General features: G+C 43.0%; 3 protein-coding genes and 1 long non-coding RNA gene across 5 annotated transcripts; all 4 read left to right on the forward strand.

The window, feature by feature from the left end:
* The first annotated feature begins 1,433 nt into the window (after positions 1 to 1,433).
* shisa7b (shisa family member 7) lies at positions 1,434 to 19,218 on the forward strand. 2 transcript variants are annotated; one of them, XM_031585736.2, is made up of 7 exons: positions 1,434 to 1,894; positions 2,459 to 2,577; positions 6,440 to 9,980; positions 10,399 to 10,547; positions 12,565 to 12,627; positions 13,794 to 13,979; positions 15,171 to 19,218. In XM_031585736.2, exons 3-7 carry the CDS (start codon positions 9,262 to 9,264, stop codon positions 15,965 to 15,967), a joined length of 1,914 nt encoding a protein of 637 aa, XP_031441596.1. In that variant the 5' UTR covers positions 1,434 to 1,894; positions 2,459 to 2,577; positions 6,440 to 9,261; the 3' UTR covers positions 15,968 to 19,218. The 2 variants fall into 2 exon arrangements, with proteins under 2 accessions (XP_031441596.1, XP_012684949.2); XM_012829495.3 differs by lacking the exon at positions 12,565 to 12,627.
* A 166-nt stretch (positions 19,219 to 19,384) lies between these two features.
* On the forward strand, positions 19,385 to 32,811 carry znf865 (zinc finger protein 865). Its single transcript, XM_012829530.3, has 2 exons — positions 19,385 to 21,223; positions 26,097 to 32,811. Exon 2 carries the CDS (start codon positions 26,905 to 26,907, stop codon positions 31,537 to 31,539), a length of 4,635 nt encoding a protein of 1,544 aa, XP_012684984.2. The 5' UTR covers positions 19,385 to 21,223; positions 26,097 to 26,904; the 3' UTR covers positions 31,540 to 32,811.
* Positions 32,812 to 34,776: 1,965 nt separating this feature from the next.
* Positions 34,777 to 45,614, forward strand: dbpa (D site albumin promoter binding protein a). The gene is made up of 5 exons (XM_012829535.3): positions 34,777 to 34,981; positions 36,268 to 36,499; positions 38,258 to 38,722; positions 41,718 to 41,965; positions 42,207 to 45,614. The coding sequence occupies exons 2-5, from the start codon at positions 36,313 to 36,315 to the stop codon at positions 42,420 to 42,422; spliced, it is 1,116 nt and encodes a 371-aa protein (XP_012684989.1). The 5' UTR covers positions 34,777 to 34,981; positions 36,268 to 36,312; the 3' UTR covers positions 42,423 to 45,614.
* A 6,870-nt stretch (positions 45,615 to 52,484) lies between these two features.
* Positions 52,485 to 55,342, forward strand: LOC116224996. Its single transcript, XR_004165854.2, has 2 exons — positions 52,485 to 54,189; positions 54,774 to 55,342. It is a non-coding gene; the product is annotated as an uncharacterized LOC116224996 (long non-coding RNA).
* Positions 55,343 to 71,560: the final 16,218 nt, after the last annotated feature.

A 71,560-nucleotide genomic window follows, 5' to 3' on the forward strand; every position in this document is an offset into this window, starting at 1 on the left:
CCCTCTCTCTCTTTGCCCTCTTACGTTTCAGCACAAAAAATTGAGCACCGACAAGTTATCGGAGGGTGGCGTCGTGCCTACTGCCTTAACGGCCTCTCCCTCCCCCCTCCCAACAAAAGCCATTTCCAGCCCCCATGCTTTTAAACAATAACGGAACTGGTGTCTGGAGTGCCATGTGAATGTTTCCTCTTTTCAGCGTGCGAGCGTAGACACTCGAGACTCATAAAGACCCAGGTGAAGATGCTAATGATTCTCTTTTTCCCCAATTTTTATCAATCAGAGGTGCGGCCTTCCATTGGCTGCCCTCAGGTGAAGTTTTAATGTCTTGTTGCAAAGGGGGTCTCTCCTGAAATCCTTTCTCCTGAAAGCGCATTGTACAGACTTCAGTTTCCCCAGATATTTTGTCTGTGATTGTCTGGCCATGTGATACAGAAGACAGTCACAGTGGGGAAAAAATACAAAACTGAAAGTAAATGTCACGAAATAAAGGATTGTAAGATATTATTAAAATAACTACTTTTCAGAAAGACGTGTGTGGCTCCTGTGATTTCTCAACACATACATTTGAGTGAGCATACTGAAAAAGCTGGATGTGTCACCTGTCGGTTGTAGATACTTTACAAAGGGAAGTGGATTGACGGGTGCGTTGCTAGGGTCGAGATTCTGTAATGCTCCAAGACATAACATACAGCTGTAGAGTGAATTTCTTCCGTAAATGTTCATATATGTGATTTAGAATGTAATTTAGAATGTTACTATGCAATTGTATTGGTGTTTTGCATTTCCATGTCAATCTAGAAGACTACTAATAGTCTACACCTCTGTCTCACCTGCTGTTTTTAAAGATAGTGTAGTCCCAGAGTGTGACAAGTTACCTGCCTATATTTTTGATCTTACAATATCAAGAAAACACTGCCTCTTGTATGAAACGGGTTTTCTTTGCCGCTCAAGAGTGCTTGATGTCATGCTGTCATCACTGCCAGATCTGATGACTAATATGATGTGAGTAGCACTGATGGCGTTGTGTGTGTTTGTGTGTGTGAGGTCGCTTTGAGTCATCGCAGATGTGTATGTGTGTGTGGTGCACGAGGACTTTATGGGTTCACCGCCGTGATGACTCGCACAACAACGCCAATGACACTCGACGTCTCTTGGCAGACGGCGAGATGATGGGAGAGCGGAATTCACTCGCGCTCCTTACCCCGTGTTCTAGGTAAAACGCACCATCATCAAGATGCAAGTCCTAAAAGGCAATAATAAACCTAAGCTATTCAATACCCAGACAAATCAATAATACATAACCATTCATCAATCCCTGTCGACAGTTTCCAAACTGGTTAAACGCGAATACACAATTAGGTGATGTAGGATGACACGGTAACCATGGAAACAAGTAGCACCATCTTCAACAGGGGCAAGTGTTGCTTTTCATGACAGAGAACAGATGTCTGGAAGTGAAAACTGACACCAGCGCCTCGTCGGTCCCGTGCAGCACCACTGCTTACCACCTAATGTCGCTTTCAAAAACATAATTCATTTTATAGCCTATCTGCACATTTGGGGAGGTGTGCGCGGACGCATGTGTGTTGAGCAGCTGGTCTCTGGTGTAAACCAATGACACCACAAGATGGAAATCTGCTCTTGGCAATAAAAAGCGTCGGCGATTGGTTGATAATTTCTTACATTTGGACTTAACAAATGGAAGCGTGCGCAAGCACCCACGGTGTTCAACCAATGAATGTAAACGAAGCGGACCTTTGCTAAAGTGATTCTCCATGCATCTCCGCGCGGTTGTGTCTCTATTAGCTCGGTGGGAGCGCGCGGAACGGTGTTGGCATCGATAAGGAAAATATCTCTGTGCAGCCGTTTGAATTTTGAGGAATCGTTCTTGTCTGTGAGTGAATTGTCGTCTTTCATTTATTGTATGGCACATTTTGATTTTTGTATCACTGTGTTGACTAATGGAAAGAATACTTTCAAATTAAGAAGAGGGAATTGAATGAAAGGTATCTGCGCTATTTTTCAATGGACCATTACTCAGTCAAATGATATAGAGACAAGACAATTCAGCTTATATGTAAAGCAGCCTTTGTCTTCGCAATAACGCGTAATTTCAAAACCCAGCTCTGGTTTTATCTCAGTGGGCAGAGGCAGATTTTTTCATAGGGTCGGGAGGAAACCATAATTGACCAAGATGTTTCAGTTTATTCACAGTGACTGTAAATTAGTTGTTTTGGATATTTGGATGACCAAGCCAATTATCGTCTCATATTCTTTGATATCAGAGAGTGTGCTTTTCTAGTGATGAGGGTGATGCTTTGTTTGGGTGTATTAAAAGCCAACGCATGCCATCTTGTGAGCCACGACAGTTGCAGCTTTTCCTTCTGCTGTTTACATTCACAGTTTTCATCGATATTAACAAACACTTTTTTTTCTCCCATTTGTGACTTGACACCAGCCTCCATCGAGGCTGCTGCTACAGGCTTGTTGACGGCGCAACATCAGGCAACATGGTGACTGCCGTTTCCAAAGGCTCTTCATCAAACTGCCCGTCTGAGTACAACCAGCGCCACGCAGGTAAGACGCGCCTTCATGTTTGCAGTAGGCTACAGCTGCAACACAAAGACGGAGAGAGAGCGACGTGCCCGCACACAGGTTCCATACTCCCTTGGCACTCTCTGTGCCCCTGAATTGTCGTCTCCCATTTTGTTGGTTCTTCCCATTTCACTTCCCCACCCCCTTCAGTCTGTACCGATCCGCGGTGCACGGCAGACGGTTTCCAAACGCATGCTGCTGCTGCTGTTGCGCAAAGACCAGAGCCGTGCTGCACTTGTTAGCACAGTGCGTTAGAGCGGCGCAGGGTGAATGCTAATATGAGCATCCTCCCGCGGTCCCTTGTGAGGTGTGAGATCTGATGGGACCGTATTTTAGGATGGCGTAGGGGTCATTCAGGATGCGCCAGAATACACTGGGGCTTTTTGTAACCGAGATCTCGCTTCTGATGAAAAGGAACACTGTCATGGAAGTTCTTTGCTATGCAAGGCACAACTGGCAACTGCTATAGGAACTTAAAACACACATTTTGCCGTGCTATTTGAGTCAGATTTTGGAGCCCCCCCTATATTTGATTTACAATTCACGATTGTACCCATGATGAACATGTTGCATAAAGTTTCTAATTTGAGTCTTTGTCACATTCACTGAATGGATAAGTCAGGGCCACATCCTTAACTCCCGGATGGAGGGCAGGGGGCTGGGTAGTGAGCTAAATGATTGCTTTGATTGTCAAAACGGACCATAGAAGAGCGAAGATGCCAAATGGTTAGACAGATGTGATAAAGAGAAGCTATACTCTCGCTCTCTTACTCTCACTCCCTCTCTCTTTCAATGCAGCAGTGCTATTCTGAGACTGCCACTCTGCCCACGCACAGATAGAGAGAGGGAGGGAGAGTGTATGTGTATGAGAGAGAGACAGGGAGATTTCACCGAGGGGCCTCTGTGGCTCCAAGGCCCTTGTGTGTTTGTGTGTGACTTATTTGTGGACGTGTATGTGTGTGTGTGTGTGTGTGTGTGTGTGTGTGTGTGTGTGTGTGTGTGTGTGTGTGTGTGTGTGTGTGTGTGTGTGTGTGTGTGTGTGTGTGTGTGTGTGTGTGTGTGTGTGTGTGTGTGTGTCTGTCATAGTGTTTACATGTGTGCACCCATGAGTGTGTGTCTGTCTCAGTGTTTACTGTTGTATGTGTTTATGTGTGCACCCGTGTGTGTGTGTGTGCTCATGTGAGCAACTGTGTGTGTGTGTGTGTTTGTGCGCCTGTGTGTGTGTGTGTGTGTGTGTGTGTGTTTGTGAGCCTGTGTGCGCAACTGTGAGTGTGTGTGTGTGTGTGTGTGTGTGTGTGTGTGAGTGTGTGTACGGCCATGTGTGCAACCGTGTGTGCTCCTGCCCGCTCAGGGAGCAGGGGCATCTGCAGCTGCTCAGTACACTCAGCCTCACACGAGTCCAGATGATGATGAGGATGATTAGGCTGATTAGAATGCTGCTGCTGATGAGGCCGAGGAAGGTGAGGGAGCACGCCATTTCACACCCTTCTGTCTGCTGATCTGATATGAGCTCCGGGCATTGGTGGGAGTTGGTTGGCTCACCGCTCCACAAGCAATGAGCTTCTGGCACATGGGTCTTCACTGATGATCAGTTCTGAGAGATAAAAATAATGACTTCATAACTACCTCTGGTTGGCATTACACAAAAGCCAGAGTGTAAACAGTTCAGTGAAAAAAATGGAAGATGAAATACAAATGGGTCTTTATGGTGACAGAGTTGCCAAGATACAGAGAAGCTGTGAGATATGGCTTTAGGACCATTGGTTTCATTTCAGATTTGGTGAAAGAACTTATATTCCTTTTCTCTTTTTCACTAATGAAACAGCACGAGTCTTACAGCAGCAGTGAGGAGTTATGTCTAAAACGTGAGCTTACAGGCTAAAAGCCAACTTTCTGTATCCTGTAAACATCACCAACAGCACAGTCAGCACTGATAAAGGCCAACTAACTTGCTAACTGATGTCATTTAGTCCTTATGTTATTTTTTGCTGGGTTTCAGCCCCAGATCACAAAACTACACAGTGATTAGCCTGGACAGCTAGTGAGAACGACAGGTGTTTCTATGGGTCCTTTTCATGACCATATGTCATCAAAATCTTAGAAAAAAGATTTAGCTCTTCCAGAGATTCAAATGATTATCACATTGCACTCAGCATGGATATTTACTCTTAAAAGTCTTTAGCGGATATTGCTACCTTGTACCATACCACGTAGCTTCTAATGCAAAGGCAGAACTAGCTAATTTTGTGCCAAGACAAGTTCGTAGCTTAACGCAAATGTTCTTGAATATGTCAAATTAAATATTGTAAATGTTTGGAATATGGACTACTTATTGATGTCAAAACTATTTATACTTTAAAAGTGTTTTGAATTTTGCACATAAATGAGTACCTGCAGAAAAGTGGGGAGAAATCAGTGAGGTTAAGGGCAGCCAGCGACCGTCATGCCTAAACTGAAACAAAAAATCACCAGAAAGTGGGAATTGACCCACTTCAAATATGTCTGGAAACACAACCAGGACTGTTCTCAGAGTGCAGTACAGTGCAGTGAAACCCCCTTTCCAGGTCTATCCCTCAATTTGAAGGCTTCCGTACACTCCACAATTGTTAAAACTATATTATCACAGAACTGTTCATTTGAATTGCTTCCAAAATTACAATGAGTCGTCACGTACCCTGATGGGCCTCACGATCGTAGAATTTCATTCAGGTTGGGAAAACCTGCCTTGAACAACTGGAGCAGATGTAAACCGGGGCAGGGTGTGCCAGGGATCAGCCCTCAGTCTGTGTCCGTAGTCTAGGGTTAGCCCTAGTCTGTCTCTCAGCTGTTCCGTGATGGTCCGAGTCTGTTTCCCCTTTTGGAATTTGCCTCAATCTGTTTTGGTTGGAACAGCTCAGTTAGCTTTCGTCTGTTTATCCTCAGAGTTAACGCTGGGGGCCTAGCCATGATGTGCTGCTTAATGTCCCCCCTGCACACACACACACACACACACACGCACGTGCACACACACACACACACGCACGTACACACACACACACACACACACACACACACACACACACACACACACACACACACACACACACACACACACACACACACACACACACACACTCACATACATACACACACTCACTCTCCAGGAGACTTGGCGGTATGGCAACCCCCCATCCTCTCACATCTGTGACTTCCTCTCTGCCTTCCTCTGATCAGCAGGCCTGGAGTGTATCTCTCTCTCTCTCTCTCTCTCTCTCTCTCTCTCTCTCTCTCTTTCTCTCTCTCACTCACTCTCTGTTTCATCTCAGAGTATGACACTTCTGTAATGCATTCAGACATGTTAATGTGATGTGATCAGTTCCTTCATTTATGAGGAGCTCAAGCTCCTTTGCTGACAAAATGCGTCTCACTGGTCCGGAGAGTGGAAGAGTCTGCATAGAGGGAAACTTGATTTAAATTTTAATTAAAATGTTAATTAACTTATAAAAGATTGATTTAAATGCTTTTAACATTACATTACATTTCCATTGAAGTCATCTAGCAGAACCTTTACAGCAAAGGTGAACATTATTACAATCAACACTTGTCCCCATTTAATTCTATTCATTTCCCTCTATTATTGAAATATTATCAGAAGGCTACTACCCTACAATGCACCCATTAACCCATTAAACCTGTGTGTGTATATAAGAGAGAGAGAGACCTTATATGAGATGTGTCTCACAAAGGTATGTGCAGGACACATGTGACAGATTGTGGAAAAGGTCATCCGCAGATAAATTCACTCTTCCCTTTCACCCCCCCCCCCCTCTTTTCTCTCTCTCTCTCTCTTTCTCTTCCCCCGCAGTGAGAATCGGAGGCTGGTGAAGCTGGAGGCTTGGCTCTGAGCTCTGGTGGTGGTGGTGGAGAGAGAAAGAGGGAGAAGGGGAGAGAGATCACCAGTGGAGGAAGGGCGGCGGGGGGATGGGAACAACCTGGCCCCCAGAGAAGAGGCTTCGTTGAGGGACATGAGGAAAAGCTCAGTCCTGCGAGACCCTCTCTGAATTGGAGGAGCGGACCTCTGTTTGACTGGACTGACTTGAGTTGAGTCCGCCACTCGGCTCTTTGCTTGCTGTTTTTTTTTTTACTTCCTGACCAAGTGTGAAATTTGTGCCAAACAGGAGGGAAAAAAAACAGACAAAGAAAAAAAGAGAAGGAGAGAATATCAGACTGACCCAGAAAGTCATTTTTAGTACAATTTAACCTATATGGGAGGAATTAAAAAAGAAAGAGTGTTGATACAGATTTCTACTCGAAATATTAACTTCACGACAAAAGACTCTTTTATTTCAACTTTCTTTCAAAGTTATTAAGCTTTCCTAGTCCATTTTGCTTAAGTCACACTTTTGATGTGCCATTTTCAAGACAAGTCATAAAGTTTACAATTTTGTAAGGCTTGTACTGATTGCTGCTCTTAGAAGAGCGTTGTTGTGAAAGATCAGTGCATTCGAGGTTAAAGTGCTTTACGTCAGGAGCCCTGCATGGCTGTGTGGATGGATTAGCAGTGTACTGGCACAAATGAGGTAACTGGGAAGGTAAAACAAGCCTCAACATTGATGACCAAGAGTGACCTGCTGCTAATGGCTGTTTAAGTATTGTGTGTCTTGGGTCTGTCTGTCCTCTGGTCAACGTGCTTCCCCCCTCCCTGAGAACGTCCTGTCCTCATTTAGGTACCATTAGCTTGGGAGCGAGAGCCTTCCAGAAGCATCCGAACCCCATTTTTTGTCTGTGTGCAATTGGACAGATGAAAGCCATAATATATGAACTTTTCTAAGGCTTAGATAGATTGCTTTTTTATCCCGCGAAAACGCATCAAATATCATTGCCAGGTGCATTTATGTGTTCAGGGATCCCTGTAAAAATGCTGATTTGAGATGCACATGTTTTCCATCTTAATATTGCGACATCTGTCACCACAATATTTTTAAAAAGTAGAGGGTAGATATTGTTTAGGAAAACTGAGGACTGTGAAAAGTTGTTCCTCTATCTCAGTGGTCCATACACAGGTCCAGTTTAGTACTTTGGAGCCCAAGGTTGAAGTTTGTACTGAAAGTGAAAAAAAAACCTTGTGTGCTTTGTGTTGCTTGAGATATATATCCCAGAGTGACGGATGAATCCCAACCCGTTCATGGGTTTTTTGTGGACAGAACCGTGCTGTCCTGCCAGAGACGGGCCCAAGCCCACTTTCGTCTTGTTCTGCTGGGCCGAGTTGAGTCCAGAACAGAGACACTCGTGTAAGGGGGTCACTCACACATAGAACCCTAAATTTCGACGCCCACCTTCCCCCATGCCTCCAGACACACTCTAAAGTCTGCAGCCCTTTCTTACACTGCTTGTTTTATTCGTCAAAAAGCACCTCCTCGTTTAGGTTGCTCTAAGCCTTCGTGACAAGTCTTGTGCTGCCCCTTTGAACTGTTTTGAATTGAACTCACAGCTTTTTGCTTGATTGCCGACCAAGGCATAAATATTGCTCGTGTCACCTTATTATTTGTTTTATGAAGAAAACTTTCCTACCACAACTTATATCCTTTAACCTTATGATAGTTGGAAGTTATTTACTTATTTGGCGATTGTGACTCCTTGCATGCTGTTTGATTTATCGATACTAGTCACACTCCTGCAGAGATTTGTTTGTTGATGTTGATAATCAACACTGCCAAATATTAGTCGAAACATAAACCCTCTCAATATTTGTTTACAAGATGACAGCAGCCCTCACAGCTGTCAGCAAAATAGTTTACAACTCAGAGAAGAGCAGAGAAGTCATTTGATTTCTATTTTGACACTTGACAGAAATGCTTGTAGGTCAGGTGGCTGTGTTGAGAAACTGAAGTGCCAGTTGGTGTGATTTGACCTGCAACATGGTTATGTAGAGGCTACTTGCAGACAATGTTTTAGAAAGTTTACAACTCTGAGAAAAATGTTTGCAGCCAACATTTTTCCTACAAAGAGAATCATTTTTTGGGCCATGAGTAGTTGCAAACCTGAGTTCAGGTTCTGAACAGAAACACCTTTAATTGTGTTGCCTATTTCTCTCGTCTTCAGTAGTGATCCTTTTTTTAAAGTTTACAGTGGTTGCATATTTGTTCTGTTTACAGGACAGCGCTGTCCACCTCAAAGACGTCAGAGTTGAATACATGCAGAGAGTACCTGTTTACGCTGTATATTTCTCTGACCACCTCTACCATCAGATCCTTTATTTGAATTTGGATTTCTACTTCTAGTATCAACGAAATAAGTGTTCGCTAGTGCACATTTTATGTAAGAGACAAAATATCCTCTGTGTTTACATTGCTAACTGCTAACTATCAGAGATTTTCATTAAGGATGGGAGAAACATGTTTACACTAAGATGTGACTATATGATATGCCATAATACATGCTTTTTGCTTGAATATAAAACAGCTTAGAACTCGCATACTAAAGAGTTTGCATACTTATGTATGCATAATTAACTTTGAGGAGAGATAAAGGCTTTAGATTGTCATACTGACATCCCGTTTTTGTTTTAAGAAGATAAACTGCCTCAAAGACGTTCCTCCTTGCATTTCTTTACAATTCAGCTGCTGTGTTTGTAAAACTAAAGGTTTAAAGGCCTCTGCATTTCAAAAGTTGTTTCCCCCGTGGACAATGAGGCCAGCCCTTTCTTCAGCCATGCCAGCAGCTCTCGCTCTGTTGTGTGCCCTGATGCTCGGCGTTGCCACGGCAACCGTGACTCTGACCTCAGAGCGTCGCCTGACAGCTAACGGGAGCCCCATGCTGGTGCTGCTACAGGGCCTCGGCAGCAAGCCCCCTCCCCTCCCTCCATCCCCTGTCAATCCTGGCCGGGCCAAGGAGGCAGCCGCCATGGCGATGGAGCCTAAGAGTTTGGAGATCCTTCCCAAGCCCCTCCCGCAGATCATGCCCCGCAACCTGACGGATGCCATGAAGCCCCCCCTGGCGCCCGCTCAGGTGGCCCCCCCGGAGAAGCTGGTCAACATGGACATGTGCCGGGGCTACTATGACGTCATGGGCCAATTAGACGTTACCTTCAACTGCTCCAGGGGCACCTTCATCTACTGCTGCGGCACCTGCCACTACCGCTTTTGCTGCGAGCACTCGCGCAACCGGCTGGACCAGGACTCCTGTACCAATTACAACACACCCGACTGGGCCGACACGCACATCTCTACCACCCCGCCCTCCGGCTGGGGGGCCGGCCCGACCTTCGACCCCGTGCAACAGCAGAGCAACACGGCGTATGTGATCGGAGGCGTGCTCTCCTTCACGCTGGCTTTGGCCGTGGGCCTCAAGGTGGCCTTCCACAAGGTGTCCCGGCGGCCACATAACAGGGAGATTAACATGCCCAGGCGAGTCGCCCCAAATCACTCTGCAAATGTGTTGTGATGGATAACATTTAGAGAATAACAAGTCATTAAATTGGTTGCCTTTATTTCTACCATAGACAGATTATCATACATTACATTTGTTCAATATATTTTATTGTATTATATTGTATTGGTTGTATTATTTGAGAAATAGCTTGATTCTAATAGTTATCTCAATCTGATCTCTCTTGTGCATTCACTGAAAAACATTAGATAGCCAGTACACTCAACACTCAAATGGACATTTGTTGTCAATATTGCAACAAACCGAACCAAAAAAAAAAAAAATCCCTTACTGTCCTTTCTTGCTTCCGCATTTCTCCTTTTATTATTTATAGCATCTCTTCCTCCCACACGTCCCCTTGTCTGTCCTCATTTTCTTGACCGTTCTCCTCCTCAGGGCTCTGGTGGACATCCTGCGGCACCAGTCCAGTCCTGTCCAGCAGGGGGAGCGTAACAACAGCACCAGCCTCACCAGTGGCGAAGGCAAGCTTGGGCACCCACCCAAGAAGCTTTACACACCTGCGCTGCCGAGCAAGGACAACCGGCGTGAGTTCCCTCTCCAGGGGCGGGGGGAGAAGGGAGGGAGGGAGGGAAGGGGGTAAGAGAAGGAGAGGGTAGGGGAAGGAGGGAGGTATATGAATGTGTTCGGTTAGGGGTTGGGGATGTGAGTTAAAGTTTGCTGATACAAGCAGAGGAAGTACAGGATGAGCTAGTAGGCCCAGTAGCGGCTGATGCTGCAAGGAGGTCACTGGGGCACAGACTGCCTTGACGACACAAAAATAACAAAAATAAATAAATTAAAATAGAATCCTCAGCCATACGTATCACATTACTTGGCTGCAGCTCTTATCTTTCTCAGTGGCTCAGACGAAGCGCAAGCTAAGAAAACATGAATTATTTTGGATGGTTGCCCTTGTGCCTAGTTGACATACTGTAGGTCTGACACGTTTCTCACAACATGAGTAGACGGTATTGCTTTTCCCTTGACTGATCTGTCTGTGTTGACACATTCTGGTATATTCTCTTGACAGAAATACAGTATTTGAGATGTTATCAAGTGAGCCGCTTTGGGCATCATATAGCATGTTTGTTAATTAATCTTCACCGTTGGCAGAGATGAATGGTGGCTGATACTGATGTTAGCAAATATAGCTAGCTTATGTATGCTTATGAATTATTCCTATTTAGCAGTTCACATAACACTTCCACAGCTTAAACAGATTTATTTTCCCACACAATACAATAACTTTATATTGTAGCTTGGTTGTTTTTTTGTTTGTTTTTGCTGTAGATTTTTTGGTTTACAAATATTTTAGCTTGGTTGATGCCAGGAAGGCTTCATAGAGTTGAATTTTCATAACTTAGTGATAAACCTTCAGTAGAGGTTCAACTCAGACATTGTGTTTTTGTTGTGAATTTGTTAAACTCATGTGAGTCATTTAAAAGAGGATGTAATGATCTTTTATAATACAATGAATAAGGCCTTAAGTTATGAAGTAGTGTTTTATTGCATCAGGGTTCCAACCAAAATTTCCACTTGCTGCTATGTGAAGAAGTTACCTGGGTAGGATAAGAAGCAGTATTGCATTTTGGAACATAGGAACAGGTGGCTTGGGTGATGAAGTGGTTACATAAATAATGCAATAATGCATCAGCCTATTATCTATGTCGAATGATAGATCTGAAATACCTGCTAGTCAAGTTTGATTACAGCTTGTTAGTCAGAAGAGAAAAATGTGATTCTATATTTTAGCACTTTCAGTTGAGGAAATGCACTTCATGTTCTATATTTCTAGAATATACTTTTAGTTGGAGGAAAGCACTTTGTGTTGGATGAACCATGAAAATGTTCATAAAAAATACATGTTTAACTTTGCTGCACTACTTTGAAGTTCAGTAATTAAACTTTTAATTACATTAAAGTTGCATAATTTATGGCATTAAAATTTAAAACACTGAAATGCCAGCAATGTCAGCAGAACCACTCAACTACTGGTATTAGTATCAGCACATACAAATGTTTTTCCAAATAATCTGAAATTCATATTTTCTAGCGGTTTTACTAATGTGTATCACAACTAGGAATGCTCAGTGTATGGGGAGAGAGAATGTGCAGGTATAGCTGTTAAATGGCAGAGGCTATGAGATTGGATTAGTTATGTGGGGATAAAAAGGTAGGTGTAGTAGTGATACAGTTGAATAGGGCTAGTCTTGCTTGGTCAGTAGACCATTCAACTGCTTTCCACCAATATTAAGCCAAATTCCTATATCGTTATCTCCAGACATAGACTGTATACATCTGGCTTTGTGAGACTCCCCAGACTCATAGGTGACATATAGAGTGCACACATACATACAGAAATATCCCCACAGTAAGGGAGAGGTGGAGAGTAAGAGCAGGGATACTGAGGTAAAGGACGAGCTTGTTTAGGGATATCGAGAGGACAGGGTGCCATGTCGCATTGGCCAACAGTGATGACATGGTGATGTGAGAGGGCGGGCGAGCACGGGAAAAGGCACACAGCCACGATGCTCCCTCAGTGTTGCCTCTGCTCTCTTGCAGTTGGAAACGTCCAACACAATTTAGACGTATCTGGGTCCAGCCCCAAACATACGGCTACTATTGGTAAGCCAACCGGTACAGGTAGTGAGCGTGCCTTTTTCTGTGTGTATGTGTGTGTATGTTTGTGTGTCTGTGTCGGCAGCCATCTCTGGTGTATGCAAGTCTGCTCCCACAAGTGTTAGATTATATGCCTGTCCCTTTGCACTCTTTTTCAAAGCTGCCTTGCCAGACTCTTTCTGTCTCCTCCTCCTACTCCTTTCTCTTTCTCTTTCTTTTCTGTCTCTTTCTCTCTCTCTCTGTCCTTCTGTTCCTCTTCTCTCTCTCTATCTCTCTCTCTACCTTTCTGTCCCCTTCTCTCCCTCCCTCTCCCTCTCTGTCCTTCCCTGTCTTTCTCACTCTGTCTGTTTTATTTTTGCCTGTGTGCTCTGTAACTGGGTCTGTGTAAGTCCACCTGGAGTTGGGCTCTGCTTTCAATGTGCTCAAATATCGGTCTGTGGAATGCCTCTATCACTGGGGTCTGTGTGTGTGCGTGTGTGTGTGTCTGTGTGTGTGTGTGTGTGTGTCTGTGTGTGTGTGTGTGTGTGTGCACGTGAACACTCCTGCTTAAGTCTAGGCCCTTCCTGAAAACAGGTCACCCATGTATGCCGTGGGTCAGCAGCAGCACCCATATGGAGGCTCCCTCTCCTAGTGCACATTTCATTGGGAACAAGCGGGGGGTACCTGTAGCATAGCATGGATCATCGTTCTTCACTGTGCAGTCCTGCATGATTATCAATTGATGGTGATTGGTACAAGTCTGACGCTCTGTTAAATCACTGACAGGTGATTGGGTTGTTTTTATTCTTCCTTTTTGATGACAAAAAGAGAATGGCCATGTGACTTTCTGACCAATCACTGTGTCCCCAGTTGTACTCAGGAGATTGCTCATGGGACTTCAATGATAGCCTACAAACTGACAGGGTAATGTTCACTGCTCCAGCACAGTCTGACTGTGTCTAGGGGGATGTTCATTACACCAACCCAACATGGCCTTGTGCAAAATGGTGTCCAGCTGTTGTCTTTCATGCATGCGATGATGGCACAGCTTTTGTGAACCCAAACAAGCTGTTTTTCCCCCCACTCTGTGTCAATGTATTTTACACTATCGGCACCTGTTGTATTTGGACGAATGAGACTTTTTTTTATCACAGTAAGATTTGCTTACTCTTCTTCTTCTCCTGCTTCGTCAGAGCGTGCGCCTCGCATGAACAAAGTCCAGCTGGCCCCCACGGGCACGCTGCTGTCCAGCAAGCACATCGGGGGCAGGCCGCCCTCTTCCCTCTCGCACTCCTACCACAACCTGGCTCAGCTGCCCCCATCCTACGACGTGGCCATGAGGCCCGAGCTAAGCCGTTACAGCTCCCTCAAGAGGCTTGGTGAGAGAGTGAGGGAACAGTGGTGTGAATGTGATGGATGAGAGAGAGAGAGAGAGAGAGAGAGAGAGAGAGAGAGAAAGAAAGAAAGAAATGTGCCTATGAATGTGTATGTGTGTGTGTGTGTGTGTGTGTGTGTGTGTGTGTGTGTGTGTGTGTGTGTGTGTGTGTGTGTGTGTGTGTGTGTGTGTAAAGGAATCTTTATGGTGCTGTGAATGTGTATTTGTGTTTAATATTCAGTTTAAAGTTGGTGTCCAGACAAAGATTTGGGTTTTCTAGTGTTTCGCATGTCTACAGTGGTTAAGGTTAATTCTTAGAAATATGGGTTTTGAAGGTTGTGCTTGATGCATCATGACAAAAAATGAAATTTTTAAGCCAGCATGGGCCCATAATGACCATGCAAAGTTGAGTGTGGTGAGTGTGAGGTAGTTCTGTGATCAGGGTGAGAATCAATCATTGTTGGGACACAGGATTAACCAGTGATGTTAGGACCTAGCTAATCAGTGTTAGGACTGTTGGTGCTTCTCCACTGATGAGTGTGGGGTTAACCTATGTGAGGGTCTGTTTTTTAATACAGTTATGGCAGCTCTCTTCCGCTGATATTTCAATTGATCCTAATTCCTCTTCCGCATTAACATAGTTCTATTAACACCCTTGTAATATCTGGGCAAGACTTTTACTGGAGTTAATATCTAATAATATTTGTACTGCAAGCTTGAGTTTGTCTCTTTGTTTCTGGTCACAACACAAAAAAATCTGAAGCATTTACCACTGTTATATTCGGCTCCATGTTTGTGAGCATGTAATTGAGTTTTGTGAGGATTGATAAGAAAGCACATTAAAGAACTTCTCTGTTCACCCTCCTTTCTACAATAGATGATTACAAGAATAAAGCATCTTTGGGTGAAGGTTTATTCTCTACGATATTTGGTCAAGATGTAGTATGAGTGTAGTTATAACATTTAGTGCCTCTCTAGAGCAACGACTTTAAAAACTTTAAGAAAAAGTCTAATCATTAAAATCGCCTTAGATCCATGTGAGCTTTTTCAAGATTAGTTATCATTCATTCTTAAAAAATTATCTGATTTGATTTTAACGCCAGGGCTTGTTTTCCTTTCTACCAGATAATATTATACATGTTTTCACTGATAATAATCTCTTTTATTTTATTTGCTTTTACCTCTCCCCCTTCAGAGAAAGATCTGGAAGACTACCCGGGCTACTATACCTCTAAAAGACGGCCTAACAACGCACCCCCATCCTTTCACTCCTCTCAGCACCATCTGCACTGGGGAGGCGACAACACCCTAGGAGCCCGAGGCACGCTGCCCCTCCACACCTCCCGCTCCCACATCCACCTACCGGCCACACCCAACCCATACCCCCTGCCCCCCTCCCAATCGGCCTACCATCCCGGTATGGAGCCGCTGTCCCATCCCCCACGCCGAGTCATGTCCCAAGATCAGCTGCTGGCGCTGGGGGAGGGCAACACCCTATCCCGTCTGTCCAAGAACCAGCAGCACCAGTACTACAAAGCCATGACCACCAGCAAGAGCTCCACCGCCACCACTCTGCGCAGGTCCCACGAGCGCCTCCTGGTGTCACCCGACCGGCTAGAGGAGCGGGCCAGGGCAGATTTCGGCATGCCCCCGACCATGCCGTGCCTCACCAGCCACCATAAGGCCCAGTCACAGCAGAACGTGTGCGCCACACCCTCCTTGGACCGCCACCACATGATCAAGATGAACTCCCACCCTTCCTCCGGTCGCGATATGGAGCGAAGCCACCCTGGAGGGACCATGGGCTGGGCCGATAGTGGGCATAGCTCTGGGGGAGGGGGGGGCACTCTGGGTCACAATGCCAGGCGGATGGCCTTCGCCACCAAGCGGCAGAACACCATCGAACAGCTCCACTATATCCCTGTGGTGGGTGGCGGGGGAAGTGCCGGGCAGTCACTCAGAACAGGGAGTAAAAATGAAGTAACCGTGTGAGAGAGAAAGAGAAAGGCACACAGAGAATGAGGATTGATTTCAGAATGTTAACTTTTTTCAAAACAAAAGAGGATGGGCTGTGAATATGCTTGACTCAAGTGAGGAAAGGGTGACAGGGAGAGGTGAAGGCTGAATCGAATAGATGAGAAAGGAAAGAGTGCAGCTCTAACTTGTTTGAAGGATGAGAGTGATAGAGACAGTCGGAGGGTCAGAGGGCCTCTCTTTGAAAAAAAGATCAGTGAGGACGAAAGAGATTCCTTGTCCCACCTTTTCCTCACTACCCACGTTCGGGACCCACCCAAATAGGAGAAGTTTATGAATTTCACTGAGATAACTAACCCTAGGCCATAGATTTTCTCCTTGTAGCCTATGTATAATAAGCATATGAAACTACTATGAAACCTACGAGTTATGAAGAGGGATGCAATGAAGCTCCCAGATTTGACAAAATGATGGTTATGTAAAAGGAAGTGGAATAAATCATCCATTTGGTGATATCCATTGTGTTATTTGTGGAACCCAGTGGTTTTTTGAGTAAATAATCATGACACTGTTGTCTGGCATAGCAAAAACATGCAGTTTAATCTGAAGTTTTGCTTTGTTCCAGAGGATCCTCTGAATATTAACAACAGCGTGATTCATAGCCTTTATGGAATTGTCTGCCAGCTGAAAAGATGCATAATTGGCTTGCAATGAGATGATGTAAACACTCACCAAGACCCAACAACTTGTAATCAATAGCAAAAGCCCTATGATACAGGTGCTTTCTTTGAATAGATGAAGAAGAGACCGCAAAGTTGAATTGTTAGTCAGTCCATTCCTGGCATGTAACTGAATAATGGCATAAATGTACCCACGGCATTTTTCATCACAGCTCTAACCAAGTTTGTTTAATACAAATCACTTGGTAAAAGAAGAAGTCAATTTTTTATAGGACTTGAGCTGCCCTTTTCCTGACAATGTCTAGCACAGTTTTTGCCAGTGCTTTGGTGTTCAATTTGTGATTCCATATAGCCCTGCTTTATTATAATGGTAGCATGGAAATACCAGCTCTCATTGGATTATTCAGAAGTAAGCTCCCCGGGTGGAAATATTTAGAGTGCCCTTGTCTGGACATACATTAAGGAATACAGGACCAGAGACAAACACATAGCATTCGAGGGGGTGTGCTTTCTGTAGTGTAGTGACTTGTTCAGGGCTTAGCTTGGTGTGTGTTTTCATTGGATGTGCAGTGGGGAGGAGATGCAGTGGGCTTTTCAGATGCACTGCTGAGCTGGAGTGGCCCTGCGGAGGCTGTGGCTGGTCATGTCTGATATGCCTGATCTGGTCAGGTGCTGGGGCATAAAAGCAGATATGTCAAAGTCACCATGTCCTCAACAACATGAGAACTCTGTGCAGGGGAGGGGCTACGTGTGTATCTGTGCGTGAGTGTGTTTGTCTGTCTGATGGACTCTTTTACTCCAAGGGCTACTCTAAAGTCTCTGTATATGTGTATGTCCGTATACTTCATGTTATGCCCTCTATTTGTTTGCAATGTCACAATTTATGATGTGTCATGGTAAAAGGTTATGTATTCACCTTTCCATGAGCCTATAAAAGAGGGTGATAAACCAAACAAATTCTGCAAAGCTTCTTTATTGTGGTCCTGTGATTTTGAACTTCAATTATAGAGATACCCTTTCTATGTTGTGTACATGCCTGGGAGAGAAACGAGTGTGGTCTCACATTTTTCTGTATATCTGACTCTACAAATGTTTTTCATTCATTTATCATTTATATTTTGTCATCAGATGGCAGGAACTTCCCAGTTAACCTGGAACTGTTTTTAACAATGTTATCTGAAGAGTAAAGCCAATACTGACTGTTTCCTGGCTTTCCACACAAGAAATATCTTAGGTTAAGTGTTGGAGTTTAGTGTTTATTACTGTATTAGACCAAGTTCTGAAACACATGGATTATAAATGCTGATGATTTATGTTGATAGCCTATACAGTCATGGTTATGCTTCCTATGGATTCTAGTTCATTATTATTAATACCATAATTCTTGATTATCCTGTTTTTTTTTTGTTTTTTTTGTCTGTAGTTTCATTGGTGTTCCCTACATTCTGAATATTCAGTTTAAGTGGATTTTAACATTTGTATGTTGACTTAAAAAATGCAGATGCAGTCTTGAAAAGACAAAACAGCATGTGAAGATGTCAAAGACAGTGTTGACATAGTGCTGACTTAAGATGTCATGGTGTGTATGTGTCCTGTGCGTGCATCTGTGTTTGTGTGCCTGTGTGTATTCCTGTGTCTGTTTCAAGAGAGCTGAATCTCATCTGATCTGACAGCTTTGTTGCGGCTTCAGATAAATTTGCTTTTTAGGAAAAGTATGTTAAAAATAATTGATTTCTCTGTTAGGTAGCTTCTTGATTTCAGGACTCCCAACTTTATTGAGAAGAAATGTATTGACAAGTTTTCACAGGATAAACCACCCTGTAGTTGTGAGTCAACTGAAACTCGATGTTTAAACAGTTTTAATATGTTTCAGTAGAGGCAAATGATAATGATATGACGACCACATTTTGAGGGATAAAAATCGTATTTATTGTGATATTTACACTTTTTGTGCTATCCTGCATTGGAAAAGGTGTACTAGAAATCCAATCTCATTTTACAATGAGAAGCTATTTTGAAATCTTTTTTAAAACAAACATTTTGGGCAGAAAAGCTGAAAGCAGACAATGTTTCAGAGTATGAAGGTCCAGTCATTTTTAAAGATATAATAATCTCTTGGGTTTGAAGAGAGATAGCCTATTGTTATTGTGTAGCTATATTAAGTTGCTTATACTGAACCCTGGCTTTGTGTGCCTGTTAATGTCAGGGAAGTCTATAATTGTGTGTATGTGTGACTGAGTGACTGCATACTCTAATGAGTGCCAAAGTTACATATTTTGTGAGTGGCTTAGGCTGCCCTCAAAAAGGCCTACCTTGTTTTTTCCCATGATGAGTTTGCAGCATGGCATTTTGATAAAGACTGAACTACAAATCTTTGAAATTAAGGGCTTAACTGGCCCTGGGAGAGTGAGACGTATGTATTAATCTGCATACCTCTGAAATTTGTGTATTTGTTACAGAATAAGATAATCCCAATTTCTTTGTTTCGACAAATTGAAATAATTCCAGTTATCAGTGGTATCCTACATTTGTAGAATAATGTTATTAATGATAACAACAACAACAATAATAATAAAAAAAATACAACGAGTGAACTGTTTTATTTGTGTATGTGATGACCACGGTTATGGCGGTTAACCACATTTTTACAAGGTGCCATTTACAGTAGCAGTAAACTATTGGTCTATGGGCCTATATTGTCTGTCACACATAGCTGCTATTTTGTAGATAGATAGATAGGATCCTTTACATTTTTGACTAGGCTAAACTTTTCAATTAACCTCTTTTTAAATGAGTCGTTCTATTTTTTTCTTTAGCTGAATCGTGTATTTTGTATCCTTGTATATGCCTATTTGCTTTGAAGCCACAAGTTCAAAGCCTATCTTCACCTAGGCTGTCCAGACATGCGCCTCTCCTACCTCCAGCAAGTGAGGCGTTCCCGACGTTCGCCATTTTGAGGGGCCGGGTCGCGGGGATTTCGTGCAGGCAGAAGGCAGCATGGTAAAATGGCTTCGAAATGTTAGAAACCCCGGGTGCACTCCTGGACTCCGCGATTTCGACCATGCTTTTAAACCGTGATACGCTAGGGGTTGTTCCACTTGCCTTATGTTCTGAATTAATTATATTTAATGACCTTGTATCGCATATGTGATGAACATCTGGCTTCGTTCTGTTCTAGGAAGTATATTTGTGTCATAACCACCACGCATGTGCCTCTCGCATTATATTAACGTTACTTCGTTTGACATATTACCATTGATATATAAATATTACAACTGATAATAATTGACGTAATCAAGGAAAATAAAGTCGCCCAGTCCTTTAAATCCGGTTACTTGCACTAACGTTAGGTTAACATGCCTTCTCGAGATGTGAGCAGCCAAGGGGTTTCTATTGTGCTGGACACATTTTATTGTTCTTTGCTGTCAGGTCTCGAATCTGACCATAGCATGAGGACATACTTTTGCAAACGTTAGCTTGCTGTATAACTTTCTCTAGAGAAATCTACACACGGGGATAACCATACGAATGTTAACGAATACATTTAGTAATGCAGATGTGTGTCATGTATTACGTTCCACCATCAAAATATAGTGTCATTTGAATTTCCCTAAATTCTATAAACAAAGAAATATCTGGCAGCAGCACGGGCAGTTAAACGTGTAACACTACCCGGAACCAAATGTCATACCGGAAACGACCACTTTGAAGTGAAGCGAACATAAGTATTCATAGGAAGACGGGGACACCAAAAATTGACACGGGGCGGAAAATATTCCGCTGAAAAAAAATACTTAAATATGAATGGTTATGAATAATGAGGACATTTTGACTTAAGATCGCGGGTAAACAAGCAATACACCGGCGAGTGCGCATGCAAAGGACAAAATACTCGGCATTTGAAAGATAGCAAACCCAGCGGAAATTGGGTTTGGTTAACGGGTCGAAAACAGAGCTGTCGTCGGGCCGATGGGGAGGCCTTCGAGGTGTTTTTCGGTTGGAGGAAGAAAATGACCTGCTAACCTGAAATCGGATGCCGCCTTTGTGTGTGCTTGCCGTTTTTGGAATCTTTTATGCAAGACTTAACCATATAAAGTCTATTTTTTCTCAAGCGAACTGTTAAGGATACCTTGTTTTTTGCCAGCCATCAGCGCCAGCTATCAAACTAGCCAGATAGCTTAATTAGCTAAGTTAGCAAGTGAGATGAAAACGAAACCCTGTATTCACTTGGATGGGTAGCTCCGTTGGTGGCCAAGTGGAATAACATTCTTCAGGGGTACTGTGTACTCAAGAAGTATACATTTTATATTTTTTATCCTTCGACGCTTGCTTTTGAAAATCAGAGAAGTAACTAACGCAAAGGCCCAAGTGTTAGCCGAGAAGCTATTACCGAATGTCACATTATTGTTGTTTTTTTTATGTTGCATGTAAGGATTTTTTGCTTTTAATATCGCCGGTGTGGTACCAAGAAATGTGATTAAAGAAGAAATTCGGCTGCCCCCCCTTCCCTACACCCCCCTTTTTTAATTCTGCGTTCAACCTCCTGCTGTGGAGCATCAGGTTCGGATCTCTTGACGACCCGCCAAACCTTCAGGTAAGTTATTGGCTTGCCATCTAAACCAGGAAGCTGTATTAGTACTTAGTTATTGTTTATGTTGATACAGAATGTGAAATTTTGCCAGTATATTGCCTACAATTTCACTCGAGAGCGAGTGAATGGTCCTGCAGCACAGACAAAATAACCACCCCGCAGAGCACGAAAGACAGTGTTTTTTTTCCTTTGATAAGGAAGTTTTCATTTGCATTTGGGCTTTCAAAACAATTTTAAAACGCCTTAGATTGTTTTAATGATCGTGTTAACGATATACCTTAAACGTTAGGCCATTTGCACAATATGTGTAAAGGACTGAGTGTAGGCTATTTTCAGTAGCGTCGTATTTTGGACTTGAATGATTAATTTCTAAAAATGTCTGTGAATTAACAGAGAATGTTGCTGGGCCAAAGGGCAAATCAGGTAATCCGCTCTATTCCATACCTGAGTTTAGAGGCCTGTCAGTGTCGACCATGTCGCCATAGCTTGACTGCCCTGTTTGGTAATCTGCTGTTTCCCCAAAATTCTCCAAAGAGGGAGAAAATCCGCATCTGTTGCCAGCACCGACATCACATGTGCATTAACTGCTAGTCCTGTCTTTTGTACGTCAACACTCAGAAAAGATAGGCCCACCTGATGTGATGGCTTAGTTCACACTACCTGACAGTTCATGCCAAGCCTAAGTAATTAAAAAGGGAACCCAGATTAGATCATGACCTACTATGTTTTTGTTCTTGTTGTTGTGTAAGGTGGTGTTGTCTACGTTTAGAAATTTGTTGTAGACTTGTGTTTTCATGAGTGCTACATGGGGGATACATGATAAGGGGTTTGGTACGGTGTGTCCTTGTGTACATTTGGTATAGAATACAAGCATTAGAGTTCTGTAACTGAGTAGTATATGATTGAACTCTAAGGTTAAAAAATGACTATCAAGACTCATTATGGGATCTCTGTTAAAAAACTGTTGTATAGGTAGATTCTACTTGGATGCACGGATACTGTTTTTTTTTAAGTAGTCACTTGGATATTGAATTTTGCTATTAATATTTGCTGTCAGCAAGACTAGTAAATTGACTGTTTCAGTTGGTTTCTTGCAATCCTGAGTGTATAGGAAAGTCCATGTGACTGGAAGCAGAATGATAACCATAGAAACGGCAGAATGTTTACTAACTTAGAGGCTTGCAAAGCAATTTGCATGTACATAGTCCACTGGAAATGACAGTCATGAAGGTAATTGTCTGCTTCAACCGGTTTACTAATTTTTTTTTTGCATACATGAACTGATTTGCTGTACCAACAGAATAAGAGTGCTTTGGTGTCGACACCACTCCGATTGTCTGCTATTCTGTACAGATTGGAGCCTTATGTAGCTGCCACTCAAGTTATGGTATTCTTCCATGCCTGGGTCTGGGGGAGGGCTTGTAGCTAATGGTGCGTTTAGGTTTGGTTTCAGGTCTCAGTGAGTCCCATTAATTTAACAAAAATGGTCAGCATGCACTACACATTTTGATTTGTACTGGAAGCCTGTTTTTGCCCATATTAGGCCTATCTGAACAATAATAGGAAAAGGTACTAAAGGAGGCCTAAATCGTGCATTGATGTCAGGTCAAGAATTGTCCCCCCCTACCCCCACCCCCAAATGTTCCATGCCGGTACACTGACATCATAGCCTATTACACACTGGCACAACACATTTGTTACATTGTATTTGTTCATACATTACATTTATGCAGTTTGTTTCAAGTGTCAAAGGGTGCTTCACTGGGCCCTTATTTCTGGCTTATAATAGTTTTGGTCAAGAGATGTTTGACATTTTACTTGCAGTCTAAGCAGCCATTGCCCTTCCCCCAATCCCCCCCCCCATTCATTGTAATAGAGATTGTGGACGAATGGTTCTCTTACTGATGGAGTTTTGATTACTTGGTAATAATTTGTCTTTTCCTCGCCTAAGGCCGAAGCTATTATGTGGTGGAGGTGGAACCATTTACATTTGTGGGCAGATTGCTGAAACATGATGCTTTCTTCATTTAACATTGCTACTAAATGTTAGAATGTTATAATCAAGGAAACATGGGCATACACAGACCAGCAAATTATGAATTGCACTTTTAATGTTGTTTAAGGATTATTACTGAAGTCAAGGATTTGTTAATTTAAACTAGCCTAATGTTTGTTAAGGTTTGTTAACCTTAATGTACAGCATTCCTTTTTATATATTTATTAAGAGAATGCCATGAATGTTTATTATATCCTTGACATTTAAATTACATTTTTGACATCATGGGCTAGAAATAAAAACAAGAGCAATCATACCAATTAGGCATCTAGTAGAAGTCTACATCAGAGTAAACCAGAGCCATGTATATTATCAAGCAAAGTCTTTGTGTCTTTTGTAAGAGATTACCTTATTTATCAGTTAGTCTTTTGTATGGTGATAGTGTGGCATTTGAAGATTAGACTATCAGTTATATTATTCAGTATATAGCCAAGTATATTTAGCCATATTGGATTGCTAAAGAATGTATTTTGCAGTTTAAGTGGATTACCATCTATTTCTTTGGAATTGCAAGTTCACAAGAAACAGTTTGTTGAATAAATATTAAATGCGAAACGTAAGAACATTTTTTTATGTCACCAAAATACATAGCAAGCTAATTAGCTTTTTTCGTTTGCAGTGGTGCTGTTTGTGTTTGCAAGGCAAGTGGGATGGCTGTTAGCTAGTTAGTTCGCTAGTTTTCGATGAAAATTTCATAATGAGCATTTTCTACTACTGTGCATCTTTTGACTTTTCCTGAAAACATTTTAGCAAGGAAAGGAGCATCTTGTATAAGGCTTTGTCAGTTAAGGTCATGTAACTTTTCCCTCCTTTTAAAAATGTTGTCAACAAGACAAAAACGAATTCATGTCTCCTATACAGATGAAATCATGCAAACATTGACTTATTGATTTTCAATATTAATAGCTTCCCTATTAATCACAATATTGCCTTGGTCAACATTGACTTTTTCACCTGCTCTTCCCTTACACGAGTGGCTGTGGTTTATTAATTGTGCAACAAGCAATCTTGGTATGGTATTGATTCAATGGCTTGCTACAAACAAGGACACTGGTGAAACAATTTTACATCCAGGGTGGGACGATGTCTACTGAATTGCCATATAAAAATGTTTTCAGTGAAACATTGCGATAGTTGATGATATTGGGTGGGCGGGGTCGTCTTGTGGGTTACTCCTATAAAGGTACTATATTTTGCGCTCTGGTTAACATATCTATGTTTAGCTATACATATAAATCAGTTCTACGACTCCAATTGATCCCGGGGAAATCCCCACAAATGAGGCGTGATGGTCAAACAATGGAAAGTTGTTTTATCGGATATCCTAAATCTACCGTTAATTACCTTTAAAATAAGGGGTCATTCGTTAAATTTGGTGCAGCGAAATCTTTAAGGTATCATCATCTCGACAGAAATAGAAAAGTCAAAGACTGGGTTTATCTGTTGTACTCCTACGTAACCTATTCAGGGACTGAAATTCATTGAAGTTGTACTTCATATACGTATATTGAATGTCTATTCATGAAGTTATTCGCTACCCCATCCAAAGAATCAATTGTGAAAGATATAGCTGCCTTGTTTAAATCACTTTAAGTCCAAAGAGCTTCATGCTCCGTGCAATTTCAGTAGCTTCTTCATGAGGAGGATTCTTCTCTATGCGCAATGGATATACTACCAGAATAAACGATAGCTAACAACAAACTCTTCGGACAATCAAAGAGCTCCATTTTTACCATCTTGTAAAAATCATCCAATCCCCGGTAAGAATTTACCAGTCAGCTCTTCCCTGACGACAACTTTTATTTACTATTTGTAAGCCTCTAAAAAACATCCCCATTGGCAGCTTACATTGTGCATTTTTACATTTTAACCCACCTCATGGACACACATCTGCTGTATTATTTAAATAAATTAAGAAACCACCAACACTGGACTATTTACAGCCTACCTTCCAGCTCATGTTTTGCTTGTGAAATGTTAAATTCAAAGTGACAAAGGAATTCTAACAAACCACTCGTCAACTAGCTAGCATAGCTCTGTGGCAGCCAACAGCTAACGTTAGCTAACTTAGCTGATAACAAATTGTGATGGGGCTCTGACGTTAGTCCACATCTGCTCATACATTGCCTTTTATACACTACAGCACAGGTCAGTTATGAATTTAAACATGTCTGTCAGTATCGCTTTGATCTTCCATCGAAGATGTTCCGAAGATTTTTTGTTTTCTCTTGTCCCAAACAATTAAACACGTCTTAATGTAGAATCTGTCTCTTGTCATTATTTTGAGATGCTAACTCATTATTTAGAAAAAGTTTGTCATTATACTTACAGGGTCTTTTTTTTTCTTCATCACGTTGCCAGAAATGGGCTTCCATAGCATAATGACGAAAGTGGAACGTTTCTTAATTACCGGTATGCCAATAAGGCTTTGGAAAAGGGGAAACTTTGTTATTTAAAAACAAGCTACTGCCAAAACTGCATGTGAGGTTATAGCATCTGGCACTATTGGATCTGTTTTTGTAAATAGTAAATCTTTTGAGCTCAGTTTCTGTTAAATGAGTTTCCAGAAAGACATGACTCAGACCTTTAACGATGGGCTTTGACTCATTATCAATGCTCTTAACTCAAATAAATGCTTATGAAGAGATTCTGTACCACAGTAAACGCATTGAAAATTGTGGGATGGCGATGCAATGTTATAAAGATTTTTAAGGCATTTTTCAGTGTTGTTTTAACAAAAAATTGTGAGCAGATCTATGAATGTGTCTGTGTCAAACTGACCCAACATCACTTAAACCATCTGCTCTGTTTGTCCCTTAGTTTCTGCATAAACCCTGGGCCAGGTGGAGAAGGTGAGACACTCAAGAGGAGGTGGAAGTGGAGTCCCGCTGTGCCTGGCTCACCAAGGAAAAACTCTGGAGGATTGAGTGTTTTCAAGGACATCCTGGTGTCTGTGGAGTTTCTCAAGACGACTGGGGGAAATCCTAACTGGCAAGATTAAGTTGGAACAGTTGGTTGACCTGCATTCCATGAACTTTATCAAGTTTTAAAGATTTTGGCTGTAGACACTAACTGGACACTTTTGGGCACTCTGCTCGCGTAGAGCTTTGTTTTTTTTTAGCATATCTCACTTTCTATTATTTAATCACGAACTTGACATCTGTAATTCTGGAAAGAGTCTAGTAGGTACATTTTAATTTAAACTTCCACAATCAAGGGCAATTTTAAATTGGAAAGCACAGAAAGAACCCGGAGTTGTTTTATCAGGAAAGACAATAAGCCAGTACAACATCAGACTTTACTATTAACCCTTCCAGACGGTAGTATTCCTGTGTTATCTTTTAATTTATATAGCATTATTCATTAGTGGACCTATAGGGACAGTCACCACAAAATAACCCCCCACCCCTTTCACTGTGCTGTACACTCCGGTGTCTATTCTTTGGGAGCCTTTTGGATTTACTACACCCTTCCTTCAGGCAGACTGCATTCGGACAGTTTTTGCAAGAGCGGCATAAAGCCGAGAGGAACTGTTCCTGCTTGTCTAAGTGGAGGTGGGATTGTCCTCTAAAAGAGGCTGGGCCACGGGAAGCAGCCCCATCAGCAGCCCCTGAGCAGCTAGTGGGAAATGTTCCAGTTCGGCAAATACCCAATGGACATTTTAGAAATGCTGAGTGGACACCAGGCTCACCAGTTCAAAGGCCTGGGTTTGGAGAGGCAGTTGCAGCACCAGCAGCAGGTGCAGCTGCAGCAGCAGTTGCAGCAGCAGCAGCAGCAACAGAGTGAGGCCTCTGTTCTCTCTGGCCTGGGCCTTGGATCTTTGCAGAGTTCCAGGAGTAATGCATTTGCAGATTCTTCTTCCATATTTGCCAAAATGAGTGCACCCCCTCCCCCTTTACCCCAGCAGACTCAATCCTCATCACAGAGCTCAAGGAAGTCAAGCAAGATGAGCAGCAGCAGTGGCAGCGGGAGCTCTTCGTCTGGATACCCCCAGTTCTTGCGACCCTTCCACCCTGCCGAAGCCGCCTTGGCCCAGGAGCAACTCCACTCGGGGATGGGCCGCTTTGACTTCGGCGGTGGAGGCAGTGGAGGAAGTTCAGGCGTGATCGGAGGAGTTGTGACATCTGCGCCCCCACCACCACCTTTACACCCTGGCCTGTCTGTACCCCAATCCCCTGGACCTTCCTCTTCCTCACCCTCACCCTCTAGTTCAACATCCACCTCCAACAACCCCCCCAGCAGCAGCAGCACTGTGGCCTCATTGGGTCAGCCTCTTGTTGGATCTCAGTCTGATGCTCGAAGTTTACACCAGCAGTTCAGCTGCATGCTTGCTGCCAATCAGTACTATCTCTCTGGAGTGCCAGCAAATGCCAGCTTGGAGCAGTTTCTGGTACAGCAAGGCACCCATAACCATCTGGGATTGGGTTTGGGCCAAGGTGCTGGAGATTCAAATTCAGGCTTAGCGCCCCCCCCAGCTTTGCATCCCTCACACTCTCATGGACATCCCACTCCCCAGCCCCCACAGCAACAACAGCAGCTGCCACCTCATGCCTTATCACACCCCCACTCCCATGGCCATCCACACCACCCGCTACACCCAGCCCCACAACCCTCACCTCTGGGAGGCTTTGATTTTCAAGGCATTCCAGTGCTCTCTTCCAACCAGTTAGCTTCCCTGATGCAGCAAGAAGCGGGCTTACCTCTTCCTTTGCCACTTCATCTATCTGTCCCCAAGGATGAAGGGAAGGGAGAAAGTGGCTCTGGGGCAGGAGGAAGTGGAGGTAGTGGCAGCAGGAGAAAGAAGGCTATGGCCGGCTACCTGCCCCAGAGGAAAACGGATGGCAGCAGTAGCAGTAGCGGCAGTAGCAGTAACCCTGGCTGCCACAGCAGCTCTGCGGGACATGGTCATGACACTGCCTCTGGCCTGGTTGGAGGAGCTGGAGGGGTTGGTTTGAGGGGTCTTGCTGGAGACCCCTCATCCATCCTCTCTTCTACACCTTCTTCCTCCTCTTCTTCAACTGTCTCCTCCTCCTCCTCTTCCGCTCCATCCTCTAGCTCTGCCTCAGTGTTAGTTACCAATGTCTCACAGCTCCCTAAACAGCCTGACAACCAACCTCCCATGGCTCCAGCTCCCACACAACCAGAACCAGAGCCCTTGTATCACTGTGGGGAGTGTGGCAAGTCTTTCACACACCTTCCTAGCCTTCGCAGACACATACGCACCCATGGTGGAGATGGAGAGGGTGCACGTAGTGGCAGTAGCTCCAATCTCAATGCTAACCATCACCAAGCTGATACAAGCCTCCCTCATTCAACTCAGGATGGGATCTCTCAAAATGCTCATCACCGAGACCAGAACCAGTCCAATCCAGACCCAACATCATCGTCCTGCCCAAGCCCAGAGCGGACCTACTGCTGCTCAGACTGCGGAAAGGGCTTTAAGAAAAGGGGCCATCTCCTTCAGCATGGAGTCATCCACTCTGGAGCACGTCCCTTTGCCTGTGGTATCTGTGAGCGGTCTTTTAATCGCCGTGAGTCCCTCACAAGACACGAGAAGATCCATGAGGAGAAGCCGTTCCGCTGTCCAGCATGTGGACGCTGCTTCAGGGAAAGCACTTCTCTGCTCAATCATGCAGCTTCTGGTACCTGTGGCAAACCAAGTAGGCGCTCTAGAAGCAGTGATGGAAACAGCTCTGTGAATTCAGCAGATGGAAAGTCAGGAGGAAGTGGAGAATATCACAGCAGACAGGTAGGAGATGGATCAGGAATGAGCTATGGGAAAACTGAAGAACGTGGTGGAGCTGGAATGTCTTGTGATGGTCTGTACCAGCAAGGAAGAGGTGGAACTTCTGGCGTCACTACTAAAACTGAGGGAAAATACGGCTCAGATTACAGGAATCGTTACCAAACATCATGCAGAGTTGATGACTACCGTCGCCAACAGGGAAATCCATCTCCTTGTTACTCTGCTGATGGGTCTTGCAGCAGTGGAATGACCGGTCCAGCACTCCGGAAAGCTCCCCTGGCGCCCACCTTACACCCTCATCCTCAGAGCCAGCAGCAACACCATCACCACCAACAGCAGCAACCTCACCTTCCCCTCTCTTCCCTTCTGGATGACTCTGAAGATGAAGTCACCAGCAGTGCCATGTCTGCCATAGCTGCTGCTGCTGCTGCATCGTTACCTGCAGAATTGAACAACAACGAAGGTCGTGAGGAGAGAAGAGATATCATTGGAGGTTTGCTAGGAGGCCTTGGCTTCGGGTCCATGGGAGTATCCCCTAGCGGCCCATCTTCAACATCTGAAATGAACAAGTCGTACAGAACAGGAGGCGCCGGGAGTGACCAATGCATGAGTGGCTCCATGATGCCCTTATCCCATCCAGCTCAGCAGCCTAACCAGCAGAATCCCAATGCCAAACCCAAACGTCCCAGGAAGCCCAGGCAGAAGAGAGAGCCCCGACCTGGTGAAATTATTGTCAAACGTAGACGGCGCCACCCAAGTGGACCACGTTCTGACGGGGAGAGACCTTACCTGTGCACCGTTTGTGGGCGTGGTTTCAGCAGACGTGAAACCCTCCGTCGCCACGATCGTGTTCACACAGGGGAAAAGCCGTTCCACTGTGATGTCTGCGGGAAGGATTTCAGAGAGCCTTTCCACCTCACCAAACATCAGACCGTGCATTCAGGTGAGAAGAACTTCAAATGCTCCCTTTGTGGGAAAGAATTTGGCTATGCACAGAGCCTTAAGAGACACACAAAACTACATCTGAAAGGGGATTTTCGGCCAAGAAAGAGTAACACTAAGAGCAATTCCGCTCAAAACCATGGAGGAGTTATCAGCCAGCATGGAGATCAAAAAAACTCGGGCTCATATTACTCGTATCCACAGGATAACTCACAAGGATCCAACGCCGCCACAGGCAACCAGGCCCCTGCTCGGCTCTACACCTGCGAAATCTGCTGGAAGTCCTTCCGCCATCACTTCCATCTGACGGCCCATCATCAAACGGTCCACGAAAATGGGGGGGAAAAGCTCTTTTGCTGTGAGGTGTGTGGGAAAGCCTTCGCATACTCCAACAGCCTGACCCGACACAGGTTGTCACAGCACGGTTTGTCCCAGCCCCCAACAAACCAGTCCTCTGGTGCAGGAGGAAGTGCATCTGGGGGCGCCGGATCATCAGTGTCCGAGAGCGAAGCAGCCACTAATGCCCTCCTCCACCTGTCCTCAGACAGTGGGCCTCATGGGGGCCAGCCATCCCACTCCACCCACTCCCACACACATCCCCTCCCCCAGCCAGCTGGCTACTCCCCCCTGTTCTATGTCCCCGAGTCAGGGCCTCATACCTCCGGCTCCAGTGCGTCTTCTCAGCACCACTACTCCCCCAGCGGCCACCACTCCACCCACCAGCAACCACTGGGGTTAAAAGCGGAGCATGTTTATCCAGGGAGCTCCTCCAACATCTTGAGCCCCGCGCCTCCGCTCATCCCAATCTCCTCTGCTCAGCAACAGCAGCAGCAGCAGCAGCACCACCACCATCACCACCACCACCAGCAACAGCAGCCCTTTCAGTTGCCCCCCCTCCAGTCTCAGCAGCGCCCACCTCAGCACCAGGGGGAAGCCACGCACCCCAAAAAAAAAAAAAAAAAGAAGTTTAGTCTGAACAGCAGGGGGTCACTGATGGGCTATATGAACCATGAAAACTCCAAAAAATACAGACTGATGCGAAGAAAAAAGCGCAGACTTCAGAGACAGCTGAAAAGGAAAAAATGGATCCTGGCTCAGATTCTCCGGTCCAGAGGCGGGACTGGGAGCGGAGGAACGTGGCGCGTGGGCCGGTTAAAGTTCAGAGGTCTGAGGTCATTGGAGATCCACCTGAAGCGCTTCCCATGTCCCCTCTGCCCCAGCACCACCTTCTCCCGCCATGCTTCCCTGCTCATCCACCATGCGACACGCCACCCCCCCAGGACCACTGGCCAAAAGGCGCGACTCAACTGCCCCGTCTGTGGGAAACGCTCGCGCCGGCTCCTGAGCGCACTCCGTCACCGGGCCTTCCATCTCAACCAGGGCTGCTTCTCTTGCCCACGCTGCCCCTCACGCTTCTGGAACGCCGCCCTGCTGGAGAGGCATAGGGTTGCCTGCCGGCGGGTGGGTGCTGCTGCCACTGGGAACTGGGGCCTGAAAATACAGATGTCTCCCAAAGGGACAGTTGGTGAGGCCCAGAGCGAGAGATCAACTGTGGTGACTGAGTACAGGCACTAAATATTTTTTTAATTAAAAATAAAGAAAAAAACAAAGAAAAAAGACCTAAGATATCTAGGGTGTTTTTAAGATGATGGGGAAGGGGGAGGATAGGACATAAGTGTTGGAGGAAGACATGCCTCTAGATATATATTTCACCATTAACATGAACACTTCCGGCCTGCATCTAAAGCAACATCCATATAAGACATGGAGCTCTAACTTGGATTCCTCAAAGGGGAAAGTACTCTAGTAAGTGTGACTGTTTTCGTAGCATCTCTGTCCTTTTTAGATGCATTCACCATATCCTTTTCCGTAACATCTGTTTAGCGGTAATGAATGCATTCAAATATGAGTGAATTAATCCAAACAGTACTGATTTAATTTTTCCTGTTTAGTTTTCCCTTGTTATTCAAAAAGTATAGTCTCTGTCTTTCTTTTGATAAGTGTAGTTTTTCTGTTTACTGTGGAATTGTGCTTTTTTTTTTTGCTGTTGTTTTTTTTTTTTTGGTCATTTTGTATTGGCCAATGTGTTCAGCCGAGAGAGGTGAATGGCTGGGTGGAGATGAGTCAGGTCAGTCTTTGAAAAAAACAATGTAATCTGATCATCGAGGATAACACGTTCAGACACTGTTGTTGTGAAGCTTAACTCTGTGAATAATATAATCCCTCATCAAAGAATCCCAAACACTTACCCTTAAGTAAAGACGTCAAAAATCATGTGCAGAAAAGTAACAGCGTTTTGATCTAGGGTAGAATGCATCGGTAGAGGCCATTTTCTGAATTGCTGATTAAAAATGAAAAGAGAAGGGGGAAAGAAACCATGGGCCTGCATAGATGAAACAGTTCCAAGTGTCTTTGTTGTCGAGGTTTTGGAACACAAGAGATGGGATCAGCCACCCTGTACTGTACAATTCGTATTATATTTTATTATATTATTGTGTTTTTGTTTTGTTTTTATATTCCAAGTATAAATTCTTTTTTTAATCATTTTTACTCTGTGCTGGGTGGGTGGGGTGTGACCAGGGGGGTTATCCGTGTAAGACGAGGGGTTTTAAGTGTATCCATGTGATATTTTTTTTTTTTTTTTCTTCTCCCTCCCCTCTGGATTTGTTTGTCCTAGTCTCCCAACACGATCATATCCACACACAGACCTATAGTTCCCCTCTTCCCCTGTTCTTCCTCTGTAAACTAAAAATAAGAACTATAAATACTAAACGACTATCCTCTTTTTTTCCTAAACCTACAAAAGATGTTGAGACCCTCAAGAAATCAAATAAAAAGGTAAAAAGATTGCTTGGTGTAGTGTTTTGTTTGACTATTGGTAATTGCCCATGTCATTTGAACAACTGCATAGTCAGACCTGAATACGTAAGGAAATTGATATTTCAGAAATCACAGGATTTGCCGCTATGGAACATAAACACTTCAAATTGAACCTCATTTCTATAGCACCTTTGTGGTATTGAATTAGTTGTGAAATGAATTCGTCCAAAATGTAAAGGTCAAGATTATTTGAGAATTGTTCATGATTTTAAAGGCTGAAATACTAGCAGTGTTATACTGCTGGATGAAATGAATGCAGAGGCTGAATGCTTTGTCTTTCATGAGTATGTGTCCAGGTGGTCTGCACCTGGTACCCAGGGCCCCATCCGACCGCCCACACTCACGTATGTTGGCACATGCCCTGTGAGGTGCCACAACCAATTAGGGGGAAAAGCCACAACGCCTCCTGGCAGAACTACTGTGCCACATCAGAGCTTCATTGCTGCCTGTTCTGGCGGAAACCATCAACCTATTCATGCTGGAAGCCCCTTTTAGAGGAGGAGTGAAAATCGGTTATTATCCCATTGTAATCAATAAATTAATCAGTACTATCATGATTAATAATAATTTTAAGGAGCTTTGTTTGTTTGAGATTATCCTTCAGTGTGCTCATCCCAGTGTGAGAGTTTAGTTAATTATTTGTTTTCTTTTTTGTTATTTGCAATGCCTTCAGAATACACTAGGTGGCAATATAAGGCCAGTGTTTAGATGGCTGAGATTAAGAGGTAGGGGGACCCATGATGTGCACTGAGAGGAGGCAGCTGGATATCTGATGGTGCTAATGAACACTGATTGCTTGCGTGTTTGTGAATGTGATGAGGCATCAACCCAGTGATTATGAAAATGTGTTTACCAATGTAAATATCCTATCCAACTCGCAGCTCATGACTTGTAAAGCACAGCATGGCATATTTATTATTCATTGGTGAAAGTTATAGTTCACAAACTGAAGCATCATTAACCCCGTCCTTTCTTTGTGACTATTAATGGGCTGTCTGTGCATCTGGCTTTATTATAAATGTCAGAAGCAATACAACATACAAGACAGCATGAAATGGCCACTCAAACATGACACCAGGACACGGAAGCGAGTGAGAGAGTACACTGCTGCACATCAAGGAGGGGTTGTCACTGACCTCAGTCCAATGACCGTATCTGTGGGATGTAAGGTCAAATGACCTTTAGAATTAATCAAGCCACACCAAGACCTACCACCAAGCTGCATCTATGAGTGGTCTTCAACAGGACGCACCCTTGTTGCCGTGCGTGTTTGGGCCTTTCTAACAATTCTGCACTGGTGTTATGTCCTTAACTATATTCAGTCACAGTAGGTTAAAAAACTGATGGTGTCCATTATGATATTAAGAAGATATGCCCCATAACCATACCTGTCCTCAGCTGATTGTTTCTAATTTAACTGCACCTCATGGCTCACACATTGCCCCTTCATACTGCAACAGTCCGTTCTCTCTCTCTCTCTCTCTCTCTCTCTCTCTCTCTCTCTCCCCCCCCTCCCTTTCTATTTACTCTCACACACAAATGCACACACACTATAAAGTAGGCTATTTGTTGTTTATAGGTCCAAATCAGAATTATTAGGAGTATTGCAAGTTATTTAGAATCAATAGCCTACATGATGCTATCATAGCTAGATTATTTGTATTTATTTTCTATCAGTGGTACTAAGTGGGCGAAACACATGGAAGACCAAATTCCATCTGATGTCTGGATGTGGCAGTGAAACACTAATCCACAGTCTCGTGAAGCCGCTGTGCTGTTGTTTTACACTTGTCTCACGCGGCACTCGCATGGGGAAGAGACTGGGAGGAGCGATCGACCTAGTTATATCCAATAGGAGGCCGAGGAAGGTAGAAACTGACCTACTTTGGACCAATGGCGTCGGCTCTTGACTGTCCATAGCAGCACTCCCGCGTGCGTGGGCCATGTGCTTGCTCTGAGTATAGAACTTGGTCTTAAGGTAGAGAGGAGAGATATTTCTGTCGGCCAAAACACGAACGCTCACGTTTTTGGCATCAGCAAACCAGCTACAACGACAACAGCTTACACCATGATCAACCTGTAGGCCTTATATGAAGAGATCCTGATCAAACCTTCAGCTGAAGCTCCTGGACAGTTGGTAGGTTAATAACACATTGACTGTGAGATGTTTTTATTATTATTTATTTCTGGGGTATATTTGTTGGACGCTAGTTTGCTTAAATAATGTCGAAATAATATGCTATATATTCACACTTATTAAGCTGAGGAAATGTTTATGTTTACTTCCTGATCTTGTCGGTTTACAGATTATTAACCACGTGTTTTAACACCATTTATGTTGCAAATAAATCATTTAAAGAATGGGTTAATGTAAGAGGCGTACCTCAACATATGAATATATTGGGTGATTTTCTGTTATTGGCTTGTGGCTTGGAGGCGGGTATCGTTCATCATATGATGGGAGGTTATCAAGGAGGTGTGAAGCATGAATATTAAGCAAACCCCTCCCTCAGCGCTGTTTCCCTGTGAGAGGTGATGTCACGAGAGCGGCCCGTGTTCGTTCCAGCTGACTCTCGCCGCGGTTCGAGCGCTCGCGTTTTCTTATGGGTTTGCGGAGGAAAAGCGCGTGAAAGACTGAGCAAGAGCGAAGGTGAAACGTTGAACGGAGAAGAAAACCGCAGCAATCAAACCTCGACCTTCCGCGTTTTATTTTATTTTTGGTTAATTCATCAAAAAATATCTTGGTTACATTAGGTTCAACGTCTAGCCATTTAGTGTAATCTTGAATTTATCTATCTTTGGCGGATTGTTGTTTGAATATTTTTAGGCCTTTAGTAAGCATAGAGGCCTATGTTATTTGCATTTATTGGTGGCAATTCTCTCCGACTACATGGACGCCTGTCATTTTCAACCGTTGTATTTTTCGGGAAACATTTGTTCCCAGGACATGAGGAATATCAAACTGATGTAAAGACAAATACTGACAAATGAATGGACCTCTTGAAAGAAGTGGAGGAACGTCGCAAGTTTAAGAGATCCAACTTTGTTTATCCTGGAGGAGAGCGAGCGAGGGGAGGGAGCTTTAAATGCCCTTAAAGGTGGCTGTGCGTCTGTCAAGAGGATGAGACCGAAAGTCTAAATCGAGATTATTGATTGTTTAATACATTTTTCAAACTAACGGTTTACTGTGGGGTCCATCAGTATTTTAAAGGCTACAGAATTTCGCACGTCTGTCAATGTGGATGTTAGCCTAATACTTGAATGATTTGTTTTCACTGATGATTTATACAGCCCTTCACTTTGCACAAGGGTGTGCAAATCAGTAAACCGTCTATAGCTGTATTTTTACAGTAGTCAAATCGTCTCCATTAGACGAGCTAGGCTAAGCCACTGACAGTTTTCGTTGGCGCATTTGTTCATTAGTCCCAGCCTCCGAGATAGACCTCAAACGCACACCAGGAATCAACGATGTCCAGGCCGCTAACTCAGCTCTTACCACCGGAGCTGCCAGCTGGGGCGAGCCCGCAGTTCGGAGCCGGCAACCCGTCCGTTACCACTCCAAATGGCCACCCGAACTCCATGGCCAGCCTCAAGTCCCTCCTGCAGCTCCCAATCAAAGCTGACCACCGAGGGAAAGACTGCTGCGAAATAAAAGGTGACTCTCTCCCTATTTCTTTCGCTTTCTCTCTGTCTGTGTGTGTAAGCTGTGTGTTTTTGTTGGGTTATTGATTAAATATTAGATGCACTTATGTCCTGCTACGCCTGATTTCACAATAGCGTTTTATAATGTTTTACAGTGGTTGTGTTGTCATAAATCTGTGGGAATGTATTCAGCTAATTGCTATGCTATTAAGAGATTAAATCAATGGAGTTGGAAATGGGTCCCTCAAATTATGACAAATACTCACAATCACCCTCTAGTTAACACTGATTTCCATGCATAATCTCTCTTTCTCTCTCTCTCTCTCTCTCACTCTCCCCTCCCTCCCTCCCCCTATCTTTCACACTCACTCATACATGAAAGAAGAAAAGAAAACAATTTAGTTGTTTCCAAGACATGTGGGTGTTTGTCTCCTTAATAGTGATATTTCTTTTGATGTTTATATCGTTTGGATTTGCATTTCATACCAGAACAGCTCAATTACTACAGGATAGAATAAAACTAAGATCAACTCAGCTGCTGTTTTTAGACTCACATACTCACTGGCACCTACACAAATTGCTTATACCACCCCCTAGTGGGGTTTTGTGGTACCTCTGGACCTGAGGGCTTCCTCTCAAACTGTGACTGTGTGTGTGTGTGTGTGTGTGTGTGTGTGTGTGTGTGTGTGTGTGTGTGTGTGTGTGTGTGTGTGTGTGTGTGTGTGTGTGTGTGTGTGTGTTTTGCCATGATGATGATGATGAACAGGAATGATGGCTCTCCAGTTTAGCCTGAGCTTGAAGGACTAGCCTGGCCTGAGTCTTTGCTGCTCTGCTGGGCTGAGCAGGGGCCTTTGCTTTAACACTGCATTTTATTTCTGTGTGTGTGCGGCGTGTGTGTGTGCGATGGCTTGTGGGTATGTGTGTTTGTGTATGCATGTGTGAGAGTGTTTATGCACAGATGCATGTGTGTGTGTGTGTGTGTGTGTGTGAGAAGAGATATAAAAAGGGAAGAGAGAGCAGGAAAGAAAGAGATTTTGTAGATTGCTCCTGGCATCGATGCCTCTCTCAATGCCAGCTTCTTTTTCCTGCCACTCCAGCTGGCTATCTGCAACACTCTTAAAATACTCCCACTCTCCTATTCTCCTACTCATATTCTCTCTTTTTTCCCTCTCTCTCTCTCTGCACACCTTTCTCTCTCTGACTCACTTCTATTTTTTTTTCTTTCCTATCTAACCCCACACTTTTCCACATTTTTCTCAAATCCATACTATCCTCCTGCTCTCTTCGCAATTTACTGGCGATTGAGAGCCAGAAACTCCAGGTCTCTGTGACTGGGCTTAAGTGTTTGCCAGTGCCTGGTGTCTTAGTCTCACCACTACAGTCTCTCCAGCGCTGGCATCTGCTGCTCTTCCTCTGAGGAGGAGAGTTCTCTTTGGGGTTGGAGTAATAGGAGGTCTCCAACTCAGGCGATGACGTGTGTCTCCTCTCAGCCAAATCAATTTCATTAAGACAGAGCGAGAAAGAGAGAGGGAGTGAGGGAGGGAGGGAGAGATAGATAGATAGATAGATAGATAAATAGAGAGAGAGAATTTGTGCACACTCTTGATAATTATACATCAAGCCAAGAAGGTCATAATGGTATAGAGTGGAGGTCTTACTAGTCTTCAACCCTTCAACCCTTCACAAACTTGTAATAACACATTTTTCCCCCTTTTTCTCCATCTATTACTCTATCCCTCTTCCTCTCTTCCTCTTCCTCTTGCTCTCTTAGATAAAGAGAAACCGCTGGACTCTGACGAAGACTCCCAGGGTGTGGGTGGAGTGGGTGGGAATGGGGCTGGATCCTCCGTACGCCCGGCCACGCAGTCAGCTTTCCTGGGCCCGTTGCTATGGGAGCGTACGTTGCCGGGCGACACCGGCCTGTTCCAGCTGCAGTACATGGACCTGGAGGAGTTTCTGACCGAGAACGGCATGGGCTGCATGCCGGCGGGGGGCCCCGGTGGCTCGGGCAGCAGTGCCAGCGCCCAGATCCCTTCCCAGAGTTCTCAGTCGGCCGTGCCCAGCCAGAGCTCGCAGTGCACGTCCTCCGCCGTGTCTCCACCACCCTGCTCCTCTTCCTCATCCTCATCCTCCATGTCGTCTTCGTCCTCCTCCTCCTCACTGCTGGGGCTGGACGTTCCGCCGCCTCCGCCGCCCCCCCCACAGGGGATGCTGGGAGGCCCCGAGTGCCTACATGGTACGAGTTTGTGTGTGTGTTCATGCGTGTGTGTAATTGAGTAATTGAGTGTGTTGAGTAATTGAGTCTTGGTGTGTGTGTGGGGGTGTGTTAGTGTGTGTGAATAATTGAGTGACACTCAGCTGTCTGAATAGATGCATATTTATTGCATTTTATGCACAAAGATTTGTGTTTGTATGTGTGTGCATGCACATTTGTCAGTGTGCATTTATATATGAACATATCTATCTTTCTATTTGAGGGAATGAAGTTCATGTGAGCTTGTGTGGTGTGTGTGTGTGTGTGTGTGTGTGTGTGTGTGTGTTTGTGTGTGTGTGTGTGTGTGTGTGTGTGTGTAAAAAAAATGTCTGAGTATGTATGTATGTATGTATGTATGTGCGTGCGTGTTGACACAGTGCAAGTGTGTGTCCACTAGTGTAGTGCCCTGAACACTAGTGCATTCTCCTTGACATCCCACTACAGCTGTGTTCCTCACATCTCTACTGTCTTCTGAATGTTGGACTGTGCACAGTGCACCTGTTCAAAAATGAATAATCTGTAGCTAAATATACGTGTGCTTCGGGTTCCTGAACGGGCAAACAAAACACATGCACTCACACACAGAATCCAGCTTAGTGGAACAGTGAGACGGGATGCTGGTCTCAGCCACGCAGGGACCATTATAGATTGCACAGCTTACTACAGCTTAGGGATAAATAAAGGGAGAGCAGGCAGGCAGGCACACACAAACACACACACACACACACACACACGCACACACATGCACACACACACACACACAGGCACACACACACACACACAAAGAGACACACACACACATACATACACACACACAACAGAAAGAGAGACATGCACACACACATACATACACACACACACAACAGAAGGAGAGACAGGCACACAAACACCCATAAGTCTAATGTAAATTCACAAACCTTAACATAACTTCCATTTATGAGTATAATATATGTGTATTTGGATTGTTCTTAAAGTAATTATGGACAAATTAATATGGGGTTTGTACATTTTAATGAAAGTGGGGGAGCAGGAGGCCTCCAGCAAACAAAGGGGGCCAGAAGAGGAAGGGATGCAGTCTTGACTAGGCAGAGTAGAAGTCACAGGGTTCATCTGTCGTCTGCAGAGAACACAGAGAGGACAGGCTTAAACTGTGCTCCTAAACCTGCGCTTTCTCCATCGGTTTTTCTCTCCTTGCATGCTTGTTTTTCCTCTATCTCTCTCTCATTCTCTCTCTTTCTCTGTCCCTCTCGCTTCTTTTTTGGTTTTTCTCTTGATAGCACTCCCTGTTTTTCTGTTTTCCTCTTGAGAGCTCTCTCTCTGGCTTTCCTTTTTTTATTTTTCTCTTTCTTTCTGTTTCTCTCTTGATAGCTCTCTCTTTCTGTTCTCATCTTGATGTCTCTCTCTTGCTCTATCTATCTCTCTCTGTCTCCCTCTCTATATTTCTCTCTTTCTCCTCTCTGTCCCACTCTTTTTTTTCTGTTTCTCTTGATAGTGTTCTCTCCCTCTTTCTCACTCTCCCTCACTCACACGCACGGGCCATGTGCAGGCGCCCCGTCACGTGCTGCTGCAGAGAGCAATAGAGCGGGAGAGAGAGGGGAAGGGAGGGGCAGAGGAAGAGAGGGAGGTGCTAAAAGAAAGAAAGAAATAGAGAGAGAGAGAGAGAGTTTGCAAAGGATCACAGATAAACAGATATAACTTCCATCATTTAGCGCCATCATGTGTATTGTCTTCACAGCAAATGTGAAATTTTGACTTCTGGATATAAAGAGTCTTTCACAAGCAGAACATGAGTGGGTGTATGTATGTCTGAACATGTGTTTGTGTTGGCGTCTGTGTGTTTGTGTTTGTGTGTGCATGTGTGCCTGTGTGAGTGTGTGGACAGCTGTGTTCCCTGTTTTTGTACCTCGTGAGAGGAGGAAGAGGCTGCTGTTGGGTGGTCAAAGATGCCAGCGGGAAGGAAGATGCTTTTGTTTGTTTGTGTGTGTGTGTGTGTGTGTGTGTGTGTGTGTGTGTGTGTGTGTGTGCGTGTGTGCGTGTGTATGTGTGTATGTGTTTGTGTGTGTGTGTATGTGCATGTGTTTCTACTGCTGATAGAGGACTGTATCTTTTTGGAGAACTATGAGTACATTGCATAGTGTGTATGCACATGTGTCATTTGAGGTTAGGGAGGTTATACTTTGTCAGGTTCAGGGGGCTCTAGATTTGATCTAACAAGCTTCCTATATCACATTCCAGTTCAGTACAGCCACTTCCTCTAAGTGTTGCCTAAAGTCAGAAAACAACCCTGTGCAGCACTGAAGCAAAAGCATGCAGTAGACTCTGTGGCCCAAGAGCGACTCCAAGAGCTTGTAAACAATTTAATCCCTTAAGAATGTCAAAAAAACAAACTCTTTCCTGAGAACATGTACTTCACGCATGTTATATAATCAACAACGAATGCGAAAAAATATAATATCCTGTACATTTATTCAAAAGTGTGAATATTAATGGTGGCTGTTCTAGAAGGTATTGTTTACAGTTAGTTATAGGTACAGAATTATCTTAAATATCACATAATGTGTTGCTCAGTCACTAAACTAACTAAGCAGTTTGCATATATACATATATATACATTAATCTTTTAAAATACACACTCATTCGTACACATATTTGTCTGGATTAAGATGCTTTCAACCCGTAATGGTGGCTGTTAGGTTGAGATTTTTTGAGCAGCTCTTGAGCTGCCAGCCTGCCTGTGGTCCTGAATCTTCTGGCGTCTGCTGCCCCCCGGTGGCCGCTCAATGCCACTGCTGTCCTTGTCAGTCACCACCAACAACACTCGTATCATGTGAATTAAAATCACACCTAGTCATCTCTCACCTTCTGTCACCGTGGCTCTATATGCAGAATGTAATCACCATCTTGCTCTCTCTTTCATTTTTCTCTCTGCCTCTCTCTCTATCTATCTGTCTCTCTATCTCTGTCTTTCTTTCTGCAGGAGGCCAGGCTGTGCCACCAGAGCCTTCCTCTTCCTCGTCTTCATCCTGTCCACCTCCGCCAGGCCAGAGTAACAATGCCAATGATGTCATGGTGAACTTTGACCCTGACCCTGCGGACCTCGCGCTGTCAAGCGTGCCAGGCCAGGAGGCCTTCGACCCCCGGAGGCACCGCTTCACAGACGATGAGCTCAAGCCTCAGCCCATGATCAAAAAGGCCCGCAAAATGCTGGTGCCTGATGAACAGAAGGTACATCTCCTACAATCCATTTGTGCACCCTGACCACACTGTCAATGTCAGTAGTGTTTCTACAGCCAAAGCGCATATCGTCATAGAGAGTGTAGCTACTGTTGTTGTTTTACATTTTTTATTCCTTCATGGGCAACTCATTCTTTTTGTCTCTTGTTTTCTTACCTCCTCAATCCTGCCTTCCACACACCCCCACATTCCAATACCCACACACTCAAACATATACACGCCCTACCTGCAGGACGAGAAATACTGGTGTCGGCGTGTGAAAAACAATGAAGCGGCCAAGCGCTCACGCGACGCCCGGCGCCTGAAGGAGAACCAGATCTCGGTGCGTGCCTCCTTCCTGGAGCGTGAGAACGGCGCACTGCGGCAGGAGGTGGCCGACATGCGCAAGGAGCTTGGCCGCTGCCGGAACATCCTCAGCAAGTACGAGAGCCGGCACGGAGACTTGTGAGGAAGATGATGATGATGAGGAAGAGGAAGAAGGAGCAAATGAGAAAAAGAGAGAGAGAGAGGGCGGCAGAGGAGGACGAGGAGAGAAGTCAACAAACAAACAGTAAAACAAACATTAGCACTTCTGAAACGAGGGCGGCGCTCTACCGCCCCCTGTGGGTTAGGGTTATAGGCTAGAGGTATAATCAGGTTATAAGCAGGTCCTGAGTGTTTTGTTAGCACTTGCAACACTTGCCCTTCCTGCACTCCACCCCGCCCCTCTTAACCCCCCACTTCCTGAACATTTCACATTTCCTCAGTAGGTAGGGAGGGAAGGAGGGAGGGGGGGGGGGGGGGGGGAGGGGGGGAAGGGCAGATGCTTGTAAATGCCGATGGCATCTTACTCTATGCCAGTCTTACATAGACCTTCACCTCACCCTAGCACCACACAACCAGAGAGGTGACCAGTGGCAGAGCTACAGACAGTCCACAGGACAGCCAGGCCGAGAGGACACAGGTGTAATTCTTTTCTATGACAAGAAATAACCGAAATAAAACTTGTATATTTTTAAACCGGGGACAGAGAGGAGAGTCCAAGCATAGAGGAGGAGACGCAGAGGTGGAGGTAGAGGAGACAAGAGGAGGAGAGCCATGAGATTTTGACATAGGAAAACTGTATATTTTTATATTTGTGGATTCAGACAGGTGACAAGATTTTGGAAATAATCTTTTGTATATTTTCTATATGGGTGGGAAGGGGTGTAGGGGGTGTGTAGGCTGCAATGCGAGGGCTACCTGAGGAGTTTTAACACAAATCCAGGAGTATTCTCAGATATATTTTAGAGGTCAGACTGGCTTTAGCAGTTCAGGGATGATAAGGCGGCTTTTTTTAGCAGAAGAATGTAAAAGAAGTTTAAATCAGGGGCAAAGTGGTGGTGGTGGTGATTGAGGAGGGCGAGAGGATCCGGGGAAGGATTTTTTTTTTGGACAAACGAGAACGAGACGAAAGGAGATGAAAATATGTGTATAGTTTTCATTTTTTTGTCCTCTTCTTATTGTGAGTTCATTCAAGCACTTAATTTTGATCTCTTCTCTTTGATTCCCTTCTTAAAGCTTAACGTGTGTGTGTTTGTCCTAACCTGGGTGATTAGGAGAGAGAGACAGAGAGAGGAGAAGAGAGACCATATTTTACACACACAGTTCTACAGTTATGAAAGACTGCTTTCCATGTATATACTGAAATGCTTGAAGAAGTATGGCTGTAAAGAAACTTATACACACTTGCATTCACATGTATACACACACACACACACACCCATACATACTGAAATACCAACATAAGCTTGACCTTTATTTTCTCCATGGTCAGTATAAAGACAACGCACAAATACACTATGCCGTGGAGTCTGAGCACTCCCTGCACTCTGCATTCTCTTACACACACACACACACGTGCACTTGTGCGCGTGCACACACACACACACACACACAGACAAACACACATACACAAACACACACGCACACAGACAAAAAGCTCTCTCTTAACCCCTTTCTCTGTCTGAGTTTTGACTAGTGAAGTGTCATTGGGTCAAATGTAGATTTTGTCACCCAGGTTCAGCTGGCAGTGAATGAGCGACTGCATGTGTTCCCACCAGAAACCTCTCTATGACTGTTCTTATGTCCACTACATGGTGCTCACAATATCCCACTACCTGAAACACATATATGCACACACACACACACACACATACTCATACTCACATTACTGAACTGCCTATATCGACTCACTTTGTTTATGTTTGTTTCTTTTGGTATAGTAAGAGGAATGGTTTCTAGATCTATACACAACAGTATGTCTAAACCTCCCGTCAAATTGAACCCACATGAAAGATCCCTAATGCTACTGTACCATATGGAAAAAAAATGTACTATTGAATATTAAAATAACTATTTCTCACTAGATATATGTGTGTATATTCTTATGCTTGAATATGTGATCATCAATGTAAAGTACATGACTTGAAGAATATATATATATGAGTAGTTTATATACAAGCTGATTGGAATTATTGTCAATTCCTCAGGAGTCTGAAATGAGTATTATGAATATAAAATAACAGAAATGTGGAAATGTGCAACTCCTTACTTCCTCTGTTTGTTTTCCTGAGACATTTCAAAACTTGTGGGAGCTTTGATGATCTCGGCCAGAAATAAAACAGGTCATTTTGATTTGCCAAAATTTCCTGATTACTTTTAGGCTCAGATGTGTTACCAAAACTACCAAATTTACCTTGGGAGGAAGGTTCTAGTACACCCAATACAATATAAATATATATAATATTACTCAATATTATATATATGGTGTTTGTTAATTTACTCACAGGAATTAAATGTATTTTTTATTATTGTATCTACTACAGTTATTATTGCTACTATAACCATTGTTGTTGTTACTATGACAATCTGTGTTTCTATCCTTATTGTTTCTTTGCAGAATTTCCCAATAGGTTTCCTAGGAGATGGTATTCCCCTCATGTTTTCCTTGTATGGCAAGACCATCTTAACTTCTTAACAAACTTTCTTTTCCTATGAGCCTGATCACTGTCATCATTATCCTCTGACACATTGCCAGACCCCAAGTGCATTGTGGGAGTTATAGGCTTTATTCTTTTGTGTTTCATTTTGAAAAAGACAGAAAAACACACACAAAAAAAAGACTATGGGTCAAACGAAACCTATTACACGTCTGAAGACTATCTTTTTCCTGGATGCACCTGAAGCTCCTACCCATGAGCCTCTTGTGTCCGGTGCCCTGAGAGCCTGCTGCTGTCCCCCAGCTCTCTCGGCTGACGGCAGGCCGTGTTTTTATCACCGGGGAAATTTGTTTGTAAACGCCTAAGAAACCTTTTGACAGTGCTATTTTTCTATGTAACTGTATGTTAACTCTTGGCATTACATGGGTATTGGTGGCCCAACCTGCATATATGTCTGGTCTTGAACGGGTATCCACGCCTATTGTGTCCACTTTTCCCAGATGTGGATTGTCAAACTGCTCCCCTTTTGTGACTGTTATGAACTACAAATCCCATGGGCGCACTACTACCAATCCTTCACTGGTAATGTCTACTGGTCCTGCCTATTGGAATGATGGGAAATGTGGTCTGGCTTTATTATTTTCCCAAAACACCAATAAAGAATTGTCCTTACTCACTGATTCAGCTTGGCTGCTGTCTTTGCATGTTGCTCTTGGTTTTATCCAGTCTCATAACTCTCTGTTATCTCTTTCTGTCTCTCTTTGTTTCTCTGCCATCTCTGGATCTTAAATGAGGAGCAAGAAGTCTGGCACATGTTCTTTAACAAAACATTTTATCTGACAGTTCATGTATGATGCCTTGATGATGTTTCAAATCAATATTAAGTATAATGTGCTGAAAACCTCCAACTGGTAAACAATGTCTTTATATTAACTAACTAATTGGCAAATAGCAGTGCATTTGTTACTGGGAAACAGAACATCTCAAAGATGCTTTTGGATGTATATCTGTCACCCTCTCATTCAATCCCACTGTTTATTAATCATACCCCTCTGTGTTATTCCTGCCATTGCTCCTTCGGGTTATTTAAAGGTCATTTGAGTTTTTTCTCAAGAGTGAGTGGTGTGCCTCTTGTGCTGCTCTCTGCCTTATAGTTTTGAAAGCAGCACCATGACCCTGTCTAATTGAGCTTTTTTTTTGTATAGTCCGGAATAGCCTGGATCTTAATAAATGAGTTCCACAGACCCTCCTCAGAGTCCTCATCAGACAGCACTCCCACTTATCCGGCCTTGTTTATTTTTGGCCCTGGACACTGTGGAGTATCATTTGTGCACTGCCTGAGCCGGCCTTGATCATGCTCCTGGGAGATGGATGGCATCGCACAGAAGGGGAGATGGCAGATGGAGTGATAGTGTAACCCCTGCAACCCCCCCCCCCCCCCCAACACACTACATTTCCCCCACTGAAGCTGGTTGGGTCCAATGTGGCACACGATTATGATGTCATCAGAGAGCAGCTCCCTGAACAAGCTCTGTCTCTTGATGAGAATAAGACAGGGGAGAAGGAGAGGGCACATGGCATTAGAGCTGTGTGTTTGTTAGTGTGTGTGTGTGTGTGTGTGTGTGTGTGTGTGTGTGTGTGTGTGTGTGTGTGTGTGTGTGTGTAAGATTGCTGGTAAGTGTGTGTGTGTGTGTGTGCTTGATTGAGAGTGTCTGATGTGTTTTAATGAGAGAGAGGGAATGAGTGTCCATCCGTCCATGTGTGTGTGTGTGTGTGTGTGTGTGTGTGTGTGTGTGTGTGTGTGTGTGTGTGTGTGTGTGTGTGTACCCTTGAAAAGCCTGCTGCTCAGTGATGGCGGAGAGGTCGTGTTCATTAGAGCTGTCTTATGGGCCTCAGTGGAGAACAGATGTCAGGCCCTTCAAGCACCCAGCTACCCGACCACACTCATCTCTGTCTCTCTCTCTCTCACTCTCTCTCTCTCTCTCTCTCTCTCTCTCTCCACATCGCTCCCTCTCTCTTCTCCACGTTACCAATATCTCTCCCTCGGATACCAAACTAAATGCATCCCCCTCCCTCTTCATATCACTTGCTCTCTCTCCCAACCACACTCCCTATCACTCTCTCTGAGCTACCAAACCACACTCATCTCTTTCACCCTCTTTTCCTCTCTTACTCCATATCTCTCTCTCTCTCTCTCGCTCTCTCTCTCTCTCTCAACAGGATCCCAATTGTTTTCCCTCAGAAGCTGAACCACTCTCATCTTGTCTATCGTTCATTCTTTCATTCCCTTTTCTCTCCCTCTCTTTCTTTCTTCTCTGAAGCTGTACAACTTGAGCCACTGTTTTCTTGTGCTCCCTCTCTCTCTCTCTCTCTCTCTCTCTCTCTCCTCCTACCTTTATTTTACCCTCTCGTGTTCTTTGTCGTGTTCTTCCTCCTCTTCCCGCTGTGAGCTTTTAAAGGGTCTCTCATCTGGGTCCTACAGAAGTGGGCTGATGCTTTGTTAAGAGCCTCTGCCACCACTGTTGCTACACCGAGCTCCGCGTTCCAACCCTCCAACGGGGCTGAGTGCATTTCTACCCCCCCTGCTTCCCCTCCCATTCGCCCCATGCACTCGGCGGCTCTAAGTGAGCTCTGAATTTGAGTCAGAGCCACAATACAGTAATGTCTATTAAATGCACATGATGTGGAAATGTATCTTTTGATGCTGCTGGTGTACAAGTTAGCACTCCCCCATTAACCACAATGAACATCAGCATGACTTCAAGGTGAGGTGAGGCATTTAAGTGACGAACATGATGAACAGCAGCAATATAAGGGCTGACCTGCTCTTGCAAAGGCACACAAAGCTGTCAGGCATTGACGCAGTTCACAATGCACATCAAATAGGGTACGATGAATAAACATACGCTATCATAAATAAATAATACGATACTCAGTAAAACAACACTATTGTTGTCCTCATAAATACTAACTATAATATTAAAAATGGGAAAATGGGACTTGGAATATGATATTGTTAATAGAAATGCTCCCATAAGACATTTAGAGCTTATTACTTGCCTCGCTTAGGTTATGAATTTAATTTTCTTTTTTGTGCAAGTAGGCCCACTCATCAATCGCATGACTTCCCTGCACTTTATGGTGCTTTGATTGAACTTGTATGTTAAATGAATAAATGTTCATTCAAAATGTACATGATATATTCAACCAGCTAGAGAAATGATTAAAACATCTCAACATATTCTTTTGAAAAAGTCTGCTTTTTGTATAATCTAACTATAATATTAAAAATGTAAATTGTATAATCTGGAAGATGAAAACTTCTATAAGAAAAGAAAAAAAAAATAACATCTCTTCATGTATGTACTTCCAATCCAGCGGGAGCATAAAGGAAAATGAGGAAGGGGGTGGATGGGTGTGAAATAGCATCTAGTGAACATAACTTACTGCCTTAATATATCTGCTAATAATTCCACTGCCACGGGAAGCCTCATGATGAATCCATCACTCCTGTGGGGAGGTTCATTGATCTCATTTCTCTCCAAGACTCCCTCTCTCTTTCTCTCTCTCTTTCTCTCTCTCTCTCTCTCTCTCTCTCTCTCTCTCTCTCTTATTCAGAGTATTATTCCCCTCCAATGTCATCATCAGCAGAGTCTTTGGTGATCAGTAAAACATCTATCTAACAGCTACTGCTGAGGAAGTCTCATTTAGATAAAATGACTGCATGGGGACTATGTGTTGGGACTGAGACTAGTGTTAACTGATGCTGGGCGGCAGACATTTTGTACCCACTTCATGCTGAAACAGCTCCAGCTTTCATCGGCCCTGCCTGTGCAGGTTCTGCCTCATGACTCATTGTATGGGTAAAATTAGATTGAGATCAAACTGTACATGATTAGAAATATCAGTATATATAGTATGCATGCATACAGTAAATATATAAGTATATATAAGTACATACTGTATATAAATTCTGAAATTTGCATGTTGTTCTCCAGAAAATATTTTTTAGATAGAAAAGTATCTTTTTTCTTATTCTGTGAAGCCCCATTTATGCTCTACATTAAGGTGAATGGTGATCAGCTTTTTCTTATTCATGGACATTTCACCATTTGACTCATCTTGAGTTATGAGAATGAGCTACATTAATGGCTGACTCCTGAGAAGTAGTCCAGTCGATAATGTCAGGATTTTCACCTTTGGGTGAACTGTGCCCTGCAGGAGGGGACAGCTAATGACTCTAATATCCCCTGGGTGATGCAGTATCTACTTGGGTCGAGGTAAAGAGTGATTAAACTGGTGGGGGATGTCGAGATGTAATTCTACTTTCAGTGAATATTTAGGTGTGTGCAAAAACATAATTTTTAACTGCAAGGTGAAATAAGCGCTATATTTCCTCTCTCTGTGAACCACCGCAGCTGCTACCAAAAGACTTCATGGAGCCAGACAGAAATCCCATTACAGAACCACATGATACTGACACTCTGCGGAGAATTAGGCTATATCTGCTTTCTTTCTTCAGGGAAGGACACTGGATGGTGTGATGAAATACACAAGCAGAGACGAATGCCCCTTTTCTCCTCCTTTCCCCATATCCTCGCCTCATCCTCTCGAACCCCATCTCTTCACATTCAAATCTCTCTGACATCTCAACTTTCACATTTCCCCCCTCAAGTGACTCATCACTTTTATCATGGCTTCTCTATTCTACTACAAGACCCCCACCCCACCCCCATTCCAGCTTGCACTGCTAGCCAACTCATCCCACCCCTTTTCCCTTACTATTGGCTGTTGCCATGGATACCAGAGCTTGGAGGGGAGAGGGTTGATTGCAGAGGTGGCTGAGGTGATGCTCTCTCTCTCTCTCTCTCTCTCTCTCTCTCTCTCTCCCTCCCTCTTTCTCTCATGTTTGTGTGTTTTGTGTGCAGATCTGTGACTTGTGTGTGCACTAGAGTGTCTCTCTATTGTGAGTGTGCAAGCAGGGATGTGCTCATGTGAGACTACAGTGAGTGTGTGTGTGTGTGCATGCTCAAGCATGTTTGAGAGTGCAAATGTGTGTGCATATGCAAGCATCCTTGAGGTTTTGAGTGTATGAGTGTGCACGTGAGATTACGTTTGTAAGTTTGCATGCATTTCTCATGTGAGACTGAACTGAATTTGTGCATTTGCATTTGATAGGGGGTATATGTGTATGAGAGAAAGACTGGAAAAAGAGAACAAGAGCGAGAAAGAAACTAATAGACAGACATACAGTTTCTGTGTGTGTTTGTGTATGTGTGTGTGCGTGTGCGTGTGCGTGTGCGTGTGTGTGTATGTATGTGTGTGTGTGCGCGTGTGTGTGTGAAAGAAAGAGGTAGTAATGAGGTGGTTCTTGTCAGCTGAGCCTGTTGGCTGCTCACGGGTGAATTCTCTGCACTCCTGGTTGCTCAGCAATATGTGTGAGAAGCATGAGGAGAGAGAGAGGGATTGAGAGAGAGAGAGAGAGAGATTTACAAAATATAATGAAATTAGCTGTACTTTCAGCATCAATGCCCTATCTTCATAGTAATCATATTCTAATGCATACTTTACCCATTATATTTTACATGAAAACAAGAGTGCATTTTGTTTTACACGTCTGTGCACAAATTTGGACATGTCAGTGTGCATTGTTGCATGGACAAGTGTGCACAAAGATGTGAACATGAACGTATTTATTTTTTGCACAGATGTGTGTGTGCGTGTGTGTGTGTGTGTTTGATCTCTGTGGGTGGCAGGTGCAGATGAGACAGAGTCTGTGCCTGATTGCTCCTTTAGTATCAGCGTGTGTGAGTGTGAGAAAACGGGAGTGAAAAAGATGCAAGAGCAAGTTTTAATGAGACTGTGACTGTGTTTGTTTCAGATATGTGTGTGTTTGTGTATGTGTGTCTATGTGTCTGTGTCTCTGTGTTTGTGTGTTTGTGGGTTCTTTGCAGGCGCGTGCATGTTTGATTGCCTTTTTGGTAGTAGCTTGCCTTTTTCTTCTTCTCTGCAAAGAATTTGTGCTCAATTCAAACATTGCCCAGACCCCCCCTCTCCCTCTCCCTCTCCCTCTTGTCCTGCCTCTCCCCCCTCTATGTCTTGAGGTGACAGAACACAGAATCTGGGACTCATGCCATATCGAAGCTTCTGGAACCATAAGCATGGCTATAGCTCAAAATGAAGATGCAATTGCCTTTTCTGTTTGCTCTAAAGCTCCATGTCCGGTCTACATTGCCCACTATTGCGGCTTGTGCATTTTAAGCATTAAATTACATTCTTTAAATCAGAAGGTGATTTGGCAAAAATAAACAATATGCAAATCATTAGTGGGAATGAGAACAGGTTTTTTTTATGCAAAATGAAAGGATAGCAACATATTTTAGAAATTTAAATGAGTTTACTGCTGCTTCCTTTATAAGCCAGGGGAGGAGGCAGAATCCTCAGGATAAATGCAGAGATTAAATGACCCACAAACTCCTAATTACATTTCGCTGAGGCTACCATTCTCTATCGGCGATATACAGATACCTGTGTATGTACACCTCAGACTGTGCATTAAAAATCCCCATTACTAAATGACTAGATCCAAGTCAGACTCAAAACAGTGCGAATCTCAGTGAGTCATTTCTGACCACATCTGATCTGACAAGCAAGGATCTGAAGACTGTTCTGTTTTGATGCTCCTGTGGACATGCCTGCCTAAACTCTACAGTTATCACTGTTATCGTTAAGGATACATTCAGACATCAACTGTCATGTCACTAATGCATATTAAAAGCATTGCAGCAAATTAGTGGTACAACATTGATGATCTGTTGGGGGGTGGATGAAGAGGAGGGGGAGTCTAAATCTGAGAGGGAAGCATGAAAGGAACATGTGGGTTGATTATAAATACTCTTGAGAGTCCTTTACATGTATTTTAATGGTAGTCAATGTATGTTGTTTTTGCAGATGTACGTATGTATGTATGTGTTCTGCCAGTATGTTTTGAGATGCGTTGCTGCAGGAACACAATATTTCATCCTGTCAGAGCTGTTGGTGATTGCTGTGCCCTGAGGTCATGGAAGCATGAGTATGTTCTCTCTCTGCAGTACAGAGGAGCAGCCTGAATAATCAGTGAGGGGACATTCAGACTGAAATGCCTATCAGCCTGTATGGAGGTGTCATAGTGAGGGCAGACCTGATTCAGCATTAATTACGCTCGTCAAGACAAGGCACAGCGTGTGTATGTATGTATATGAGACTGTGTGTGTGTGTTTGTGTGTGTGCATAGTCAGTGGGTGTATATGTGTAACTCTCTCTCTCTCCTCTCTTTATCTCTATGTGCGTGTGTGTGTGTGTGTGTGTGTGTGTGTGTGTGTGTGTGTGTGTGTGTGTGTGTGTGTGTGTGTGTGTGTGTGTGTGTGTGTCTGTGTGTGTGTGTGTCTGTGTGTGTGTGTGTAAAATTGTGTCACACTGTGTGTCGCACGTGACTGTGTATTAATGAGGGAGAAAGAGGAAGACAGGGAGAGACACAGAGACAGAGAATCTTTGTGTGACAAACTGTATCTGTATATGTGTTTGTTTTTTTGTGTTGCATCCATTTTTGTAATATTTCCTTGTACGTACAGGTGCACAGGTGAACTCTCATGTAATATCATGTCATATACAATGGCTTCATCAGAAACAAAACCACATAGGGTATCTTGTTTCAGATGCTGTTTGACAAACCCAATCTGTTTTCTCTAGATGAGCCAAAGTAGAGACTACTAGACTCCCTTACTATGCAACATTCATCTCCTAATAGTGGCTGAATTGAGTTGTTACATCTTCACAAATTAACCCCTATGAGACAGTCTGCACTCTGGAGCTACTGCTACGCGTTGCATTTCTTAGTGATCTCATTTAAACTTTATTTCCAGTACTCTGCAAATGATAATAGCTTTTTCTTGCAGGCGTTGGCATTCTACTGAATGTCCCAGTTCCATTTGACATTCATTCACATGTTTGCTCATGTAATTGTCTATAATTATCCTACCTAGAATTGTTGAACTGCGCTAGTTTGCTCTGTGGTGTGATGTCAGTCACCATGTTTGGAGTGACAGGCTGCTGAAGTTGCTCTGTGCAGTTTTAAACCTGACTTTCAAAGTTACCACCAGAGGGCGCACAACGAAACCCACGGGCCTGTTTATCTTACAACCCATGTAAAGCGGAATTGCTCATTTAATTTTTAGGGCAAAAAAAAAAAAAAATTGATAACATGAATATCTGCTTTGCAAATGGGAAAATGCAACTTTATCTCTAGGTTTTGAGAACAGGATGATTTATATAGACACCCTCTCCAGTCGCACTTGTCTTCCAATTTGCTCCCATGAATGCTCTTCAGACTACAACGTTTTGCTTATTGTCTGTGCGGCTGGGTGGACATAACAGCTAAGGTCTGCACACAGATGTTCTGAGCTGAATGTCCAGCTGGTGTCCTTTGACTAGTTTTTTATGGAAAAGTTGTGGACTGTGAACTATGCAAAGTGTTAGCGCCTCATGTTCCTGATGATCTATGGAGGAACAGATGTTATACGATCAGTGGTTAGGTAACTATCAAATATTTCAGACATCGTAATAATATCAATAATGACTTACGATGTAAACATATGTTGCGTTGGCATGAGGCATTGGCGAGATGGTGTTCACTGAAAAGGGGCAGGCTCAAAGCACAAATCCTTGGGGTACGCCATAGGAAACATGACTTCACTTGGACACCATCTTATGCCATGTCAGTCTGAGAGATTGGAGAGGACGGGCTGGGTAGAGAAGAAACCAGAGGAGATATCGAGTTCAGCAGATGTGGAGATGGTTACAATACAATTTGTGTAGTTGCCTTCAGTCCACTAAACTCTGCATTCATCAAACCAGTTTAATGTTGTATCGTGCACAGGGGCGTGGCCACGTGGTGGCCAGGGGGGGCCACGGCCACCATTGGTCAGAGAATGGCCACCCTGCCGGCCCCCCCAACCTCACAGCACGGCAAAAAAAAATAAAAATAAAAATAAAAACCCACCTGAACAGAAACGGTATAAAGCTGAAATAAATGAATTCGTATTTTTTTTATCAAGTCGTCTTATATTGTCATTTGTCACTTAGCTACAAGCCCCATATTCGCAACATGTTGGGCCACGCCCCCATCAACAGCGCAAGACACAAACCAACGTGCCTGCATTCTGACAGCGCTTCAATGGAGACTAGCAGCTAACCACTGGATACCACTGTAACTAACAGGTGAGTAAGTTGGTGATACTTGAAAGGATCATTGAAATGATAAGATCATAAAGTTATCTTCACACTCAATTGAATGTGTAAGAATGTGTCAACAATGAGGAATTGTGGCAGAGTGAGTTGAGTTAGGCTGCTGCTGTTATTTTTGCAAACTTGTAAGATTATCTCTAGCTAGCGAGCTAGCGCTAGTTAGCTTAAGTCCATTCCCAGGTGTCACTTAGTCATAGATAACACACTGTCGCTAGTTTACACTTGAAATTGAAATAAAAGCAGTCTATAGGTAATGTTGTGTAAAACTTTTCTTTAAAGATGACACAATGAAAAGGATAAGTGCCTCAGGGGGAGACAGGAAAATCCATGCTTTTTTTGCCAGCACGCGTAGCTGAAGAATGGGACAGGGTCGGTCGGTTTATGGCAAACAAAAATAATTTTAAGGCTGGCCATATAAACATATATTTATTCAATCTGTAAAATGTTAATGATTGCATGTTTAGTCTTAAAAAACAACAAAAGAACAACATGTAATTGGAAGTGGATAGCACTTATGTTAAAAGCTGATACTAATGGGATTCTTTGGTGTTTTACAGACATTTCCAAGTCCAGGGGTGAAGCTCCAGCGCAACCTCAACTAAATTTCCCCAAGACACTCCAGGAAGACTGAAACAGGAGCTTCAAGGGTGAGTGGTATGCAGTCCACCCCTGGTTAGAATACTCCATAAGTGAAGACTCTACCTCTAACAAACAAAAATGACAATTATGTAAAATGATTTACATGGATCTACACTCACACACGCACACGCACACGCACACGCACACGCACACGCACACGCACACACACACACACACACACAAACAAAGAGTGTCCCTTATAGACCTGGTTTGTCAGTGCTCTGTTTTCATTCAGCACCACAATCTATTTGATGTAGTAAGCTAGTGATATTGTTCACTATTTGTAGTGATACTGTTCAATGTACATTGTACATATTGTTGATATTTTTTTTATGTATTATGGGACATGTGTGTGTGATGTAATGTTTTTGCTTTTCTTTCTCTTTATATATACATATATAAATATGTATATATTATCGCAAATGAATGGAATATTGCACTTAAAATGCTACAGTTTACCTAAATAAATTATCGCCTAAAATGACAATTCATATTGTGTCTGTCACTTGCACTAAAAACATCCCCGTCTCGTGTTAAGGTCCCGAACCCCCTCACATAATCATGACACATCGCACTCGCACATTATCTAAGCACCCATTCCAATAACATGGGATTATCAATAAGACATCATTAGTGTCCATAAGAAGGTTCAATCCATTGTGCCACCCTAAATAAATGACTGGCCAGAGCTGGCCCCCCCAGAAATAATGTCCTGGCTACGCCCCTGATCGTGCATGTGCGTTTGTGGTCAATGCTGCCCTTTACTGATCTTTTTTTATCTGTCTTACTGCACAGAGTTAATCAGCTGCAAGCCCAATTTCTCCTCTTGAGGACAATAATGTTTGACGTGAATTGATCTGGTGGTTCACCGTGTCACGGCTGCCAATAGGTCTGGCAAGACGAGGGCAGCAACTCCTGATAACAGCATTTTCCATCACAGATACGGGGTCTTTTCCGATGAAATCGCCGTACTTGAGACCAGACCAGTTAGGATCAAGCCCATTCTGTGTGGATATCAAAGAGAGTTGGTTAAAATGGTGTGTCAAGTGGAAATTGAAGAAGTGATGTAAAGGTTCTCAATGTGTGCTTTTGAAACAGTGGGGGAACTCTGCCTGGTTAAAGTTGGTGGGAAATGAACATGTTGCATGTGATAAATTGATATGTAAGTGCGGAAATTAGCATGAATGAGAATGCCTGTAGGAAGTTGATAAGAGTGGGGTCGGCAGTTACAGCTCTCAATCCATGGCTCATGACAACACCAAAGTGCCTCAGAGACGTTACAGTTTTTAAGTAGTTGGTAGTTATCCGCAGAAAGTTATGGAAAATACTGATGTTGAAGAATGTTAGTCCTGTGAAGATTCTGTGATGTTTTCTCAGATATAATGTGAATGTTAGAAATAGAAAAATCCTAGTAAAGTGAATAATTGAATACAATGCAGAAAGTTAGTCCTGTGAAGATTCTGTGATGCTTTCATAGTGCTCTCAGGTTTGATAGTTGAAGTAATGTGACTGTTGCAAATAGACACCCTAGGGCAGTGGTTCTCAAACTGGGGTCCGCGGACCCCTTGGGGTCCGCGACGCCTTGCCTGGGGGTCCGCGAAAAAGTCTGGCTTCCAACGTTTTTTTTATTTATTGCAATACAGTATACAAAACATATAGACTAATGTTGGACGGTGTACCTGTACTAGAAAGGTACCGCGGAAACCTTACGTAAAAAACGATACGGATTTGCATATTTTTAGTATAGGTACTTCATTAAAATAGCTCGCAAACAGAGCGCACTCACTGTTCCGCTCCCTGTCAGTGTCAGGCTACCTGCACGCATTGACTGCAAGGGCGGGGCTTCCCAGCTCTCACACACTGCGAGTGATCTCAGGGGAGACATGGCCTCATGTGCAGGAGCTCTTGCCGACCGTCCTCGGCTTGTATTAAAAAAAAATATATGTCAGAAATAAGATCTGGAAGTACTTCGGATACGAAGCAGAATGTGAAGGAAAGCCCATCGACACACAGAGACCCATCCTTCAAAGTCACTCTGGCAAAGGGAGGCAACACGTCAAATATGGCTAAGCACCTCTCAGACAGACACCCGAACTTTTCAGAGAGTTCAAAGAACTACAGGTTAGCAAATGTGATTATAAACATGAACCCCTCTAAGCTCACCCATATACAGCCTAACACTAGTAGCTTTAGCCTAGTTTAGCGACAAGCGATTTTCCCCATCACAGAATTTTTACGATGCGTAGTACAATGATCATAATGCAGTGTGGCTAACGTAACTAAACCGCATTTTTCACGCTAGTAATGTTAACTGCGATAATCTGCAAGTGATGTATTTAATCTTCCATCAGTACGGGTCGTGTTTATCGTTGCAGAAGGCCCTTTTTAAAAGATAGGTTAGCCGAAGGCATATCGGATGGCCCTATTGCATGTATTCTCGTTAAAGACGTTGGTAGCTTTCAATTTGGCTGCAAGAACGTAGCCCAGTTCATTGTCAAAATAAACTCTAGAAAGAAAACGCTATACGTGTATAATCAATGCTATGATGTCACCATGTAGTTACAGTGCATGAAATGCCCTGTATTGTTATTCCTAGGCTTCTTATTACAGTGCATGAAATGCCCTGTATTGTTATTCCTAGGCTTCTTATTCTTCTTCTTATTATTCTCTTTACCGATTTTCTGCGCTTAATTCAGCTTGAACCACTTAACGTAGAAACTTCGTTCGAACTTTGCCACGTAGGTCTTGTAAAGGACACTTATGCTATGTATTTTTCACTTTTCTAAACTTTATACTTTTTAAGATATTAAAGAAAAACTAATAAAAAAATTCCCATTGACTTACATTGGGCCATTATGACATCATAATAGGGTCATTAAACTGGCTTGCACCTGTGCTTCACTGACACCTGCGCCAAGGTTCCAAAGCTCCTCTTCTCTCTGTCCCTCTCCATTCAACTGTATAACTAGGAATATTAGGAGACACCTTCCATACTCTCCTTTTTTTTCTCTCCATCTTTCTCTCTATCCCTTTCCTTCTTCCACTCTTCTTTCCTTCTTCCACTCTTCTTTCCTTTCCTCTTTCCTTCTTCAACTCTTCTTTCCTTCTTCCACTCTTCTTTCCTTTCTTCTTTCCTTCTTCCACTCTTCTTTCCTTCTTCCACTTCTTTCCTTTCTTCTTTCCTTCTTCCACTCTTCTTTCCTTTCTTCACTCTTCTTTCCTTCTTCCACTCTTCTTTCCTTCTTTCATACTTCTTTCTTTTCTTCTTTCCTTCTTCCACTCTTCTTTTTTTTCTTCTTTCCTTCTTCCACTCTTCTTTCCTTTCTTCACTCTTCTTTCTTTTCTTCTTTCCTTCTTCTTTCCTTATTCCACTTCTTTCCTTTCTTCTTTCCTTCTTTCACTCTTCTTTCCTTTCTTCTTTCCTTCTTTCACTCTTCTTTCTTTTCTTCTTTCCTTCTTCCACTCCTTTCCTTTCTTCACTCTTCTTTCCTTTCTTCTTTCCTTTTTCCACTCTTCTTTCCTTCTTTTACTCTTCTTTCCTTCTTTCACTCTTCTATCCTTTCTTCTTCCTTTCTTAACTTTTGCATTTCATGCACTGGTATTTCCTTCAGGAAATGCATTTTCTAGTTCTTCTTCTTCTTCTTCTTCTTCTTCTCTTTACCGACTTCTGCGCTTAATTCAGCTTGAACCGCTTAACTTAGAAACTTCGTTCAAACTTTGCTGCGTAGGTCTTGAAAGGGACACTTATGCTATGTATTTTTCATTTTTCTAAACTTTATACTTTTTAAGATATTAAAGAAAAACTAATACAATTTCTCCCATTGACTTACATTGGGCCATTATGACATCATAATAGGGTCTTTAAACTGACTTGCACCTGTGCTTCACTGACACCTGCGCCAAGGTTCCAAGGCTCCTCTTCTCTCTGTCCCTCTCCATTCAACTGTATAACTAGGAATATTAAGACACACCTTCCATACTCTACTTTTTTTCTCTCCATCTTTCTCTCTATCCCTCTGTCTACTTTCTCTCAAACTCCATCTCTCTGCTTCACTCCATTTTCTCTCCTTCTTTCAATATTTTCCCTCTTCACTCTCTCTTTACTGTCTTTATCTAGAGCCAGTCTTGTTCACTCTTCTTTCCTTTCTTCTTTCTTTCTTCCACTCTTCTTTCCTTTCTTCTTTCCTTCTTCCACTCTTCCTTCCTTCTTCCAATTTTTCCTTCTTTCACTCTTCTTCCTTTCTTCTTTCATTCTTCTACTCTTCTTTCCTTTCTTCACTCTTCATTATTTTCTTCTTTCCTTCTTCCACTCTTCTTTCACTCTTCTTTCTTTTCTTCTTTCCTTCTTCTACTCTTCTTTCCCTTCTTCACTCTTCTTTCTTTTCTTCTTCCACTCTTCTTCCACTCTTCTTTCCTTTCTTTCACTCTTCTTTCTTTTCTTCTTTCCTTCTTCCTTCCTTCTTATTTCCTTCTTTCACTCTTCTTTCCTTTCTTCTTTCCTTCTTTCAATCTTCTTTCTTTTCTTTTTTCCTTCTTCCACTCTTCTTTCCTTTCTTCACTCTTCTTTCCTTTCTTCTTTCCTTTTTCCTTTCTTCTTTCCTTTCACTCGTCTTTCTTTTCTTCTTCCTTTCTTAACTTTTGCATTTCATGCACTGGTATTTCCTTCAGGAAATGCATTTTCTAGTTCTTCATCTTCTTCTTATTACAGTGCATGAAATGCCCTGTATTGTTATCCAAACTTTTCTTATTCTTATTACAGTGCATGAAATGCCCTGTATTGTTATTCCTAGGCTTCTTATTACAGTGCATGAAATGCCCTGTATTGTTATTCCTAGGCTTCTTATTCTTCTTATTATTATTCTTTGTACCAAACTTCTGCGCTTAATTCAGCTCGAACCGCTTAACTTAGAAACTTTGTTCAAACTTTGCTGCGTAGGTCTTGTAAAGGACACTTATGCTATGTATTTTTCATTTTTCTAAACTTTATACTTTTTAAAATATTAAATAAAAACTAATACAATTTCTCCCATTGACTTACATTGGGCCATTATGACATCATAATAGGGTCTTTAAACTGGCTTGCACCTGTGCTTCACTGACACCTGCGCCAAGGTTCCAAGGCTCCTCTTCTCTCTGTCCCTCTCCATTCAACTGTATAACTAGGAATATTATTCTTTCCTTCTTCCACTCTTCTTTCCTTCTTCCACTCTCCTTTCCTTTCTTCTTTCCTTCTTCCACTCTTCTTTCCTTCTTCTACTCTTCTTTTCTTTCTTCACTCTTCTTTCCTTCTTCCACTCTTCTTTCCTTCTTTTACTCTACTTTCCTTTCTTCTTTCCTTCTTTCTTTTCTTCTTCCACTCTTCTTTTCTTTCTTCACTCTTCTTTCCTTTCTTCTTTCCTTCTTTCACTCTTCTTTCTTTTCTTCTTTCCTTTCTTCACTCTTCTTTCCTTTCTTCTTTCCTTCTTCCACTCTTCTTTCCTTCTTCCACTCTTCTTCCCTTTCTTCACTCTTCTTTCCTTTCTTCTTTCCTTCTTCCACTCTTCTTTCCTTCTTCCTCACTTCTTTCCTTCTTTTACTCTTCTTTCCTTTCTTCTTTCCTTCTTTCACTCTTCTTTCTTTTCTTCTTCCTTTCTTAACTTTTGCATTTCATGCACTGGTATTTCCTTCAGGAAATGCATTTTCTAGTTCTTCTTCTTATTATTCTCTTTACCGATTTTCTGCGCTTAATTCAGCTTGAACCACTTAACGTAGAAACTTCGTTCGAACTTTGCCACGTAGGTCTTGTAAAGGACACTTATGCTATGTATTTTTCACTTTTCTAAACTTTATACTTTTTAAGATATTAAAGAAAAACTAATAAAAAAATTCCCATTGACTTACATTGGGCCATTATGACATCATAATAGGGTCATTAAACTGGCTTGCACCTGTGCTTCACTGACACCTGCGCCAAGGTTCCAAAGCTCCTCTTCTCTCTGTCCCTCTCCATTCAACTGTATAACTAGGAATATTAGGAGACACCTTCCATACTCTCCTTTTTTTTCTCTCCATCTTTCTCTCTATCCCTTTCCTTCTTCCACTCTTCTTTCCTTCTTCCACTCTTCTTTCCTTTCCTCTTTCCTTCTTCAACTCTTCTTTCCTTCTTCCACTCTTCTTTCCTTTCTTCTTTCCTTCTTCCACTCTTCTTTCCTTCTTCCACTCTTCTTTCCTTCTTCCACTTCTTTCCTTTCTTCTTTCCTTCTTCCACTCTTCTTTCCTTTCTTCACTCTTCTTTCCTTCTTCCACTCTTCTTTCCTTCTTTCATACTTCTTTCTTTTCTTCTTTCCTTCTTCCACTCTTCTTTTTTTTCTTCTTTCCTTCTTCCACTCTTCTTTCCTTTCTTCACTCTTCTTTCTTTTCTTCTTTCCTTCTTCTTTCCTTATTCCACTTCTTTCCTTTCTTCTTTCCTTCTTTCACTCTTCTTTCCTTTCTTCTTTCCTTCTTTCACTCTTCTTTCTTTTCTTCTTTCCTTCTTCCACTCCTTTCCTTTCTTCACTCTTCTTTCCTTTCTTCTTTCCTTTTTCCACTCTTCTTTCCTTCTTTTACTCTTCTTTCCTTCTTTCACTCTTCTATCCTTTCTTCTTCCTTTCTTAACTTTTGCATTTCATGCACTGGTATTTCCTTCAGGAAATGCATTTTCTAGTTATTCTTTTTACCTTTTTCTGCGCTTAATTCAGCTAAAACCGCTTAACGTAGAAACTTCTTTCAAACTTTGTCGCGTAGGTCTTATAATGGACACTTGTGCTATGTATTTTTCATTTTTCTAAACTTTATACTTTTTAAGATATTAAAGAAAAACTAATAAAAATTTTCCCATTGACTTGCATTGGGCCATTATGACATCATAATAGGGTCATTAAACTGGCTTGCACCTGTGCTTCACTGACACCTGCGCCAAGGTTCCAAGGAACCTCTTCTCTCTGTCCCTTTCCATTCAACTGTATAACTAGGAATATTAAGAGACACCTTCCATACTCTCCTTTTTTTTCTCTCTATCCCTCTCACATCTACTTTCTCTCACACTCCATCTCTCTGCTTCACTCCATTGTCTCTCCTTCTTTCAATATTTACCCTCTTCACTCTCTCTTTACTGCCTTTATCCAGAGCCACTCTTGTTCACTCTTCTTTTCTTCCTTCTTTCTTTCTTCCACTCTTCTTTCCTTTTTTCTTTCCTTCTTCTACTCTTCTTGCCTTCTTCCACTCTTCTTTCCTTTCTTTACTCTTCTTTCCTTTCTTCTTTCCTTCTTCCACTCTTCTTTCCTTTCTTTCACTCTTCTTTCTTTTCTTCTTTTCTTCTTCCACTCTTCTTTCCTTTCTTCACTCTTCTTTCCTTTCTTCTTTCCTTCTTCCACTCTTCTTTCCTTTCTTTCACTCTTCTTTCTTTTCTTCTTTCCTTTCTCCTTTCCTTTCTTCACTCTTCTTTCCTTCTTCCACTCTTCTTTCCTTTCTTTCACTCTTCTTTCTTTTCTTCTTTTCTTCTTCCACTCTTCTTTCCTTTCTTCACTCTTCTTTCCTTTCTTCTTTCCTTCTTCCACTCTTCTTTCCTTTCTTCACTCTTCTTTCTTTTTTTCTTTCCTTCTTCCACTCTTCTTTCCTTTCTTCTTTTCTTCTTTCACTCTTCTTCCTTTTCTTCTTCCTTTCCTCAACTTTTGCATTTCATGCACTGGTATTTCCTTCAGGAAATGCATTTTCTAGTTATTCTCTTTACCGACTTCTGCGCTTAATTCAGCTTGAACCGCTTAACTTAGAAACTTCGTTCAAACTTTGCTGCATAGGTCTTGTAAAGGACACTTATGCTATGTATTTTTCATTTTTCTAAACTTTATACTTTTTAAAATATTAAATAAAAACTAATACAATTTCTCCCATTGACTTACATTGGGCCATTATGACATCATAATAGGGTCTTTAAACTGGCTTGCACCTGTGCTTCACTGACACCTGCGCCAAGGTTCCAAGGCTCCTCTTCTCTCTGTCCCTCTCCATTCAACTGTATAACTAGGAATATTATTCTTTCCTTCTTCCACTCTTCTTCTTTCCTTCTTCCACTCTTCTTTCCTTCTTCCACTCTCCTTTCCTTTCTTCTTTCCTTCTTCCACTCTTCTTTCCTTCTTCTACTCTTCTTTTCTTTCTTCACTCTTCTTTCCTTCTTCCACTCTTCTTTCCTTCTTTTACTCTACTTTCCTTTCTTCTTTCCTTCTTTCACTCTTCTTTCTTTTTCTTCTTTCCTTTCTTCACTCTTCTTTCCTTTCTTCTTTCCTTCTTCCACTCTTCTTTCCTTCTTCCACTCTTCTTTCCTTTCTTCACTCTTCTTTCCTTTCTTCTTTCCTTCTTCCACTCTTCTTTCCTTTTTCCTCACTTCTTTCCTTCTTTTACTCTTCTTCCACTCTTCTTTCCTTCTTTCACTCTTCTTTTTTTTTTCTTCCTTTCATAACTTTTGCATTTCATGCACTGGTATTTCCTTCAGGAAATGCATTTTCTAGTTTTCATTAAAATCTTGCTGGAGGCTAATACTAATATGAATGCCATTTGTTAAGTGTTCGTGACAACCCTAATACAGACAAGTGCTCATCACATCAACCATAAACCAACAGCAGATATCTGGCTTCCAAAGGTTGCCATCGTTCAAGACCGGGTAAATAAACTGGACTGGACAAACTATGAACATTAAGTAGCTTCTCAGCACATTTTACAAAAATATAATTTAAAAATCTATCCTACATACTGTCAAGTAATGCCAAATGTAATAAAATGACTATCTAAAACTCTTGTGATATTAGTACTATATGATTTTAGAGTAAAAGAGTCCAAAAGCATATAACATTATAAATAGCTATAAGCCTATACGGTTTCATTCGGGATGCGATTATGAGGGGGTCCTCGGAAAATGTTCTGCCCTTTGAGGGGTCCCTGGCCCCATAAAGTTTGAGAACCCCTGCCCTAGGGAGGTGAAGAATTGTGGGCCCTCATGGATACAGACCACACAATCTGTGACAAATGCAGGACCAGTATCACAGAGCATGTGGTGATATTCACAATAACACACAACCAAACATTTGGTTAACTTCTTAACAAGATAACAAAAAAAGCGTAAAATTTGTGTCTCTGTTTTTCACAGTTTATGTGATTATTTGATTTTGTATCTGTGATGGCTGGTTCTGTTATATAGATATAAGATACTTTATAAGCTATACGCTTTATTTACAATAGGGGATGAGCCGTTCTTTACTTAAGTCGATCTGTAGCCAAGGAAATATGAGACAGACATAAAACTAATGCATACAACACAAGTTCAGGATGTGTGCCATCAGCTGAAACCTTAGTAGTGTGCCGAACTCAAATAATCAACAAAATATGCGGTCCAAAAAAAAGGTGGTCTTGTTGAACCATCTGAGAAAAAACTATTGTATTAACCAGATTTTAAAATATAATGTAAAATATATATTACAACTAATTTGTCTTTTTTCGCTTTCAGTGTAGATTCTCAACTGTAGAGTGATGCCTCTATGTCATCCACAAGGAGGTAAACAAAAACTAGGGCTGCAAGCACATGAGTATGGAGCCCCTATTTGTTTTTCTTCTGTAATTGCATGGCATAACCAATGTAAGTTATTCATTATTAGGATGCAACACTAAACAACAAATATTTGACTTAACCATGTAAACCATCGGTTCATCTTACCCCCAAGGCTTTGGCTCACTTTGCCCCACAACTGCCATTTTGGGAAAGTGCTTAGTCTAGCAACCCAGACGTACACATTTGCTAATTCACTCACATGTTTTTACACACTGCCAGTTCATCAACATATCCGATATAACTTTTTAAACTGTGAAACTGTTTTTGTGAAGAAATATGCTTACCACTTCATCCACATTGTTCTTTCTTCCACAGCAAGATTTGAAAATGCAAACTAAATTTAGGGTCACATGACAAAATTGTGTATGGTTGCCCAGATACAGGTGGTAAGTCAGCTTACCCACTGGCACATCTTACCCCACTCTCCCCTGTATTTATAGTTTCATTCTCACGTCCTATTGCTGCCATAGTTGCACGTATCAGCAAAATCCGCAACATCTGTGTCCCCCTTGAATACCCCCAGCAAGAACTTTGCTGACTGGGGGATGTCACGCCTTTGCCACCCAGTGAAGGGACAGTCCATTCCATGCCAGTTCCCTTTGGTCAGTTACATGTCTTTGTGTGTGTGTGTGTGTGTGTGTGTGTGTGTGTGTGTGTGTGTGTGTGTGTGTGTGTGTATGTGTGTGTGAGAGAGAGAGAGAGAGAGAGAGAGAGAGAGAGAGAGAGAGAGAGAGAGAGAGAGATAGAGACAGAGACAGAGAGAGGGGTTATATGAGTTCAGCCAAGTGGATTGTGTGAAGGGCTAAACAAACTCCATGGCTCCATATGTGCTGATACTACAAGGAGAACATCCCTTCCCTCGTCTGTATTATGGTGTTGAACATCCTCCAACCTTTTTACCCACATCGGGCCCACATTGCTCAACCTGCTGGAAGACACGTGTGATAACCTCAGCAGATGGCAGCTCTCACATTTCTTATCCTCCTCATTCTGTCTTTCTACCCTTCTCCCTGTCTCCCTATTTACATTCCCTGCATCTCAATTTATTTCTCACACAAGTACAAATACACACACACACACACACACACACACACACACACACACACACACACACACACACACACACACACAGATGTGTGCATTTAGCTCCTTCCCTCTTTGTTCTTCCACTTTATCTCTCTTGTCTATGTGTATCTCTCTCCCTCTGGCGATTTCTATTCCTCCGCTCTCTCTGTGAACTCCTCTCCCTCTCCTCGCTCCTCTCAAAGTTTGCTTTTCTGGGGTGACTGTTTACACACCACACTGCCATACTTAGTTGATAGTGATGACACACACACACACACACACTACTACACTGAAATACAATTGTCACACATGTAGTATTATCTGTAAGAGCACTGTAAGGTTATGTGTGCGTACTGTGCACACACACACACACACACACACACACACACACACAATTGCATGTACTGTGCAAACACATACACACATTCGCAAAGAGAGAGGGAGAGATAGATAGATGGAGAGAGAGAGAGAGAGAGTGAACCATTTTTATTATCTCCCTCTTTTCCTTCCATCTGGTCCCATTTGAGAAAATGGCTGGTGTGCTGCTGGATTGTGTGTGTCTGTGTGTGTCTGTGTGTGTGTGTGTGTGTGTGTGTGTGTGTGTGTGTGTGTGTGTGTGTGTGTGTGTGTGTGTGTGTGTGTCGGTTGGGGGTGGGTAAGAGGAATCCCCATCTGTCAGAAATCTGTGCGCCCTCTCCTCTAGTTGGCACTGACAGCACCTGTGTTGCCTCTATCAAGAACAAGCTCTCTGTGGCATACTGGAATATGACAAGAGTTATCATGATCCTTCTCTCATCCCTGTGAGGAGGTAATGAATGACACATCCAATCTCATCTCATCTCAGTAAAAATCAGGCTTCAGTTTTGTCTTATTGGTGTTGAAATGCATCCACTAAGAACATCTGAGGAGGATTTGAGTGTGTAAAGGCACTCTATTCGTTTTCTCCATTCATCAGCAGGCTATGCATTTGCTATTGTGCTAAAAACTAAAAACTGAAAGCGGACTGAATTGCCCACAGTGAATCACTCTAAAGGGTACCTTGCAAATATTTGTGTGGAATGTTCAAAAGATGAAAGATTTGATTGTTTTCCTGCAGGCTGGTAGACTTGTAGAACTTGTTAGCTGTAAGCTGAGTCAAAACACTAAATGCCTACCACAAAATATGAAATACAAAGCTGTTAGCAAAAGCTGAAGCTACAGGTCCTGTTACATATAACAATTTGGAATATAAACAGACAATATTTGGTTATATTTCAGTGCAGATATGAGGCAAAATAGGACTTTGCACTCTGCCTTGTGTTTTGTATTCTCAGAGGTGTGCAGAGGCTGGTTGGTGACAGAGAGATGTGAAAGGATACACCAGTAGCATCTAGAACATTCTCTGGATGAGGGCTACATTTCCTGGCAGCATTTGAAGGACCCTTCAGAATGCATCAGTCTTTGATGATTTTTGATGACTCAGCGATTGAAAATGCAGCTACGTCGGACTATAACCTGAGCTTTACAACACAGCAATGAATACTCTGTGCTCATAACAATAGTATGGATGGAATGGCACTGAGAACCAACTAACTGACTACAGGTAAGCAAACACCATGTATGAACACATCTTTGGACACATTATGACTGCCATCTTGCCTGGCCTTTTACCAAGAGATTGCTAAAAAGTATAAGTGTGCTAGCTAATTATGCTAGCCTAATGTTTAGCTCTCAACCATTTCAACCAAGCTCACTCGCCTTTTGTTTTAATCTAATGTATAAGAATGCTGTGAAGAAGCCATTTTTTCAGAAACATATTTTCTGGTTTGGTTTTTATTCGTGGCCTATTAGGCAGAAGCCTCCACTTTTTTGAGTGGAATTATTTGACAGCATAATTTGTGGTCATGTATATTTGTGGTGAAAATGGATAAAACCAGAAGTTGATCAACCATTGCTGGCAGTTAATCATATTTTTAAACTTTGAAAATTGCTCAAAATGTTTTAATCTGACATTGCTATACAAAACACTTAATTTCATGCTGACACACACAGGCACACGCACGAACAAACACACACACTCAGACACACACACACACACACACACACAGACACGCGCACACACACACACACACACACACACACACGCACACACACACACACACACACACACACACACACACACACACCTTCGCACACACACACACACACACACACACACACACACACACACACAATTTCCCTCTGATTCCCTCTACTGTCAAGAGGAGATTTCAAGAGAATTTCCCCATCATGTTATGGAGATTGTCTCTTAAACCTATTGGTGTGTGGTGTGTGTGTTTTTCACTGTGTGTGATTGTGTGTGTGTGTGCCCATGTGCTTGCTTCAGTGTGTATGATTATGTGTGTGTGTGTGTGTGTGTGTTTGTGTGTGTGTGTGTGTTTGTGTGTTTGTGTGTGTGTGTGTGTGTGTGTGTGTGTGTATGTGTGAGAGAGAGAGAGAGAGAGAGAGAGAAAGACAGAGAGAGAAAATCTGGAGAGGAAGTGATATGAGAGAGAGCATGAGAGTCACATTTGATTCAGTGTGATCTGTTTACCTGCTCTCATCAGTACACTAATCTGTTAAATGCTCTCATGCAATTTTAAAATCCTATCACAGATAATTCATGGCGGTCAGGCCTAATCCTGCCACTATACATCTCAGCCCCTCTCATCTTGGGCCAGCTACTGTCATGGTGTCTGCTCCAGATGGAAGATCCTGGGTCTGTTCAGAAGCTGAGCAAAAAAAAAAAGATCTTTCTTTCTTTCTTTCTTTCCTCACCCACTCATTCCTCCTTTATGATCTCTCCTTCACTCCATTTCTTCTTTCTGCGTCTCGATTCTTCGCTCCCCCCGTCCCCCCCGTCCCCCCCCCCTCTGTGCGAGTGTGACACTGTGGGGTCTTCTCAGCCGGTGTGCGAGTGTGTCATCACTCTGTCACACTATCTCCATTCCTTCTCTCTCTCTCTATCTCTCCATCTATCTCTCTCTCCTTCTGATATCAGATTTTTGGAAACTCTCAGGGGACTGAAAGTTGGCAAGGCCCCTCATCCCATCTGTTTGAGAGTGTGGCAGAGATGGAGGAGTGGATAGACAGACAGAGAGAGAGAGAGAGAGATGGAGAGATGGAGACAGAAAGAGTGGGAAAGAAAGACAGGAGTCAAACGGGTGGGAGAAAAAATAAAGACGCTGAGACAGAGACAGGGAAGTGGAAGGGAAACAGAGTGACAGAAAGAGGAGAGTGAGAAAGTGTGTGCGGACGCATGGAAACAGTGTCATCTGTGCGAGAGAGAGAGAGAGTGTGTCGACATGCACCTCAATGAGGACCAACTTGTGTGCAATGTGAGCGTGTGTACATCTGGATGAGTGTCTGAGTAGATTCCGCATGCGTATGAATTTTTTTTTTTTTTAAAAGGTAAAATAAGAATGATAGAATATGAAGAATGACAGAGAGTCAAACATGGGGGAAGAGTGACATAGAGAACAGGATGAAGGGTTTATGTGACATAGAGAAGAAGAGGGAGAGAGAGAGAGAGAGAGAGGGGGGGGGGGGGAGGGAGAAGGAGAAGGAGAAGGAGAAGGAGAGAGATCTGGGACCACACGTTAATGACTGCCTCACCTTGCCTCCCTGCTGTGCCACGAAAGCCACAGCTGAATATTAATGGCATTTGCAGCTCAGTGCTGCCACCTGCTGGCATTGAAATGACACTGTGGTTGTCCCATTAGGCTGGGAGAGAATTCTGTGTGCCTAGACAAGAGAGAGAACATCCTGTCCTTTACAGCAGACTGAGATGACTGTGTCTCTAGGTAACGTATGCAGTTCTCAGTACAGACTTCAAACCCTTTAAAAAGCAAATAAAACTACCTGTAGTCATTTTAATAACTGTGAATGATTTGTCACAAATCACCTCAAGAAATTAAAAACTATGTAAACTCACCGTGATCATAAGTGCTTATGAGAAAGTGTCAACAGAATCTCGCAAATCAAAGAATAAACCAGGCTTGTAAATAATGCCTGGGGTTTTCAGTGTTCCAAACACGTGTTTTGTTCAATGTTTTGGTACATGGAGGAGGTGTTGTTAGCTGGCTGCTGGTGGGAAAGTAAATTGGGTGAGAGGTCTTGCCCGTGGCATGTAGTGTTTTGTGGTGTCTGTGGGGGAGACCTTTAAAAGAATTCCACCTACACACACAGACATGCACACAAACACTCACACACAGAGAGACACTCAGACACACACACACTCAGACACACACACACACAAACACACACACAAACACACAAACTCAGACACACACACACACACAGAAACACTCAGACACACAGATACAAGTCTTTCAGGTTACCATTCCTTTCATTCGCAGTAGAAAATATACTTTGATGCAACCACAACCTACATAATAAAAAAACACATTATGCATGCTCCCTCTTGGATTGAATGTGTTCCCCACACTAAACGTCCCCTCGCTCCCCCCAACTCTGCCAGTCTCTTTCTTTCTTTCTTGCTTTGTCTCTCTCACTCAGTCTCTGTCCCACTGTCTCTCTTTCTTTCCCTTCCTCCCTCCCCTTCCCTCTCTCTCTCTTCTCTTACTCCCTCTCCTTCCCTATCTCCCTCTCTCTCTCTCTCTCTCTCTCTCTCTCTCTCTCTCTCTCTCTCTCTCTCTCTCTGTGTGCCCTAAGTGACATGGTAGTGTAGAGTTTTGTTATGCTTGACCGCTGGATCTCTGTGCCCGGACCTCAGGCCTGCCCAATCACAAAGCTAACATTTTCACTTGCCTTTGTAACCCCTCTCCAGTTTAGCGGAAAATGTAAATTTGAAACACTGTCACTGATGATAAAACCGACATGCTCAAATGAACACGCTTCATATGGCAGCACATTACCACACGTGTGTCAAGCTTGTTTACGATATTTTTTGTTGTTGTCACTGACAGAGAAGCGTGTTCAATGAAAAAAAATCAATTTGGGTTATCTCCTCACTAGTCTGTCTTTGTGTCTGCTAACACGAAGAACTATTTGTTTAATTTGTTTTTGGTCGACGGTAAATGCATGTTTTGAAGAAATTCTTGTTAAATAAATCATTCAGGAGTTTTGACGCGGAGGCAGGGGTACTGGCACTGATTGAATTCGAAGACATACATCATCATCAGATCTCATTGTGGCCAATCCTCAGTTCCAGACAACCCATATTTGTTTGGTTTGTTTATTGTCAACTATGTCTTGAATATAAGAAGATGTATTGAAGAACTACAGCAAAGGGTCAGGGAACCTTATTTTCCATCCATTGCCTCATTCATACCCATTACCTCTCGGCAGACTGCTTATTCCTTTCAGTGCACGTCCTTCAAAAATATCTTCTCAATGGCTTGCGAAAAGACCCACTGACATCTGTGCCTTTTACAATTCTGCTGCATCTAGAAGATGTACAACAGAAAATATGTCTGATCTGCTAAACTGAGCCGCTGATCTCAGTAAATATCAGAAGTGTCAGTCAAAGCTCCCTCTTGATAAAAAAACAAAAAAAACAACCGTATCTGTCTAAGACAGTTTGTACACAAAACCTCAAAAGCGCAGATGCTGGTGAGAGGCAGATGTGTGATGTGTGAGTACATCAATAAATACAATGTCAAGCAAAGGGGAAAGACCCTCGGTGATGGATTCACGTGAGAAGAAAAAAATACAAAAACACGCCTCACTGTTGCCTTCACCTGACCCCTGACCAATGTCTAAACTAAATCAAGATTGCTGGAATGCCATTGGAGACAAATAAGCCCAATAACTTTTCCACTGTCATGTGCAAGGTTGGCAGTACAGTATGTGTTTCAACTCAGGAGCGGTGAGTGAAGGCTTGTTGTTTGGAACTCACTGGAGACTCTCTCTGTCTTGTCAGCCGCCGCCCTGTTCTTCACTGCTGGAGTGGTACCAGTGAAATGCTAAGTTGGTAACTTAAAAGCAGAGGTGGGTCAATGTTATATGGGGTTCATTCGTATTTACTGTTGCTCTCTTGAAACC

Source organism: Clupea harengus, chromosome 19, assembly GCF_900700415.2.
Source record: "Clupea harengus chromosome 19, Ch_v2.0.2, whole genome shotgun sequence".
Lineage (NCBI taxonomy): Eukaryota > Metazoa > Chordata > Actinopteri > Clupeiformes > Clupeidae > Clupea > Clupea harengus.

What these genes read in the sequence shown, in the direction of transcription:
- dbpa (XM_012829535.3), top strand. Translation starts at nt 36,313, where the DNA reads ATGTCCAGGCCGCTAACTCAGCTCTTACCACCGGAGCTGCCAGCTGGG. An exon ending in AGGCCCCGAGTGCCTACATG is followed by an intron (nt 38,723 to 41,717) that starts GTACGAGTTTGT and finishes TTCTTTCTGCAG; the next exon opens with GAGGCCAGGCTGTGCCACCA. An exon ending in TGGTGCCTGATGAACAGAAG is followed by an intron (nt 41,966 to 42,206) that starts GTACATCTCCTA and finishes CCCTACCTGCAG; the next exon opens with GACGAGAAATACTGGTGTCG.
- shisa7b (XM_031585736.2), top strand. Translation starts at nt 9,262, where the DNA reads ATGAGGCCAGCCCTTTCTTCAGCCATGCCAGCAGCTCTCGCTCTGTTG. An exon ending in AGGGAGATTAACATGCCCAG is followed by an intron (nt 9,981 to 10,398) that starts GCGAGTCGCCCC and finishes TCTCCTCCTCAG; the next exon opens with GGCTCTGGTGGACATCCTGC. An exon ending in GCCGAGCAAGGACAACCGGC is followed by an intron (nt 10,548 to 12,564) that starts GTGAGTTCCCTC and finishes GCTCTCTTGCAG; the next exon opens with TTGGAAACGTCCAACACAAT.
- znf865 (XM_012829530.3), top strand. Translation starts at nt 26,905, where the DNA reads ATGTTCCAGTTCGGCAAATACCCAATGGACATTTTAGAAATGCTGAGT.